Source organism: Notothenia coriiceps, unplaced genomic scaffold (genome assembly GCF_000735185.1).
Source record: "Notothenia coriiceps isolate Sejong01 unplaced genomic scaffold, NC01 NC01_scaffold00018971, whole genome shotgun sequence".
Taxonomy (NCBI): domain Eukaryota; kingdom Metazoa; phylum Chordata; class Actinopteri; order Perciformes; family Nototheniidae; genus Notothenia; species Notothenia coriiceps.
The window spans coordinates 1-72,089 of NW_011351672.1; the positions used below are offsets into that span (position 1 = coordinate 1).

A 72,089-nucleotide genomic window follows, 5' to 3' on the forward strand; every position below is an offset into this window, starting at 1 on the left:
TCTGATTGGTCGGGACGTTGAGAGGCTCGTTGCTGCGATCTGCTGCGAGGAGCGGACAGGCTTCCGGGTCGGCGATACAGCGAGAACAAGCTAAACTCATCCTGAGCACACACAAACACTCACAGCCAAAGTAAAAACAATAAGTGTGGCTTGATATTGAGTAAGAAAAAGGTTTATAACGCTGTGAGAATGGGTCTGCGGAGAGAGCATTTCTCCGCGATCCCAACTTAGTAGCCCGAAAAACGTTTACCCATTTAAACAGTCATTTAAACAGTCTGTCTTAAACCTCATAAATACACAAACAACAATGAATACTTTCAGGTTGTGTACCCGAATCTCCTGCTGGTCCAAACAAAGTAGGAACAGCATCGTTCTTCAGTGCCCTACGCTGTACATATCCGGCATGAATCGCTGAAATGTTTGTGAAGCTTTGTTTCGTGAAATGCTGGCAGAGGGTGTGCCTCTGGGTATTCACACGTCACAGTACCCAGGAAGTAAACAATGGAAAATGAGAAATATCCAACGAGGCGTTTTGGGGCAGCATAGACTGTGTTTACTTGCTACAGGGTGTACTTTGTGGGTTTTCGACTCTGCAGACCGTTTACATGCATAAAAACCTTCATAACACACAAGGGGACGGGTAATAACCGGAAAAGCATGACATGGGCCCTTTAATGTTACTGCTGCGCCTGCCTTTCTTGTCAATGTTGACTTGTACCGCAGAAAGGTAAGGCAGGCTGCTTCTCTCTGTAAACCACAATGAAAATAGCACGTTGTTTTTTTGGCTGGTCGGACAAAGATATCATCATTTGTACAAGCTACCTTGTAACTTAACTTGTCAGTGGGAATTGATACAACAAACATAGAGTAACATTAATAAACTAAAAAGGTGGTGAAGATTGTATCTCCACAGCATTACAGTGGCGTCTTGATAGTCATATGCCTTCAAAGATGCTTGTTTACTATGTTTAAGCTATAATGTTTTCTAAAGTGAATAGTTTTTTTTAATTCATTTTCTGTGTTTAAGGTTCCCTTTGAAAACAGCAGATTAATTAATATATTCTATTGGCATTTCTTGTGGTAAGATACTTACGTTATCTAAGTTACGTGATATTGTGTCATTGATTCTTAAATTACATACATTTTGCAGAAAGTTACCTCATTAAACTTAAAAGTTCCCAAAAGTGATGAAACTTAGATTTTCTGCAGTTTCTTCAAGAAGGTGATGTGTCTACATCAAATTGTAAATGTAATTTACTCAAAAAGAACAATCTAAAAGTCTAAATTACATGGTCAATATGGTAGCTTATTGTCATTTATATTTTATTTCTGTAACAGATAAATGTAGTCTACAGGCTCAACTTCTAACTGAAGATGGGCTCATATTGACTGATACATCAGATACTGAGGTGGGCGCAGACATATTTGATCTGATAAAATCAGGGGTCTGAAACTTCAGGGCTGAATACTACAAAGTTTTTGGAATGTAAGAAATGATTGACCCAGTCCTTAACCGGACCCCCAGCATCACCAGCTTCCTCCATTTCATCAGAAGAGCAGTGGGGCACATGCACAAGTTACCGGTTTGCTGTGACTGCACCTGCTGAATATGGTAGCAGCCTAGTTTCACTAACAGTAGCCTGCCACCCCATTGACTGGCCTCGGCCCACTTTCGTTTTGGTTTCTTTTTCAATACAATCTTTTAGAATGACATTTTAAGTAGATATTTTAAACCCATTCTGTCATTCTAACCAACAATTTGTATCTTGCAGCAACATTTCCTGAATGTTCCTCTTTTTGATTAAATGTAATAAAATGGTATTTATATTTTGAAATGTATCTGTCCTTCACCTAACAAACCTGTGTCCTTGTGCATGTGAAATTAAGTTTTTGGAAAGGGTAAAGCCTTGCCTTTTTGTGTCCATTACCTGTGTGCAAGCTCCCATGTGGTGTTGTTCCTTTATCCCCTTTTAACATCTCATTTAATATAAATAATATTTAAACGCACCAACAAGCCTCATAGGTTTTCTGACAAGTAGACATGCAAAGCTGAATCTTCTTTAAAGATAAACCATGCAACTTTCCTTTAACAGCTGTTAAAGGAATTTAACAGCTGAATTTAACATACTGTTAAAGTGCTATTATAAAGTGAGTATTTGGTATTGCTTATGAAATAGTGGAGGTTAATGAATAAACTAATTTGTGATATGTTTAAAAATGCTGTATATAGTGCATCAGTGATTCATATGATTTCCTGACAACAAATGGACCAGGCTTTAGTCTTTGCTTTCATCCCACATTCAGGTGAACTGGAGACTCTCAATTGCCCGGAGGTATGAATAAGCATCTGAAAGCCTGTAATGAATTCCCTGCCTTTAACACAGTGCATGCTGGGATAGTCTGCCGCCCCCCAACGGCCCTGAGAAAAAATTAGTGGGTGGAGAATATAAATGAGTGTAAAAGGGATTCTTTTATTTCCAGTATGCTATTATCAGTATTTTCCTCGTGATTGTCTTTGTGTTTTTCTGTAAGTCCTGTGTAAATGCTTATTTTCAAACACGCAACAGCGCAAGCTACAGTTTGTCAAATGCATAAGCCTCCTGTCAATGGCAGACAAGTCTCCATTGATGTCTTGTATTAGACCCCAGTCTCCTTTATGTGCTTTCTTCCGTTTTTAGGTAATGATTAGTATTGACAAGGACAGCCTTTGTGCAGCTGATGTCACTGTGCTGCTGAGCCTGCCCTTGTTTTGCATATGTGTAAGCCAATTAGCCAAATTAGAAAGCATAATCAATACTGCCACTTTGTGCAGCCCTGCTACTGTCTTCTTGTTAGAAAAAAATAACTGCTGTCTGTCTCAGCAATGTTGTTAAAAACCACCCTATGGGCTCTTGTTGTGTCTCTCCTTTGTATGAGGCAAATTTGTTCAGGCATTTCTATAAATGTGTTAAAAGTGTATTTTATATCAGCGAAACATCCCATTTTGGCTCCATAGTGACAGTTTATATGTGCCAGAGAACCACTGCTTCCATTTGGGTTGGATAAAGTGTCTTTTTAAAGCACCAGTCGATGTTTAATTGTATTTTCATGGATCAGCAGCTCCAGGTTGTCATTGATTTGTTGGAATCTCTGCTGCGTGCCCAACAATCAAAGGTGTATTATTGTTTTTTCCCCTGAACGGTAATTGCACACAAGACACTCGACTCACTCAACCATGCCCTTATAGTACTGGAAACTGTCAATACAATTTCTTGACCTGCAGTAAATGTGAGCAGAAATGCAACAAGTCACTTTTTGTTATTGTTTGCAGAGGAGCAGGCACACATCCTGACTACTATGACTGTAAGGCAAAACTCTCCGCCACGGTAAGTCCTTTGTTTGGTCTTAATGGCATGGAAAGATGGTCATTATTGGTTTAATCAAGTGAAACAATGACAATAAGGTGAGATCATGTCTGTCTCCAACCATTTCCTTAATGGATTTGGAATAAAAGGCACTGACACACACATGAAAGTGCTTATGATATGCAATTATGTTCTGGTATATTGATAGTAACTATGATTTTCTTTACTGTATTACTATTTAGATTTCCATCCATTTTCTACTCTATGCCTTTGCTTACAATTTAGAGATAAATATTCATCCACTTCTTTGACAGGTATATATTTACAATGTAGATAAAAATATAATAAATGTAAAATTGTGTCAGTTGATTATTCAGTTATGCAGTTGAACAAAAACAATTGGGCAGCTATTTTGATGATCATTTGATTGGCTTTTTAGGAGATCAATACAATTGTACCTTTGCTATCATTTGCAGATGCTATAAATTATATACAAGGCCATTGTTGGATTGCAGGCACCTCTTATTGTCTGACCAGGCCAACAGGTAATTGATTAAATGAGAAATGAATCATGAAATCGATTAACAAACCCCTACATGTGATACATTTTTGATTAAGTTTGATCCACTTATATATAAAATGCTGATAGCTGCACCAGAAATATTACAAGTGTGTACATTTATAATAGCATATGATCCATTAAGAAATAATTCCATCAGAATAAATTTTCTGCATGAGGAGTATACTTTTTTATAATTTTCTGATTGTGAATACAGGATTTTCCTTGGCTCTGTGTTAAAGCTGTTAGACACTTTTTTAAGAAGAAGCATTGTTCAGGAGTGTATTGTTTCTACAATTGTGCCCACGGTGCAAAAAGTGAGTAACAGTTTTCAGTGGAGTATCCTCAGTGCGCATGGCACAAGGCTGCACTCAAGTGGAAATGTAAGCCCTCTGTTATTTGAGGAATACGGAGACACCCCTTCCTTGGAACCATCTGCACACCCTCAATCGTCTCATTTAATCTACTCTCCTTCTCCAGTAGCGGTGGCATGCTGTAGTCTCCGATTTGTGGCCAATAGTGATCTCACCGTGCGCTGATAGGATGCAATGTGTAACTATAACGGCCACATGAAAGCTGCAGCTCCACACTTCTCCAGCCTGAGGATAGATGACTTTATCTGAGCGCGGGGACGGGCTTTTCCTGTGGCACATTCATCTGTAACTTGAAGAAATCCGAGCTTCACCGTGGTCTCTTTTGTGGTGGAACATTTTGGTGCAAGGGACAGAGAGGATACTACTGCTGCTTGCATTTGTACAAACAAGCGATCGGCGCGTCCTTTTGGATTCAAGCTGCAGTCCACTTCACAACCAATTGCATTGCCTGAAGAGGAAGATAGAAATTTACCTATTACGAAACAATGCGCCGGCGTCTTTTCTGATGAACTCTTTCGTGGAACAACAGACTTTCATCCACAAGTGGAGCGTTTTTCTGCCTTCTAGTTACAGATACAAACATTTTACAACTACAATGGGACAACGTGGTGGGCTAAGTAGAGGACATGTTGCCTATGGAAGTGCAGCGAGAGTGCAGGGCAGTGACTTCCAGAGGACACCTGAAGACGAGTGAATGCCGTCTCCGATGTGGAGCTTGTCGCTGTCCGACGCGCGCTTGGTGCTGAAATTTGGATGATGTCTGGCCAGCGATTGCAAGGCTGCCGCTCCCTGCACCTCAACGAGGACAACGGCCGCTTCGTGCTGCTCGCCGTCCTCATCGTACTGTACCTGCTGTGCGGCGCTGCGGTCTTCTCGGCCATCGAGAGGCCCTCGGAGCTGCGGGCTCACGGCCGCTGGCACGGGACGCTCCTCAACTTCAGTGAGACCTTCAACGTCAGCCTGCAGGAGCTCAACTCCTTCCTGCGGGAGTACGAGGCTGCCATCGCCACCGGGATCCGGGCTGACGCTCTGAGGCCACGATGGGATTTTACAGGAGCATTTTATTTTGTTGGAACTGTGGTGTCGACTATAGGTGGGTGATCATTGCATTCACTGGTTTCCCTGACCTTTGGGTCCGTTTGGTTGCAGCCATGGTTTCCTCTAAATACTTTTTGAAAAACAACATGTAGCCAAGCCAACATGAAGCCATACAAGCATGCTCATAAAATTAAGTTACTATTAAGTAAGTCTGAGTAGCTGATCTAAAAATGTGGGAACTAATGCCCAGATGAAACCACATTCAAGACTAACAAGTTTGAGATTTGACATCATTGTTATTGTGGCTTCTGTTTGTTAAATAATCCTATAATTACTGTCATATCAAAATCAGTGGAGCTGCCATCATTGGCTGCTTTCTTTCCACTGGCTTACATACAGAATAACAGATTAACATTTTAGTTTTTTTCCAGTCATGTGTTACATTTTGGCTGTGAGGGACTTTGGCAACGGGGGCGACATCTTACTCGCCTGCCAGGAACAGCACACTCATCCCTGGCTATAGGACAGCACCCATGGGTGCAGTCTCTTTTTTTTGTTGCCACATTTCCATTCAAACCAACAGGAATGTCAATGAGAAGCCCCTTCTGCTCCCCCTCATTTAACATTTGCTCATGCGATAGGTCAGAAAAGAGCAAGTGTCCCTTGCAGGGCACCCCGAGGGCCAACTGCTGCACTGCATGCCTGATGGCCCCAACACCCAATAATTCCTCTGCTCCCCCCTCACTGAGAGCTGTAGGAGCCATAGTGGGTGAGTGAGTGTGAAGGGGTGAACAAGCAAATGAAGACACTCCAGGTATCATTTAAGCTGACAGCTGCTGTCTATCTCTGACCTTGCCCTTAACACACAAACACACACACACGCAGGCTACACAATGATAACTTTGCTGTCTCCTATTAATTGAGAACTGTGGCAAGTAGAGCGATAAGGAAAACTAATGCTCTGCATGGACGCACAGGGAGAATTTGATCCACAGGAGCAGGAAACCTGTCAGAACTGTATTTATTGTAGACCTGTCATGGCTAACCACCTCCTGCGCCCAGATACACAAATGCAGAGCTCTTTCAGGCAGCCCCTGGACTCAGCTCACCCATAGAAGGGAACCACGGCAGCTGTTTTTTGCGCACGTGTCTGTGGCAGGTTGAAATCCTTTGTGCTCCAGTTATCATGCAGCATGCAGCACACTCTTCCCACAGACAAGCAAGATCACATAAACTGACTCAGCTGCTTGGAGGGAAAGGGAAAACAGGGTGATGTCTCTCTACAGCATTTTTTTTTTTCAAATGATTGCATGGATTTCTCTCTAGATTTCCATCTTGCTTTGATCTACAACCCTCCAGCTCATGTTTTTCTCTTTCTGCAAGCTTCAGGGCTGCTGATATGAAAGGGATTTTGGGCCCTCCCCGCTCCCTAACTCTTAATCCGACTGGTATCCCCCTGCACACTCTAGACACTCCTCCCGAACTCCTCTGACTCTGTGATGGCAGAGGCTTTTAATCAGCTATGGCACATTGCTCCCCTTGTGCCTTCACAATTTGTCTTTGAAGAATGTGGAGCCCTGGCCGGTAAAGCTTGTTTACCAAGAGTTTGACCACCTTAGGTTGAATTGGTACCGCACTTAGTGTGTTGTTTAATAATTTCAGGAGGTGATGCAGCTTTGGTCTAAACACTTCCACATAACTTCACATTCATCCTCTGCTTCTTTGCAACAAGTCAGTGGGTTCCATCTCCAAGTCCGGTATCCAGTCCCTAGACATTCATGGATAAACATTGACGGGTTAGAAATGTTTTTGAGAGCATGTTGGACATAGCATCTAGGTCAAAATGCAGCCTCACAGCATAGACTCTCTTGCTGTTGAAATGTTGGATACAAGAGTTTGTTTTTGCCGGCCTCCAACTCTTGGTGCTGTTTTCCTGCCCTACATTTTCAGACACAACTTTACTGTTTGCATTCTGACTAAAGAGGGCAAGAGAGTCTGGTCTTTAAACCACATTTCTATTTATAGGAAAGCTATTTATGACCCTAAGGCTGATTGATAACTGCCAATTAGGAGAGCCATCTGTAGCCGTTTGGGGGCCTGGAGGTCTGCTGGTAAGATGCTATGATGACATGTTGGAGAATACTTTGCCAAATTGTAAGTGCTTGCACAGGAATTACTTGTCTGAAAATCAAGTGTACTTAGTGATGTCTGTCTGATCTGAGACTTTTAACTTTGTTGGGGTTTAGTGCGGAAACAAGTTAGGTCATGGTTTTGTTCTGCAGATATAATATTCAGGGCTATTTATTCCCAGGGATAGTTTCTGCCGTGCCTCTCTGTGCCCGTGGCAGCCACTGCAGCTTCTTGCTCCATCACACTCATATCCACCCACTCAGAGAAGTCACAAAGGCAGAGAAAGCAGAGAGGACAGTTTAACAAACTCCACAATACAGACCCTCATGCAGCTTGTCCTCTAAATCACGCCTGATTAAACCTCAATGCCGTCCCCAAATTGCAAAACGAGGATAAATGTCAGGGTTAAGAGAAGATAGGATCCGGCCAAAGTATGGCTGTAATGAGCCGTGCTGCAGCACGGTGACAGGGCAGGATACACTGGGGTAGGCAAAGTCTCTTCCCTCTTAAACTACCAATCCAGGGTGATATTTTAATCAAAGTGGCCTCATTTAGCTAATGGTTTATATAGATATTGTAGTGTGTAGTTTATATTGACACTAAGAGAGGTGGTAATAGACCATTGTGTCGGATTGAGAGGGATTTATTGCCAGACATGCAATGTAATAATGGAATATAATTTTCTTTAGCGTATAATCACCTGAAATTAGGTAGTGTGTTTTTGTTACCTGAATGAACCCTTGTTATGTAACTAGGGAGCACAACAGGATCACGTTACTATAAAATGCGCACCAGTCAAACCTCATGCGGTGAAAAAACAATGTAAAAACATGATGGAAATATGACTTTTCTGTGATTTCACAGTGTGAGGAAGGTTACATCAGACCTGTGTGGAGCTATGAGGAGAAGTTTTCATTTGAGTTGCCATGTTATTTTTCTTCAGGGGAAACCTAAGATTTAGTGGACCTTGAAATCACATGATTCATCAGTTATTCCTTAAATCTGTTTTCACTTCCCTTTTTCACTTCCCTTTTTCACACTTTGCTTCTAATCATATACCAAGTGTTAAAACGCTGTTGAGATATGTTAATACAAAAATAATCAGGGAATTTGCTTTTATTTAAATAAAAGAAGAATAGTCAATGGAGACGCAGGCCACTGTAGGTTCTCTGTCACGCCATAAAAGATAAGTGTGGGGGGGTATTCAGTGTTCATCAACTAAACCACTTAATGCCACTAAACTCTACACACTGCTCTTTTAGTGCAATTCTTTGATGTGTTTCAAGGTTGTAGTTTTTAGTGCGACATCAAATCGAATTGGAAATTACCCTAAAAATTAAGCATAAAGCTGCATTAATCAATATTTCTATAGGGATCAAATGACTGTGGGGAATGAATCGTTCATGGTCCAGCTAGCACACTGTTTTGGTCAAATGGACCACAACCTTACTTTTGTTCACTTTCACTTTTCTCATCTGTGTCATTTCATGAAACAAAAGCAACTTGTTTTCTAACAGCAGACACACAAAGTTCACATCTAGCATTTAGCAGAAAAAGAGCCACATATTTCCCACAGAAGTTGACCAAAACAGAGCTAAAAGTGAATATTGAGCTTATTCTTCATAAATGCTATTCTTCCATGTCTGCTAGATGGTTACTATTGGCTCATGCATTAACTGTGTAAACCTTATGTTTGAATAGTATGTGAATGTTTAGAGCCTGTCCTGATGCCTCCAATTTGCCTCTGAAACCTTATAAAGAATGACAAATATTATCCTCATAAACTTTACTGTAGAGTTGCATTGTGGCAATGTGCACCCTTCAGGTAGCTGACTCTCCTTTCAGTATGAAATGGACTCAGCAGCTTGTGGGTGGGTGTATATCAATCTCTATACAACAAACTCATCTAGCTAAAATAATAGACCGTTTATAACCTCCGAACATAGTACAAGAACATAACTTCCCTTGTGACAAACTTCGACCAGTAATGCTGAGAGAGCACTTTTGAGTTTGAAATATTGTGCACTGTCAGTTAAGATTTTGCAGTACAAGCCAAGTCATGGTGCCAAAATGCATAACTTTGCAGTATTTGGTCAGGATGTCAAGTTTTTGACCAAATTTAATTTACTTTTCTAGCTGCTATATCAGGTCAAATAGGTGTCACCCCACTGTGAACCACAAGTCAATATAGTGTCTTACTAAAGATGGTACATGATCAGCAGTGATACACCAGAACCCTGTTAATGAAGAATGGCTCTGACCTCCAATACAAAAGGCCAAAGAGGACAGGCACTGCATTATTTGTTGCTTTTGTGTTCACCGTTGCAAAATATAACTATCTTGTAGTCTCAACGCAAAAAGCACCAGTTTGCTGCACATAACATATTCTGACAGTGCCAATCGTTACATATGTACACAGCACCATTCGGAGTGAAATTTAGGCCGTGCATTTAACCCATGTTATTCTTAGGATGGCAGCCATTTTGGGGCAGTATTGGGGGCCGGTGCCTTGGACAACGGCCCCTTAGGCAGTGCCCGGGAGGGGAAGTGACTTGAGCCAGTGAGTAACTTTGGCAACAGAAAAGGGCTACGTGTTGAAAATGTCATGAATATGAAGAAAGATTTTGAAAAATTGTTATTAACTATGTCCTTCCCCTACGTGTGAGTAAACTATTACGCTTAATGGTTTGGTGTGTTTTATCTTCCAATTTAAAAAGTGCTGATCTGGCTGTAGAGTCTTATTGAGGAACACTTGTGAGGCCATTACACGCTTGTCTGACCAGGTCCCGTGTATCTGGGAAGAAACTGCAAACCAAATCGGTTCTCCGTTCTGTAATTCACGAGTCTCTGAGGTTCCAAGACAATGTCACCTCGGACTGGCTGAGCACGCATTTGGCATTTAAGCAGTTTGAAATGTCACCAAAAGACTGTATGGATTGCTGAAAGCAGGCAGAGTTCTTGCTCTGATGTCGTGGACGTATTTAGATAAACTGCTCGGTGCCGCCTCGCTTGGACAAAACCATCTGTGTTGTTGTTACTGTCAGTGGATGTTGTGAGTGTGCTTACAGGAGGAGGGTGGGAAAGGTTTACAATCTGTGAACGAGGACTCATCGATGCACAGCCATGCTTGTTCTTGCCGTCTGTCTCTCACTCCGGCAGTGTATCAGACAGCGCTGACTCCTGTCCAACATCCATCTCATATTTGACTGTTCATTACCACAATGCACTCACCTGTTTGGATTCACCCAGTCAATCATTATGATGGTTTCTCCTGGGCAACATTGAAATTAAGCTATAAAATAGAGAATGCTCACATTACACAAGCAGTGCATTACACAATGACATGAAGGTCACTTCAGTTCGTTTTACAGAAGCATTTGAAGCTGGTCAGTATGACTCTGTATTCGTTGCCTCGTCCCTGCTGCCGGCCTTTTCCCTCTCTTCTCTTTAGATCCCCTGCTCCGCTCTGTGAAATCACAGACTCAGAGGAAATGTCACTGTTAAAAATGGAAAACCGAGGGCCTACAGTCACATGAAAGGCACCGGGGGTCTCTGTAGATTCTGTGCAGTCCAGACGCTCAGAACAGAAATGGTGTCCCCAATGAGAATCCAGTTCCACTACTGCTGCTCAGACGCTCCAGGAGACTAATAGCGTCTTCTGTTCGGCTTTAATTGACTCACTGTGCATTTATTTATTCCTGCTTTAAAGCTGCCCTTATCAATACTTTAAGAGTAACATTGTAAAAAAGGATTGTGTGAAAATGGAAAAGGTGTCACTCGTGATGCCAAACCCAGAATATTCTGCATTTCAGCGTCTTTGATCTCGTTAAGGTCCATGGCAAAAGCTTAACTACTTAGGCTAACTGGCTCTCCCTCAACTTGTTTTAGTAGCAGCAGAGAGCTGTTTTCAAAGTCATTCACCATAGTCTTAAGGCTCTACCATTTTTTAACCATGAATATCTGCAAAAAAATTCACTTTCAAGTGGACCAAAGTGGTTGAATAACAGACGAAACAAACGACCAACATTCCCAATCCTAGAAACATCCTCTACATCAAACATGCAGGACATGACTTGAAAGAGATGTTTATAAGGGCCAAGCAAACGACTTGAAAAAAAGAGAGAACTGTTACATTAATAAATAATAAAGAGGAGGTGAAAAATAAACATAGGAAGAAATCAAATAATTGTATTCTCCAAATGCAACATTTTAAAAGATCTTCCTCTTTATTTGTTTATTATGGCTTGTCTTGGTAACAACATGATTAAATAGCATAAATTACAAAAAAAACATCCGTCAAAGATAATGTATATCAAACAAAACATTTTGGATCACACAAATGCTCTAAAAACATTTTAATGTTATCCCACCATTAGTCTGCCCCTCTCCCTGTTCCTCTCTGTTTGTGTGTAGCATTGGCTCCAATAAAACCTCTTACTTAACGGCTGCCGTGCAGGATGCTGTACACACCTCTGCACTCTGTCACAGCGGGTCATAAATCTGCCCGACTTGCTAAGGCGAGCGTTCGCCTGTGTACAGTAACTCACTGACTCAAGTCATTATGGCCAAGTGATTCCAAGATCATTTTAGAGGACACAGCAGATCTGCTTGGCTTCCTCTTGAAACTGATTAGCATTTCACTGATTCTGCTCTTTGCACCGGCCAAGACAAAATGAAAATAAACTCTTTGCACTCCGCAGTCCTCTGACCTGCTTCCTATCAAGACTTATTCCAACAGCCATTTCAAATGATATTCTACTTTGATAAACATCAGTTTCTCTGACAACCCAATTTGCACTGGTGCTGACGTCAATGCTGACTTGCTGCTATGAGGGGTTTAAACTTTCCCCATAAGCAGAAAAAGTCCCTCTCTTGAAACTTTTGGATTGGTTGGGAACCTTTGACGCAGCAACATCCCAGAAAACAATACTCACCACGTTGCAGAAAACCTGCATAGCAGATTCCCCTTCCTGCACCATGCAGAGCATCTATCTGCATCTCGGGGATATGTATATAAACACTTAACCATGTTAATAAGCTAACAGCAAGTTGGCGAACAGCGGGATTTGGCAGCCGTCCATATGTCTCTGTGTGAGGGAGGGGCTGCCTGTTTGAGAGCGAGAGACAGAGGAAGATATGCTGCACTATTGCATCTTTGATCTGCCTGAATGCAAATAACATGCTGAACTAATATCATTGCAAAAATAGTTCAATTTCGGATTTAAAATCAACATCCTCATACCTGATCTGAAAATCATGAACCTCGACTTTTCTAGAATGAGAGAAAAAATGACTTGCTCTGAGCCTGACCTTGAATCAATAAGATGCTTGATCATGATGATTAGATTATGAGATCAGAAAAATGACAGTGCACTACGTAATCCATCAAGCTTGAGAAATGATTGGCGGCCTACTAGTGGGAGTGTTTGCATATTACACATCTGCCTTTGTGAGAAATGACAGGCAATTCAAACACTCAAGCTTGTTGAAAACTGGAAACTACATGCAGTGCTGGCCACTCGTGTTGAATTGTTCGTACCACAATCTGTTTGGATTAGTGGAAACAGCACTCTGTATTCCTTCCTTTATTTCAGCACCACCATTATCAGTGAATCCACGCTGGCCGCATGTAGACCAACTGGACTTCAGCCAGAACAAGAATATAAATCATCCAACAGACCTACTCCTCCAACACTTAACCTATTATTTGCCACTTGGACACATTAACTTGCCATACATTTTGATTTTGAAATAGTGATTACCCTTCGGAAAGCTCCCGGATCACAGCTGAAAGTGTTGAATTGCATATTTTGTCAATATGCCAGCGTTCACAAATGATTCAGCTACGTCCAGGCTGGCAGCCTCTGGCAGAGTCTCAGACACTTAGTGGACACATTGAGTAAAACATGATTTAATTGTGAGCAACAGAGTATTGCCTCTTCATTTCTCGAAGGCAGCTTGCTGTGGTTTGTCTATGTATGACTGGATCATTATTGCAGCTGTCACTGGGTTAGCAGTCCCTGACAGGAATCAGGTTTCAGCCTTAGATTTCAGGGACTTGTGCTCTCACATTATCAGTAATGAAAAACCATTAAATTGAATATCTGCTGAGCCTCAAGCCTTCATTTCATGCTGGCTTCTGATTTGACTGTTTCCATGCGATGGCAAAAATCCGAAGACATAAAGTACGTTTAATATGGCGTTACTATGATACTGTATGAGCACCAAATCTGTATTGTCTATTATGGTGGGGGCCTGTCACGCTAATCTGAGGGCGATAGTGTTTCAAAAGATCAACCTGGACAGGTGTGTTTACCTTTGGGAATAATACAAGAGGGCTCTATGTAGCTAAGCTTTTACTCAAACATTGACTCTGCAAGATAATAGGAAACACAAGGACATTCAGTCTTTAGATCATTCAGGGAGAAGCTATTCATCTGATGAGAGAATGACTCCTCAGTCACATGAAAGGACAAAATCTTTGTTACCGTTTGCAGATAGACAAGGAAGCCTCATTAATCTTTATTCTAATTTTGCTTATTGAAGCTCTACAGTACCTCCCCTGCATACAAGTGGACAGTTCAAGTCTTTTAGGTTCTTTCAATATTCAGAGAAGATGAAAAACAGATCGAAAACTGAAGAAAAATGTAATAAGTGTTGGCGCTGTTCCAAAGACATTGCAGCATTTTTTTTGACAATAAATCGATGCAGACAGCGGCGGACTCATCAATCCTCCTGGCTTTCTTTGCCAGAGAATTAAGTACTGAGATACAATCGAAAACACACACTCAATTCAGTCACGGTGGAGCCAAACCAATCACATAATCAGAAAAATATGGTATTTTAGGCGGTGCTCTACTGAACAGGTTTATGTTGCTCTGCAGACCTTGTTATTTCTAACCATTTCCCTTTGATTGTTGTTGTAAATGTCTATTTCTAAATATTTCTCAGACATGTGTTAGACAAAACACTCATTATCAATGCTTTGACAGAACAGATACCATTAACGTGTCGCCTATATTGTGTGTGGGGGAGCTTGGTGTGAAATTCAAAGCCACGTTGTTCTGCTTCAGGGCCCCCAACAGATATATTGCTGCGTGCGTAGGCTTTGGTGTTTCATTCATTTGTTTTAAGGTAAGACGCCACGGGGAGAAACATTTGTTTTCATGCAACGGTGCACTTCCAGTGTTTCAGTCTATTGGAAAGAAAACACCAAAATTTACATTTAGGATGTATTTTTTTCAAAATGTTTAGTATTTGCATGTGTAGTCCTCATCTGATTTTACCAAAAGCTATCATAATGCATTTTGCTTATTTAAATATTACATTTAAGAAAACTTTCCAGTTTTATTCTTATATCTATTTTAAAAGATTTTACAGAGGGTCTGTTCGTATATTATTTATAACCTGATTTATAGAACATTTAACAGGGAAAAATGTGGGGGGAAATGTGGGGAAAATTGCTTTATATGCTTTACATAGCTTTATGTTTTGATAGTATTTTTAGATTTATGATGAGTTGAGTTGTATATAAAAAATATTTACAGTAGGTTTGCCGTAAAACCGTTTGACAATCAATTTGAGCAAAATTAAAAGATTATCTTGGACCTGTCTCTATCCAATGTTCAGATTCAGATAATTTATGAAAATGAACACTGATCTATTAAGATATTGCCTCTTTTGTATATTTCAACATAAAATACGAAGAGATACTGTCTTAATATGAGTTATTAATACTGGGATTTTAATTACGATATGCATTAGTTAACATTTCAACCCCATTCACCTGTAGTGTCTGCCCTTTACTTGTGCATGCAGTGTGCAGACACAACAACATCGCTGCATCTCAATGATGTATGTGACCTATTCTATCATCTGTTTTTTGTAAAACTGGCAGCATATTGTGAATGTTCCTATTATTATACAGTCTGCCAGTAATCCTGGCAGCTCCTCAGCAGATGGTGTGGTGATGATGTGTCAGGTCTGGCCATGTCGCTGCTTCCTCAGCCCTCTGTCATCTCCACAGACCCCCGCCACGTAACCCCATGACAAAAGATTTCCTGTTCGTCATAGCAACACAGTCATCATAGGGACATGGTGCTTTCTGCTGCTGCTTCTATCAGGCCAATTTAAGAGTATTCCCACTATGGGACACGGTTTGTTTGACTGGGAGCTCATTAACTTGGGACACAGGGAGGCAATGGAAGGCTGAGATTTGATTTTTGGTTTGCAGAACAGTCACATAATGAATCTTTGGGTCCGTTTTCAGGTCCTCTGGGAGTGGGGTGGGGGGATGTTATCCTCAATGACCCAGAGTGACCTTCAGATTCAATTGTGCTCAGAGAGACAGGTGAATGGACAGCAGATGTCCTTCACTCAAAGACGGGAACATGACTGAGTGCTTTTATGCCTTTTTTGCCCTTTATTCCCATATCCATTAGGAGCTCTTGCCCATTCTAGCTTGCTCCCTTGTATATATCTTCTTTAGTAGTTTTGTAGATTAGTTCCGACGGTCCTTAATTATCGGCTACACTCACTCACACTAAAAGCAACCTTGACAAACACGAGATGGAAATGTGGTCGGATTTAGTTGGCCTTTGGAGGCTATTTATAAGGAAGGTTAATCAATATGTCTGTTTCAAGATACTTCGTTAAAAGTTGTCCATTTGTCATTGCTTCCAGCTTCAAGGCTTTAAAAACAGCAACAACTTTACTGCATATAGATCAATTCCTTTATCTAAATATACTTAGCAATTAATGAACAAATATTATATCTTATATGGCAGTTGGACAATTCACAAATGTTTCCTTTTAGGAAAGATGTGCAAAAACAGCCATTTTAATGGATAAGTCAAGTATTTTATATCACAGTTTCCCATCTAAAAACTCAAAATAATCGACCATTTGTTAATGTTGTCACTGTAGCCACAAAGTAAACTGTATACAAAACTACAGTGTCCTGTTTTAGAAAAATGTTGTTATCAATACAGTTAAACTTTATATATTGGGTCGATTTATTTGAGCCACTTGGGGGTAGCATAAACAAAATGTAATCTGTTTTAGTTTACAGTGGGGCAAAAAAGTATTTAGTCAGCCACCAATTGTGCAAGTTCTCCCACTTAAAAAGATGAGAGAGGCCTGTAATTTTCATCCTAGGTATACCTCAACTATGAGAGACAAAATGAGGAAAAAAAATCCAGAAAATCACATTCTCTGATTTTTAAAGAATTTATTTGCAAATTATGGTGGAAAATAAGTATTTGCTCAATAACAAAAGTTATACTTTGTTATATACCCTTTGTTGGCAATGACAGAGGTCAAACGTTTTCTGTAAGTCTTCACTGGTTCGCTGGGCCACACAGACTTTCAACTCCCTCCAAAGATTGTCTATGGGGTTGAGATCTGGAGACTGGCTAGGCCACTCCAGGACCTTGAAAGGCTTCTTACGAAGCCACTCCTTCGTTGCCCGGGCGGTGTGTTTGGGATCATTGTCATGCTGAAAGACCCAGCCACGTTTCATCTTCAATGCCCTTGCTGATGGAAGGAGGTTGTCACTCAAAATCTCACGATACATGGCCCCATTCATTCTTTCCTTTACACGGATCAGTCGTCCTGGTCCCTTTGCAGAAAAACAGCCCCAAAGCATGATGTTTCCACCCCCATGTTTCACAGTAGGTATGGTGTTCTTTGGATGCAACTCAGCATTCTTTCTCCTCCAAACACGTCTAGTTGAGTTTTTACCAAAAAGTTATATTTTGGTTTCATCTGACCATATGACATTCTCCCAATCCTCTTCTTGATCATCTAAATGCTCTCTAGCAAACTTCAGACGGGCCTGGACATGTACTGGCTTAAGCAGGGGGACACGTCTGGCACTGCAGGATTTGAGTCCCTGGCGGCGTAGTGTGTTACTGATGGTAGCCTTTGTTACTTTGGTCCCAGCTCTCTGCAGGTCATTGACTAGGTCCCCCCGTGTGGTTCTGGGATTTTTGCTCACCGTTCTTGTGATCATTTTGACCCCACGGGGTGAGATCTTGCGTGGAGCCCCAGATCGAGGGAGATTATCAGTGGTCTTGTATGTCTTCCATTTTCTAATAATTGCTCCCACAGTTGATTTCTTCACACCAAGCTGCTTACCTATTGCAGATTCAGTCTTCCCAGCCTGGTGCAGGTCTACAATTTTGTTTCTGGTGTCCTTTGACAGCTCTTTGTTCTTGGCCATAGTGGAGTTTGGAGTGTGACTGTTTGAGGTTGTGGACAGGTGTCTTTTATACTGATAACGAGTTCAAACAGGTGCCATTAATACAGTTAACAAGTGGAGGACAGAGGAGGCTCTTAAAGAAGAAGTTACAGGTCTGTGAGAGCCAGAAATCTTGTTTGTTTGTAGGTGACCAAATACTTATTTTCCACCATAATTTGCAAATAAATTCTTTAAAAATCAGAGAATGTGATTTTCTGGATTTTTTTTTCTCATTTTGTCCCTCATAGTTGAGGTATACCTAGGATGAAAATTACAGGACTCTCTCATCTTTTTAAGTGGGAGAACTTGCACAGTTAGTGGCTGACTAAATACTTTTTTGCCCCACTGTATATGGCAAAAGTACTTTCTAACAGTGACTTATTTAAACATCCAACAGACACAGAGCAACATTATAATATCATTGAATTCCTCTCTCCGGCACTCTGGCAATGTGAGTACAATATTAACTTTTTTTTACCTCTTTTTTTTGGGTCTGCTCTTTCTTTCCTAGGATCTTTTGACAAAAAGCAGAATATTACCAGCCTTATATATTTCCACTTTGAAAGTGATATATCTGTCACAATAAATCCAGTGTGATGTGTATATGCTTATTGGGAAAAAATGTGTGAGCCCTATTGTTTTCGTACACGTACTGCGATAAAATAGCACGATTTAATATCTTACTGGAGGAAATGTCCGCTGCCAGCAGAGGAGAGTTCGAACAGTTTATGGTTTTAGATTTAAACGCTGCTGCAAACTCATTTTGCTGCAGACTCTGACTCAGAGTGGCTCTTTGGTGTAAATTCTGATGCTCAGGCGAGTCTACTGAGTGTACCAAATGAAATGCAGAGTCCATCAAAGCTTCTATAAGCAACACTCTCAGTAATTTGTGCTATTTGTTTGGGTCCTGACTTAACTTTACTACTTAATGGACCATTGTAAATTGGCATTGAGCTGCTCTGTCTAAACTGTGTAATTACTGCTGACTACGTAGCATTAAAACTTGATAGAAGCTGACCTTAACCCTAAAATCGCAGTTCAGTAATCTATTTCCATCTGCCCCCCTTTTCGTTTTCCCACATTTTCATAACCATTAGAGAATCTTCTTCCTCTACAACTGTCAAGTTGTAATAATGGATACTAATGACTCCATTTCCATCACGTTCCTTCTGGTTGAAGCTTTAGTGTGTGATTATGTGTGCGGTATCATTAGCCATTAGAGCATAACATCATTTTCTACGTTGAGTTGAGCATACTGTATTTAATGTCAAAGAACAAATATTCTCTCAGGGCTTCTATTTTATTGGATTAGCGCCCATACGGCTTTCTGCCTTATAAAGTTCTGTTGAATTAAATTACTCATCGTAGTTCGGACACAGTGGAAATGTTCAACGAGGTCAGAAACAGGGTCATTGGTCCGGAATGGAGACTTTGTAGAGTTGTAGTCCTTGTGAGTAAATTCACACAGTGTTTGGTTTTAAGCTTGCCTTTTTTTAGCTTTCTATTATTGTTCTGTTTTTCCGTAATGCATCTTGACACAGTCTAGAGTAATGGCTCTGAAATGCTACACTGAATCGATGTCTGGTGCCTTTTCCTCTCTAAGGTAATTTGCTTGGTAATGAGAGACGGTGCAGAAGACTGTCTCTGTGTGCGCTGAGACGATGTAATCTGGTTTTCCCTATCATTCAGTTGGTTTAAAATACTTTGCCTGCTAATTAATTAAACATGAAAGGGTAGAATAATATTTCACTGAGGGCTTCATTAAGGCACCTTATCCTCCTCTCACCCAACTTTCCCACACTGTCTGTTACTGAACTTTGTCACTATCTTTGACAAAACCAGACAATTCAATGTCTGGTGTAATGTATAAACCTACTCAAGTCTATCTCTCTGTGTGTAAGGTCATAAGGTGTGTGTACAGCTGTGGACATGAGGGGTGTTATATTCCCTCTTGTCTTTCTAAAACAATCTTTTTCAATCACTGTTGATCTAAATGACCCGCCGTGTCAACAACAAGCCCAAAGGAGAGTGGTTTTCACGGTGAGAGATAAGGTCAAAAAAGCAATTTTAGATATCATAAAGGAAGTATTGTCTTGATATTGATGTCATTTATTACCTGACAAGGATGGTTATAGACGGGTTGGTGAAAAAGGGAGGAAAAGTGCTGCCCTAATGCTCAGAGAAGACTAAAACGGAGGATGGCCATGATGGAAAAATCAATTAACCTTGGCCTGGAAGTGAACTGGTTGATCTTTCTGCACGATTTTATTTGTTGACAAATATACCATCTGCTGTTCTGTCGATAAGAGCAATGACACTGTGTGTGTGTGTGTGTGTGTGTGTGTGTGTGTGTGTGTGTGTGTGTGTGTGTGTGTGTGTGTGTGTGTGTGTGTGTGTGTGTGTGTGTGTGTGTGTGTGTGTGTGTGTGTGTGTGTGTGTGTGTGTGTGTGTGTGTGTGTGTGTGTGTGTGTGTGTGTGCATGGGTGTGTTCGCAGTGGCCCTGAGAAGTATGACTGGTGTTTGGTGTTTGTGTGTGTGAGAGAGAGAGAGAGAGACAGATAACACATAGGTGCAGATCATTTGCACAAGCATTATCAAAGCATCAGTAGTTTCCAGAGACACAGGTATAAATGGGTCCTGTTTTCTACATATGAGAGGATGATGATGATGATGATGATGATGATGATGATGATGATGATGATGATGATGAACACTTTGTCGACTGAAAATCTGCAATAATTATGCAATAAACCAATAATTCCCAAACCGAACTGGACCACACAAATTGTCCCCTGTGGAAATCAAAATTATCAAAAGTTACTGAAAGGGGATAACAGAGAATAATGATATTAATGTTCCGTAAAGTTCAGTTTGACTTTTGAATATACTTTTGACTGTGACTTAAACATGGCTTTAGCGATTGCAGTATTGTTTTCTTCATAACCTGTTATGAGGGTTTGAAAGTAGTCATTATTTGAATGTGTCACAAGCAGTTAATGTTAGGAACCACTCCAATAAACCACAATTGAATTTATTTCCATGAAATATTGAGCTAAATTATCTTTTCTTATTTATGTTTGCAATTCCTCCTCACTGAAAGTGGAGTGCCTTTTTGCAGGAATTCATAAAATGATCTGAAGAAACAATAATGTGCTCAAATGCCAAGACATTCATCATCTAATAATATCAGTTTACATCAGAGCCACACTTGCTGCAAAGTCAAGGCTGCACCTGTGACGCTCCTCGAGTTACTGAAGTGCTCCTTCAACATGCAGCAGAATCTATAAACATCCTCTCCGCTCATAACCCCGTCCTCAGCTGGAACACTCAGTGTAATTGACTGAGAAATCAAAAGATAGCAGGAAGCCAAACCACAGAGTCGAGATAAATAAATATTCAGAAAGCTTACCTAAGCTTATTCCTGGCATCCTCCTTACCTCAATATAACCCCCATGTCCTTATTTTTACAGTGCCACTAGAAGCGAAACAGCATAGTAAATAAACACAGCTTGTACAAACGATGACAAGGCTTTACAGTGCAAATAAAAAAGAAACGATGGTGTGATCTTACGTTATGTCATTACTACTACTGCTCCTGTGTAAAAGATAAGAGTTGTTTTATTTTTGGTTAACTGCTAATAAGTGTAATGTGGGTTTCCGATATCTGCCCATTTTGTTGTTTTTCCTTATCCTTCTGAACTTCTCAAGCAATGCAAAACATTATTTTTCTAATTATCCTAAACCCAGCTTTGTTCATATCTCTGTGAATTAATTCACATAGACTTATATTCAAGAGAAAGTTTACATTCTGTTAAAAGCAAAAGTCATTATCCAGTATTTTCTGCACACCAATTGTATGGACCTTTTGTACACAGTATGGCCTCATTTTCAAACCATTTCGATTTGGGATTGTTTTTCTTTTAAGCAGCGCCTCCCTTTGTCTCGGAATCAGAAAAATCATTTATTTTGAGGACTCTAAAGAAACCGTGTAGCTGAACATTGTTTTTGGTCTCGGTCTGATATGTCTATCTGTCTCTGCAGGCTTTGGGATGACGACGCCTGTGACGGTTGCAGGGAAGGTGTTCCTGATCTTTTACGGGCTTCTGGGCTGCGCGGCCACCATCCTCTTCTTCAACCTCTTCCTGGAGCGAATCATCACACTGCTGGCCGTGGTGATGAAGGCTGTGAGGGAGCGTCGAATCAGGAACAGCGGTTTACTTCCGCCAGGCATCCGCCATGACTTCTCAGCCTACTCCCTCCCCGGCTGGAAGCCGTCCGTGTACCATGTGATGCTGATTCTCGGCCTGTCAGCCATCACTATCTCCTGCTGTGCGTCAGCCATGTACACCCCTGTCGAGGGGTGGGCTTACTTAGACTCGCTTTACTTCTGCTTTGTTACCTTCAGCACCATTGGATTTGGGGATTTTGTTAGCAGCCAGAGCGCCGCTTACAAATACCAAAGCCTCTACAGGGTGGCCAACTTCTTCTTCATGCTAATGGGCGTGTGTTGCATCTACTCGCTCTTCAATGTTATCTCTATTGTCATTAAGCAGGTGCTCAACTGGATTCTGGAGAAAATGAGCTGCTTGTTTTGCCAGCGCTGCAATAAGGCCACCGTGCTCCTGGGCAGACGGAACGCAATCCGCCCGGGCTCCAAGAGTCGCCAGGGTCGGACTGGCCAGTTGTCCGACTCTGATGGACCTTGTGATAGTGATACAGAGGGACGCAGACTCTCAGGGGAGATGATCTCAATGAAAGACTTGGCAGCCTCCAACAAGGTGTCGCTGGCCATCATGCAGAAGCAGCTGTCTGAGTCGGCAAATGGATATCCCAGGACAGTGTGTGGAAGTTCACGCCTTAATGGTTTCTCTGGGGGGGTTGGCGCTCTCGGTATCATGAACAACAGGCTGGCAGAGACAAGTAACTCCAGGTAGAGGACACAATAAGTGTTGGAGCTCTTGATTCTCAAACTGTCTAACAATCCCTGAGGCTGATCGCCATAGAAAAAATACATTTGAGATGGATTGCCAATGTTACTTGTCATGCATGATATATATGATTTTTTTGGACACTTTTGGTTGGAATTACAAGCCTGTGGTGAAGATGCAGGTAATGACGGTGGTGTTTTCAGTGATGATTTGATGATGAAGGCATGAAGAGAGAACCACAGAGCCAATGATCTGGGGACCTCCCATTGACCATTATGTTAACCTCAAACCGAACCCAGAACAAATCACTGACATGTCAGTGTTAAATGCTGAGGTCTGCTATATGTGCTCAATATATCAGACCTTGACAACTGAAATGTTGTGCAGTAAAGGAGCCAAGGGAAGCATACAGTGCAATCTTCATTATTTTGGGCTTTTGCCATTTTCTTTGAATGTACATATTGAATGCTGATATAAACATGACACGTGTATCCACTGAATGACATAGCACATACTGATCTATGCATTTTACTGCTCATGCATTTTTTGCACCATTTCTAGACCTTCCATTGATTGTGCAAACTCCATTTCTTTCTCGACACAAGTCAAGTTTTACCCTCAGGTGATTGATTCCATTTCTGGGGGCGAGCGTGGAATGTGGAGTTTAGCTAGGCACGACTGTGATGTAGTTGATTTGTCAATGCTGTTGGGAAGGGGAATTTACAGTGCCACTAACGGCCTATAAAGAGTAATTTCCTAAAGATGGAGAAAAGAGGACAGTTGAAAAATGAAAATCCATTCCTTTTCAGAGAGGAGCTGTCCTTATCAGAACAGAAAAATGCTTCTGCGGCCAAAGACTTTGACTTGAAGGGTAAAAGAAAGCACCATGCAACTCGTTCTTTCTCTTCTTTTTTAAGCTTAAAGCTGTCTGCTAGGAAAATAAGTGATAAAGGCTGGCAATGTATTAATTACCCTTTGAATGCAGAATGTATCTATTCTGTTTTTGTAAAAACAGAATAAATGAGAAGTAAGTTTGTGTTTGTTTGAAGTAAAATATAAGAGAGGGGGAAAGAGAGGGAACAAGTGGATGGCTTTATCCTGTGGGCAAATTATGTTAAACGATGCAGATTAAAGGAGGCCAGGTCAAGCTGTTCAGAAGCTGGAGAGGAAAACAAAAACATAAGAATACTCTGGCTTGCATTGATTTTAAAATAGAGATTTCCTGTTTTCAGATAAAGATTCTCTCTGTGAACTTGATCCAAAAGTCCGCAAAGGTTGATTTTCCTCACTTTCGATGTAAAGGTGTAGACGACGTGTAATGATGGAGGATGTTGGACGAGGATGCAGTACTCTGTCAGTCTTTGCGATCAATGTCCTAGTTGCTGGCAACTATCTCTTCCAAGTCATCTGTGATTTAAAGTTAAAGCTGCGTAATGTTTGTTTGATGTCAGTAAACAGCAAGGCAGAGGAGACGTTGATAGTTAACCTGTCCGGGAGGCGGTGATGAAGTAACAAAAACTAGAGAGGGGGGCCATTGACAGCAATAGAAAAGAAGGAGTTCAAAATTCATATTAAATCGAAATACACACCCTCTCAGCCAAAGGCTTCTCTTTCCTTTGCATCCATTTTCAACATATAATATCCTCCAAGGCCACTCACCTCTTTTTTGTGTCATCTCTGTATTCACTTCACACTCACTGCACCAAAACCTTTTGCCTCCTATTTCCCGCACATCTCAGCTCTCCCGTCACACTCATCAACCTTGCACCGTGAATACTACAATGAGACATGCCATAGTATATCATATAATGTCTTAAAAAGTCCTTTTACGATAATGCGTGAAATGGATCTGGGTCTATCCTTGATTGATTTTCATCCTGGTTTTGCATAGATCTGAATAATTTATTTTACCCCCCAGTGACACTTAGAACAATAGAGAAAATGACTCAGGTAGATATATTCAGGCTTGTCTTAGTGTTTCCCGCATGCCATTATGGTAAAGCCATACAAGATAGCTGTATATAAAACAGAGTCTTTAAAGTATATTTTTTTACATATAGCTTTCAGATATCTACATGTGAATGATTGAATAAGTCACCGTCTCATGTCTTTAACACAGTCGGTCAGCAGATTGATACACCATAGAGAACTTAACTACCCACTAAAAACATGGATACAAGGGTTAAAATGTGAACACAGGTTGTCCAGATACTAAAGAGTAGATTGATATGTTGGGAAAATGGCATATTGGTATTCACTTTCCTGCGTGAAGTTAGATGAGAAGATTGATATCACTCTCACACCTGTAAGGGGAAATATATAGCTGGTTAGCTAGTGAGTAGTTCTTAATGTGATGTCTCTTTGTTGATATAACAGCTACATTTGAGAGCTTTGGAGATGCTATAGTAGTTGAAATGTTGTTACCTTTAGACACATCTAGGCTGGTTCCCCCTTCCCAGTTTTTAAACAAAGCAAAACTAGCGCTGCTATGCTTACTTGACTTTATGGACTTCCTGGAGTCTTTAGAAAATCCTTTTAGAGATGTAATATTAATTAGAGAGCTTTCCAGCCAGGCTAGCCGTTTCCCCCATTTTCTGGAATGTATCCAATGCTAAGCTAATAAGCTATATCTTCAAGGCTCTACCAGTCCACATGTCTAGCTGACTTATTACTGCATTAAATCTTCTTTGTTTCATTTCAATAAAAATAAAAAAAACAGGTAGCCTAGGTTGAAATAAAAAATATGTTTTATGACTAGCTTTTCCCCCTTTTCCTGTCAGCCAACAACCTTCAGTGCTGTATTATAAAGACAAAGTAGAAATGACAAAAACTTGAGGCTTCCAGATGTATACAAGCTGTAGCTCCATGTTAACCACCTAGATGTGAGAATGGTAACTCTTAGCAAGAATGTATTTCCCAAAATGTCAATTTATCACTATTATATTTAAAAGCTCCCGACATATAGCGAATGAGCAGCGAGTGAGCTCACTGTGTGTTGGTGATGTGATGTGAAGCGGGGTTCATGTGTTGCCCGACTGTTAGACTCTCTTGCAGGCAAATAGAAAGTGCCAATCCCTGGGACATTTGAGAAGAAGTATGGCATGCTGTAGCAAATGACATACTGTAGAACGAATTCAATGCTGTTCCCCTTTTGTAATATGTTACGGGGGACGTGTTGCTGGCACTTCTCTATATTGATTCCTGAATGATGTACTGTATGTTAACCTTCATTTCCCCTCTGAGCCTTGAGGTTATAATGGAAGATGTTTCAGGTTTGCTCAAATATTTGTTAAACCCCCTGTAGTTGTTAGGGTCTAGCAAGCTGCATTGTATCCTTTAACCTACCCTTGACAAGGAGCATGTGTGTATGTATGCATTTGTGTTCCCACCTGCTGTGTAAAGGACTGGAAATTAGAATTAAATTAATGTGATATGTTATCTTAAATGCTTCCCTAGAGTCCCCCAGAAGGTATTCAACTTATAATATGATCAATAAAATGTTTATTTACTTAAGCCTAAAACACATAAATCTTTAAAGAAACTGAATATAATATATAGAGTAATGTTTGCTCACCTAAAATGCATGTGTGGCTTGAAATAAATTGCCTTACTTTAGTGCTTACTACAAAAAGACTCCATATTGAAAAGATTATAGTGTGCAGAACTTGTGTTGTACTATACAATCCTTTTCCATTTAGCAAAATTGATCTCCATTGATTGCAATGGTTTAAACCTCTGCCCTCTGTATCCTCTGAGGAGGCAGGTGGTCTTAGGTTTTGCCATTTGTTATCAGGACAAATGCCTCTAAAATGTGAAATCAATGACTATTCTGTTAAAGTATAATTAATTCCTGCCCCGTTCTTGTCAAAAACCAAATTAGGTTTAAACAATGCAAAATGTCCAAGCCCACACTATTAGTAGTTAATATGGGTGAACATAGCAGACTTGGATTACAGCGCTGCATGATTTGCAGAAGAAGTTATGTAAACGGTAATTTAATCTCTATTCTCACTAGCAGTGTTTATTCCAGTCAACACACATCGTACATTATACACGCAAGAACATCTACCCTGTAGTCAACAACACTTTGACTGTAAAATAGGCCGATTAAAATGTCATGCTCCATAGCCATTACAAGGCCCATAATAAAACAGTTTATTTGAAATAAGCAGAGACTGGTGATGTTTTTAGTGTTGATTTTGAAGGCTGTTGATGGTGCTAATGGCATTATCATTTATTCAGCAAAGCTTCTTTGTGATCACAGTATGGTACATAACACTGTGCTCGCTCCAGTGTCCTCTGAAGAAGAGTGCATGAATGCTTTTGTATTTAGAGACTGTTAAAGCTGCTAGTTTCAGCAACAAAATGTATTTAAATTAATTTGGCTGGAGCACAAGCGGTAAACAGCTGAGTGGTTTGGAAACAGAATGATGTATTACTACTCTGCTTGGCTGCTCTTGATCTTGAACAAGAGTCAAATCGTTGGCCATGATCTGGAGCTTGATTTCCAAATTAGCAGGATGTGTGCTCGATGTTTTTTTTAATGAAGACTGATGGTATGGAGCCACAAACTACATTCAGATCTTAATAGGAAAGATTCTTCAAGGTGTCTGTGGTCCACAGTAATGCTGACCTTCGGGTTTATCAAAAATAATTATACACCTTGTTGTGTGTCTTATGTTGCTTGCATCGTAGTGTAACATCCAGTTAATGTATGCAAATTCATTCTGTTTGCAAGTTGCACATTTATACCAATGATTGTACTTTTATATTTATGTAAATAAAAGTAAAACCTATATGAAACACAAGGGGTTACATTCAACTCTGCTATTTATTGATATGATTTCCTAATTAAATTGTTTGAGGATTATATAAATGCCAAGGTATATTCTGGTACATATATGTCCTTTTTACTCTTTTTCATTTGGGAGGATTTACCAAAGAAGATGTAACATGTTAATTAGTGAGCTTTAGAGCTGCTGCTGCTGGCAGATGGATTTTATTTCATTCAGACAGAGCAAGTCTAGCTCTACCCTAATATACAAATGAATTGGCTGCTGGCTGTAAATTCACATTGAAAACACAAACCTTGAGAGTAGAATATATCTTGTTAGTTCTTTATAAAATACGAATGTAAGTGTATTCCCCTTATTTTGTCATATTTATTTATTAAGGAATCAAACAGGTTTCACAACCTAAAATGTGTTTTTATCTAATAACTGTTAACAGATCACTTGAATTCATTTCAATAAATCCAAAAGTAACCTCCTGTCAGGCCTCAATAAAAGGAGACATATTAGAGACTAGGATGGTGGTATCAAATTTGGTATTATCATGGTAGCAATGTGAAAAGTCACAACTTTGCAATGCTGCAGTTCAGCTGCAAAACAAACTAAAAGGCCAACCCTCACTTCTGTCTCAACAGCAAATGTCATCTTTGATTTTGCACTGACCTGCTGTGTCTCTGCGTCATAATTCCAAGCAAAGAGCAACAAAGGTTAGGGTTCATTTTGCCTTTCATTAAAAGCTCTTTCTGATGGCGTTCACAACTGCTCAATTAACTGTTGGTTAAAGGTGATCCATAGAATGTATGGTAAATTAGCTCATCTTCACTGGCCCATGTTCATTTCAGTTATTACATGCAGCTTGCTGAAAGGACCTTGAAACAGCGTGGCTTTTCAGTAATGGGTCGATCAGGATGCTAGTCATAAGCAGGACCTGTAATTGCATTCATTATTCAAATTAGTCTGATCACAGCTAATTATGCTGAAAAACAACATACATTATCTCACTGCACTGGGGTTAAAAGGAGTCTGTGCGGAGGAAATGTGCCACAAGGTCTGTGCTCATCAGTCATTTTCTATTTAGCAAGAAGCCGGGTTCATAGCGTTATTAGGGACATTAAACACTGCAATATTGTTGGAAAAATTAACACTATCCTAGAATTACTGTCCTCCCCTTATGTTGGACTATTTGATCACCAGAGCTTTTGTTTTCTAAATAAAAATAGAACATCCTGTGTTTCCCACAAGAGAAATAAAACAAATACATATTTACTGCAATGTAACCTTATTCAGCGTGGACAAATAAAAGAGATCCCTGCCAGGCATATAAATAATCCTCCCTGTCACACAGGTACAGTGTGAATATCATGGTTATCCCTTAGGGAGACAGGACTGCAGTTAAACCTCCAGCAGGAAGAAGTTTCCTCCGGGTGAGATACACATCCTTCACTGCGGCAGAAACCGTGTTTGTCAAGAAGTGTCTGTGTGCCTCACCTCTCTGCTAACTCACACTGTTAGTTTTAAGACAACAAAACATGAACAAAACAACTGTAATCAGATACATGTATTTCTGGGAACTGAGAAATAGATTTAGAATTGGACTCTACTTCCATATCCCTAATTTATCTTCATTTTAAGATTGTCACAAGTGATTTGGTTTACCAGCTGTTGACAATATACTCTACTTGAAAGCCTTGTCAAATGAATTACTTTGTCCAATCAGTCTTGAAAGACTAGTACCGTGACAGGCAGGTCTTTAGACCCATTAAAATTATAGTCTTTAAGTCTAGATAAATTGAGAATAATAAACTTACATCACCCTTTCATCAGAAATAACGTAGCTAATATTTTTCAAGTTTTTTTATTTGGTTGGTGCTCAGCTGGAGTCATTAAAATGTTTTCTCAGAATTTACATCTACATTAAAATCGTAGGAGATGAAAAGAAATATCAAGCTGTGGCTGCATTAGATGTTCTCTGAATTAATTTCTCTCTCCATTTAAAAAAAATGATAGCTGAGCCACGGCCTGATAAAAAATAGATAATGTTTTAAAATGGCTCATTATATTGATTGACCCTTTGAAATAACTGATGGATGAACGAAGGACTCATAACTCTTAAGTGTAAAGCTGTCATCATTATATATTTAGCCTTTCAATAACCACTTTAATTGCTTTGGTTACTTTCAATATCCCAAGGCTCTTTACTCAAATATCCATCCTGGAACAGTAATACATTTAGTCACATTAAGGATAACTTTCAATCCAGCAAACATGCCTTTCATGTCGAGTGGCCACTGTTTCATCAATCTATTCAGAATGCACATGGGGAAGTCTGTGAAATAGCCTGCAGAGCTGTAATAGTATCTGAAGAGACCATGAGCGTAGCTGAATTAAAGGCAGAGTGTGTGAATCAGAAGTCATTGTGAAACGAGACATTTATATGTAGAGGGGCTGGGCTGCCTGAGTGATGAGGCAATTACCTTATAATATCTGCTCTTTCAATTACCATGAGAGGAGTGATCGAGAGAGAGGGGTTAATAGATAAAGGGAAACTCAGCATTTCAGCTAATGGAGTTTAATATGATCTTTTCCTCAGATTAGAACGGTGTTTACTATTGCAGAAATTCTTCATTGTCAGCTTGCTTTAACGCAATAAACCGCACAGTTCACAGCAGATAAAGTTAATAATCAAGCGGGAAGAGAAAGGAAAACATTGTAGCTTTCAAATCCTCTGTGAATCCTATTGAGAGGAGATAAAAAGCAAATATAAAAAAAATGTTTTTCATTATCATTAGTGGAAAAAGTTAGGTCCAGATTCTACACCTCTATGTGCACCAGAATAGTGTTTTTAATGCATTCCCTGTTCACATATAAATAAATTAAACAAGCTTAATACATATAAATATTGGATTAGTCCTTTAAATCGTTGTGAAATGAGCCCTATTTCCCCTATTACCCTACACTGGTCAAACTGGAATCAGGGAGAGTTAATATCACACACTGATTAAAATAATTAAAACTTTTTAAGAAAAACTTTAAAGCTTAAACTTCATGTGGTTCATATGCTTACATCAAAAAGCAGTTGACTTTTGAGTTTCCAGTAAAACCAATACTTCACCTTTGAGTGTCAGCATTACAATGGTATTTAGCCTATGCAAATTCCTACAGGCATGGAGATTTTTATTCTCAAATTATACTGTTTCGGCATATGTCAGTGCACTGTACAGCAGGTGCAGATTGTTTTAGAAAATGCAGGGGAAATATGTAGTGTAAAAGATATCTTCCTGCCAGAAGGGAAGGCTTAGAGACAGTTGGGTGGTTACAATTGAATTGTTTAGAATATATCAAATGTGTAATGTGAAAGTGGCCCATCATAGTGGCAATCCACACAGATGATTTACACCCTGCAGCATTTTAGCTCCTTTTCAGCTCATTGTTTGGGTTTTTCAGCAAAACTCAAATTTGAACCTGCCAAGTTAAAAGCTGTAATGGAAAAGCTGCAAATCAATACAATCCTTGCACCTATCAGGAGACGGACACAATTAACAATCATTTAGTAAAATAGAAGAGGATTTATCAGCTACAGAGAGTGACATTTTACTCACAGAACAACAAAACAGGGCTAAAAGGGAGTAATTCAAACTCCAAATTAATAATAATCTTGTTCATATATGTCATAAATTGTGTGTAAACCACATGGACGGCATGATGTGTCAGTGTTGTAAACACAGCTTGTTCCAGCTGCCCCAAATGACCAAATAAAAAGTTATTGGCGGTTGTAGTAAAGTATACCCTTCAGCCCTGAAGTTCTTCAGGTTCCAGATATTACCTATTAGCAATTTCCCAATGCAACACTCTAATGTTGTAATAACAATAACGACAATTAATAAACATGTTTTTAGTTAGATCAGATGATCGGTGTATAAAATGAATGTGGTCATGACTGACAGCAATCATCTGTTTGCACAGACAGCTACTCGAACAAGGTATTGCAAATTAATTAGTAGCACATTACCTATACTAAGTGTGTGTATAAAACGTTTTTTTAAAGACAAAGGAGGATAAATGGCAACGTTTCTCTTTATTTACTGAGGTGTTTTTACTCATTGGACAGGCAAAGAAAACCCATCGCTATGATGGACAGTAAACCATTTGGTTTGGGTGTATTTGGGTGAACAAAATAAAGTGGATTCAAGAAATAAGGGTGGTGAAATGAGTTTTGAATTGCAAATAAGTGCAACTTTGGTGCATCCCAAGGAGTGCAGACATTATAGAGATGATGTAGGTAATTGGTTTGTTTATGGTCAAATTTTGCATATTTTATTTGTGTGGGTGCTCCAAATAACCTTGTTTGCAAAAACTCAGTGACTAAATGCATCTGAATATAGGCAGAATTGCTCATACTGCACCATTGGGAGGACAATATTGTACATTGCAATATCTTTCTCAATCTCTCTTCTCTCTTGTTCTCCCATTTTCATCTACACAAATACTCTCATTTTCCCTCTGTCTAGAGAAATAGATACCGCAATTCTGCAGTTGCCGTTAAATCTGCTGACTGCTCTATCACTCCACAACCAGGGACTTCCCCCCACTCCAGCTACCCCAGAGGCGGCTCCAGTAAATGTGACTGAACCTTACATTTTTATAGCATTTCAATAAGGCTCAGTGGCAAAACAGAGCAGTGAAAGGATGGGAAAATAACGGATTGCAAGAGGAATCTTTGGTTGTGATGGGGGGAAAAAGTAAAAAAGGAAACCCTGTGATCATAGAGTCTTTCTGATGGTGGTGTAAAGTAACAATCAAAGAGATGAGATGAGAGGGGGAAAGGAAGGGAGAGAAGAAGGGCTGAGCTGTTATTTCATGTCGTTTCTTTACAGTCCCAGCAGTGCTTAGGGAATCACTCTGTACATGAGCCTGTGTGCACTCCTCATTATGCTAAGAGGAGTCCCATGCTGGCGTTTTCGAATAGCACTACATGTTTCAGGAGATGTTGGAGGGGAGGAAAGACCAGGAGGGAAAGAAGCTTAGGAAAAATAACAGGTATGGTGATGGTGGTACAGCCCATCAAAGGGAATAAGAACCAAAAATATGAGAGTCTTTCATAAGCTTTATTGCGTGTTGCTCTGTTCCCCATAGAGATACATGTTTCTAAATGTTTCCAAAGCTTTCCTGCCCTGATGGCTTTGGCACATTATAAACAAGCGGCTAACAGGATAGCGCTCAAACCCTGTCAGCATCTGTATTGTTTTGACAGTTATCCTCATCCTTACCTGCACCAGGAAGTGTGCTCCCATTGAGCTCTGCCACTGACACCCTGGTAGTGAGTCTAATGGGAATATACAGTATGTATTTCAAATTCCCAGTGGTAGTATTGGTAATAATAGGTTTCATAAAATCAACACATCTTGAAAGAATAGTTCAACATTTGAGGAAATACACTTTTTTTTACACTTCTTCTCTAACTCTTGGCAAGAAAGCTACTGTTATTTCTTGCACTTTGAAAATAGCCAAGGAATGATGAACTATTTCAGCAGAAAAAAAATCTTTCAAAGCGGCAGTAAACAACGTTGCAATTTGTTGACCCCTGTAGGCATCAGCAGATAATGTATGTTTTATAAAGAACAGTGAAAAAAGTTGATGTATTTCAGCATCCAGACATCACACTACTTATACATATACAGTATATACCTCTCTTTGTCCACTGATAGGCATGGAAATGATCAGTTCTTTCAGGCAGGTTTATCTCCAATCGCACAGTCCTGCTCGCATGCTGTTGTTTTGGAGAAAATGTGTCGCTGTGGACAAAAAAAAAAACCTCCCCAAGCGAGCATGGTTTATAATCTGAATTCTCAATGAGGTGGGATGGGAGGACCTTCTCTATCGCAGCCCCTAATCATAATTACGTTATGAGGTGGGTGCATTACACATTAATCTTGTCTGGAGCCGCTCTGAGAATAGGTGATGATCATATCAGTAAGGACCGAGCAAGATGTAACAGTTTATGTTGCCTTTCAATTGATTTCATAATGCACTTAACAACAGCTCTTTCACTCAGCAGTAATGTTTCTGTGCTTCGAATATGAATCTTCTAGTATGGTGTATAGTTTTTTGGCTTGACATTATTAAACACAGTTCCACGCTGGCTTTGGACACCATGTCAACCATGCCTGCTCTACACTGTTGCATCAGCCTTATTAGTGTGCCTGTTGAGCAGCACACCACTGTAGGCTGCATGTTCTACATAAAGGAGGATTCACATGGAAAGCCAGAAAAGAAAATTGCTGTACAAGGAGGCAAGGATGAAGAAAGAAAGAAATGCTCCACAAAGAAGAAAGAGTATTTTCTGAAAATGGGCTTGGTGTTTTCCTCTGCTTTTTTACACTGCTTATCATGCAGTGATAACAGCCTATAAAAAAGAGGTGTAAGAAAAATAATTAAAGATGGCTGAATGCTCAGTGCAAGTTGACTAACTGTCCAAATATGGCTTACTGGGTAATTGAAAATTAATAGAGCTGTTAATGTCAAGAGAGACATTACCTTTTATTTTACTACTGTGACATGTTAAAACATCTGCTGTGAAGAAATACTGTTAACAAGTGTTTTCCACCTCAGATACACCTAAAATCCTTATTTCAAATCATTTGGGAGTTGCTTAAATTGAGGTGGGTTTTTTGTTTTTGTGGTTTCTATGTTTTTGCTTCGTACAGCGGGATGCTGGTTTGTGGCCATGGGTGTCAGAAGCTGATGAAAGTAAACAAGGAAAAGAATGTGACTATCCATGTTTCCCACAGTGTCAAATATATTAAAGTACAAATGACATTTATTCTCCTAAAAAGATACTCCGTTAAAAGGGATTTTTATATATGTAATATGATACACAGTACTTGTCACTATCTATATTTGTCCCCAATAGATATTAATGATGTCGTGATAACTTAGTTCATTGTTTAGTCTAGGCAAATCTATTCCCTATTCTGAATTAAAACAGCTCTTCAAAACAACTGCTGTGTAAGGTTTCATAATGCTGTTGTTTTAATTAGATGCTTTCGATCACCCACACACCATATGCCAAAAAGTTTGTGGGTGGATGTTCGGTTGTTTTGAGTATAAGACCACTTTTTCTAATGTTTAAAGGAGTATTTTTTTACTCCATAGTTTTAAATTAACATACATATATACAGTTAGTCATATTCATTTGTATGCAGCACAGGGGAGCCTTACTTGGAACACTGTAATATTTCAGCTGAAGATTTTTTGTTGAAACAAGGGCACTGTATTGTCATATGTAATGCTGAGTCATTGCATACTTCTTCACTTTGTTCCTAGGGATCAAATGATGTACCAGTTGGTCATGCTTAACTAAATGCCTACGTCAATAAGTATTCAATATTCCTATTGTTAATTATTGACACTAAGATAACAATAAAGACAGCATGTGATGTAGCTCAGATTGTGTCAAATACTAGACTGAGATATGTTGCAAAGAAATTGTTATTTAATGCCATGTAAGTGTTGTATTGTAAGAATTGTATTTAAAAAAAGAGGATTTAGCTAAAGAGGTCATGAGTATTCTGCTGCACTCTGCTGGTGGTGAATGTGTAGTACAGATTACAGAACTTGATGTCTGATGCTTTGTACATGACAGTCAACTTATATCTGCTCACTTACAGAAGGTAATATTTTTCTGCATAATAAAAGTAATATCCTTTTCCTTTATATTCACAAGTTCAGGAATGACAGAGCTAAGTCCTGTCAATTGTATGTTACTCTCTGTAAATAGATATACAGTATATAATCTATAGGCTTTATACATATATAAATAGGTTTCTAGAAAACGAAACAAATAACATAACAAAGTAGTGTGGAATAAACTTTTCAATGTCCATAAAGTAGCGTTTCAAACATTTGTACATTTTTTATTCCTCCTTCAAAACATGTGGCCAGAAACGTGGTCAGAACATACTAAGAAACCCTGCAGCCATATGGACTAATCACTGTACACTATACATTCCCTTGTGGTTTTTTTTATATTTCTGTGCATTTGTTTTACACTGCAATGAGATCTGCTGACAGCACATGTCAATTTTATTTTATGTGTTTGAGCCTATGGTTTGAGCACATTAAGTCTATTCAATATGTTCTAATTAAATTCAAGAATAACTACCTTGTTGTTTACTACCTCATCTTTCAAGTTATTTTTTTTTTTTAATATGACACTGAAAGAAGCTTTTTCATCGGGGTTGCTCTTCTATCTTTAAGGTTTCATTTGTACTTAGTTGAAAACATACATGAATTACAAGACAAAACTGATAGAGAAGAATATTGACCCAGAAATTAAATTTTCTCAGCCTTAAAGTGTATTCTATGTCATACAGATGAATGTACTCTAGAGCAGTGGTTCTCAACTGGTGGGTCAACATTTTTTTGAAAAAAACAATTGGAATTTCTTCTTTTTTTTTGGGGAAAAAGTCAAACTTTTATTTTGAAGGCCCGATTTTCTAACGCTGTGCATGCAGCAGGCTTTGGACTGAAAGTACCGGAGACCATAAACGGTTTTGAAAACTTCTGTCACGTAGTGATTGATCATCCAGTCAATAAAACATCTTTGCTGATGTTTTTTCGAGTCTTCTGGCCAATCAGAATCAAGATTGTTGCCGGAATTCCCCACGGAGAATAACTTTGCGGTAGAACTATTCTTTATACATCCATGGGTACAACTTCAGATAAAAATGAACACATAATGAAATATGACCCCCGGTTTGATGATTGACAGGTCACAGAACAATGGGAGCTATTTACCCTTACCCACAATTTAAAGTAAGTCACACAGACTATCTCCTCTTTCCTCTTCTCTCTGTGAGGAGCAGCAAGTTCAGCTGTCAGAACAAAGTGAAACACAAACAATGGCATAAAATATTATTAATATGTCGGGTTGTAATACATTTATTTATTTTCTTCTCAGAGTGTACCAGAATGCGTAGTTTATGTTAGTATTTCTAAAAATCTCCTGGGGGAGAATCCCCCCAGACCCCCCTTCTGGGGATGGGTTTTCAGCATGTGTGCCTTTTTATACAGTTCAGCATTGCTTCCATCAACTCATAAGCCTTTTTTAAAAGCATACTTTAGTTCTGTGAAGGGATATAAGGGATATGTGCACTGTACTTCACTTTAATTAATATTGTATGCTGAAAAGCGTATATTACAGCACGATTTTTTGTTGAATAGATTCGAGTGCTTAAAAATGTTGGGTCGCGATTTATTGACCAAGTAAAAAGTGGGTCCCGAGGCCTGACCAGTTGAGAACCACTGCTCTAGATTCACACAAATTTGATGGACGAAAACAATCTTTTCTTTAACAATGAACTGAAAATCTCGACTAGGACAGTACCTTTGATACACATCATGGGTCAAAAGTGAGTTTTAATTGTAAATATCTTTGCAACAAATTAAAATAAAATTCCAGGTATTCCTCAATGAACTTGTTTATGATCAACACAAAGTCTTAATTTCATTTTTCATTTCTTAATTTTTGAATAAAAAACATTTCTGTATCACTACCCTTCTAAGGGACAGCCTGGGTAAAAAATGACCCGTATTGACTTACAATGTTATTTCATTCATGGCTGAGTGTTTCTTAGCTATGTTTTTTTAAATCAATTTATTTAATCATTTAATATTCCAAGTATTCATTAAATATATTGTTTTTGATCACCACACATCATTATTTTCATTCTCCCTTTCTTAATTTAGGAACTAAAACAGTTTTTGTATTTCTACATCAAGTTTGCATACATGGGTCAAAAATGACCCATGTATGTAAGTGTGATAAAAATGAAAAAAAATACATACTATAATAATCATTTCTTTATAAATAATAATTGTAGCAGTGATTGGACCAAACATGTATTCACTAAGTTATTTTAGAGGAAGCTTTTATTTGTAAACGATTGCCGTGTAAACTTTGAGCAGAATTACTACTAGATCTAGGCTGGGGCTGGGCTGGGGCTCTAAAACACCCATATAAAAAAGATCGGTTTACATTTTAATAATTAAATAAGTATGTGAACATAATCAACAACCTACCATAGCCAATAACAATTAAATGTAACTTATTTTTATGATCATTTTTTTATCATATCTTATTTGACCTATTAACATTTATTTATTCATGCACATTTTTTTATCTCTCCAGTTTTAAACGATATTTTTGGTTTACTGTCCAAGTATACATTGAAATTATTTCAAACCTGTTTATCCAAATAAAACCAAAAATATCGTTTAAAACTGGAGAGATAAAAAAATGTGCATGAATANAAATACACAAAGACATATGGAGATAGCTGTAAGTGGCAAATCAAGCCGCTGGTGTGTCAAATATGTACAGGGAATGTAAGGGAGATGATAGCGGCGTCCAAATGAAGAGGTACTAGTTTGAGATGTTTTCTGGGAGCGAATCTCACGATCAGGACTCAGTTGCCACGGCAGCCAATGTTGTAAGGGAAGCAATTGTGCACATGTCTGTGCATGAAGAGAGAGCTAATGTGGGGAGATCAATACAGGCGGAAAACGCTGAGGCCAGCAGTCTGCCGCTGCTCAACACAAACCTGTCTGACAAAGAGCAGTGGGAAGGGCCACAGCCAACCTGGATGTCATGGCACTACTGACCATGAGCCATTAGGAGATACTTTACCCCCGTTTCCATCAATCAAGAAGCCCATTTTTTTTACAACGTATGACTTTATTGTAAATAACAAAACTACACAGCTAGTGTACTGTTGTGAGTTCATGCACCAACGTAATCACACCACACCCTCTTAACAAGAAAAAAAAAAACAGTTGACACAAACCAGTTACACCTCTATGGTAGATACACAAAGGTGTGTCGCAACGCCCCATGGCAAGGGCTGTTATTTGAAACTGATATTTAGGTGACTACCCAGTCTGGCTGGAGCTCTGAAAATGTGAATGAGACAAAGGGGGGGGGGTGAGTTAGAGCTGGAGAGTTAGGGAGAGCTACAGAGGTAGAGCTACAGAGAGAGACACAGGGAGAGAGAAGCTGTTCAAGAGTGGTAGTCTTTTTTTAAAGGGAGGGTCAAATTATGCAATAACAAATAAAGCATCCGTTAATGTGAAGGCTAATCAGGCTACTGCTAAAGCACATCTAAATGATACATTCCCAAATCAAACTACTCAATGGATTAAAAAGGATCTACTCGGTGCCTGAAGGTGAAGGCTAATGAAAAAGCTTGCACAAAGCATTACACTTGGCCCCACAATCAGCCCATACAAAGGAGCAGTTGTTTTTGCTCCAGTCATGTTTGAGAAGTGCTCAGTATTCACCTCACAGTTTCAAAACAGAGGACCGGGAGGGAAGGAAACACCTCCTGCCTGTTGAGGAAGTTCATTTTTTAGAAAACAAATTCAGACTTCACACAGAGACAGTCAGGGCCGCTCTACACCAAAACAGTGGACTCGAGCAGCGAGAGGTAGCTGAAGCAGCAGGGTTTACTTTGGCAGTCTATGAACTCCAGCAGCATGTTGCTTATAGACTGCTGACAAACACCAAAGTCCAACTTAATGTATTGACTGACGCAATCACTTAAAGGTTGGGGGGAAAACAAAGCAAACAAAACAATTGATGGTTATGGTGGTGTTAATCGGAGACACAGTGATTTCAGACTCAAACTCACAGGACTGCACTTTGACTGTCAACAGAGGTGAGGCCTTCAAAAGTACACGCCAGCCCCCAGCCAACACTGAAACCTTATCTCTTGGGTCATGTGACTAAGTCCAGTGAACAAACACTTACCACCAGTTAACAGGAGCTAGCCTCATACCTTTGAAAGCTAAAGAAGCGCTAATGGCCAGTCCATGCTTTAAATCCTTCTAATACATAATTTAAGGGTTTATTTTTTTAAAGTTTGTATACATCTCTGTTGAAGTGTAGTCCTCCCAGGAATGTGCTTTGTGTGAGATTACTTTCCATGTAATTTCCAGTATTTGTTTCAAATTCAATTTTGTGTACAAGAAACCCAGAAAGCAGTATACGGCCAAAAGTACAAACATATTTGTGAATCATAGCAAACTAATGGAATCCTTCAAATGTCAAATACAGTGTGGACACAGGGCTCTCACAAATACCCATATAGGACAGTATTAGTATTGCTGGAAGCACCTTGCTCCTAAAGAAAGGCAATATTTACAGAAGCTTTGGGCGTGGGTGAATCAACTAAAGCGCAAAAGATGAACATGTAGTAAGAAATATAACATGAAGATAAGGAACAACATTTCTTCAGGCAGCACTGAAGGTTTGTTCAGCTCACATTACAGCTGTAACAACTCTTAGTGCGAGAAAGTTTCAATATGCACTGCTTCACCACAAAACACAGAGCCTGTAGCAAACCAGTAGCAAATCTTCATACGAAACAACTACAGTGTGCATTTATTAAATGTATTTGCCATAAATGATGTAAAATGTTTAAAAGTAAAATGTTCAAATTACTTATTTAAAAAAACTCACCATGGTGATCTGATGACAATGTTAAGATTGAGCTTTTTAAGTTGAGAATCCAGTGTGAAACTCTCAAACAAAAAAAAACGGTATGAAGCTTCACATTTATTTTTTTATGTCACTTTGGCCAAACACCTAACCAGCTTTTTACCAGGGCTTCATGATACTGTATTCTCTTGGTTGGCATTGGTTACAACATTTTGGTAAAGTAAGAAATACATTGCTCATTCAGCTCCTCACATCCTGGAAGATCCTAATAAATAGCACACAAGCTGTTTGGCCTATGATGTTGTGATATTCCCATCAATTAAATAAATCCCATTAATTCAGCCAGGGGTGATGAGACAAAGAGCCATTGTGACACATGACACAGCCTTGCTTGCTTCTTCCTTTCTCTCAATCAAGTCAACGTCCACATTAGTGTTGCGTTCAATGACTCTGGCCCTAATGGGTTGTGTCTTGATTCCACCCCGTCACAAATGAGACGGGGGGGTTGGAGGGGGGTGTAGTTCACTATAGAGTCTGTTCATAACCACTGCGACCAATCAAGAGATGTAAAACAATAACTGGAGTAGACGGAGGGGCGCCACAACAGGAATACACACTCTGCCCATTCGCAACTTCTGCAAATACACACACGCCGAGGCAGGCGTATGGAGGAAAAACTGAGGGAGAAACTCAAAATACTCACACTTTGTAATTTTAGACAAGCAGAACCAGATTGCAACTGGTACTGCTTTTGTTGCTGTCATGACATTACCGACAATACGTTGACCCCAGTTTGTGAAATAGTAAGCCATTAAACAGGAAGCATAAGGGATACAAATAGATGTAATTCAGATGTGCCCAGATCTCTTACTGATGTGAAACATCAGAACTAATTGTACATGTGTGTTTACATTTGCATTTGAAATTCAGAGTTACCAACCATGTTTGATGAGCCGAATGTCAGACCTGAGACCACACACTTCTGGGGCTGTCCCTCCTTCAAAAACACACAGGGGGTGTGAGCAGGTGATGAAACACACATGTGAACTTTAATTATTCAAGCCAACCGCCACTAAACTGCATGAAGCTGTAAACTCCACAAGCCAGACGGGCCAACATCAGCAGTCAAGAGCTGGAGCTCTCCCATTTGTGACTGAACTCAGAAAGGTAAATGGCTGTTCAATTTAACAACTGGCCCTAGGAATGGGAGGTTGAGGGAGAACACATTCTTCATAAAAAAAAAGCCTATGCAGACTTGTTGTGGCTGATATATACAAAAACATACAATGCTTACAATAAAACAGCTAGGTTGTTTTTGTTTAATTCCTTCACAAGATATGCAGTTAATCTTTTTTAAATCATGTTTTCATTTTGAATGTGTTAAAACATAATATTCACACAACAACATAATTATAGGAATAGAGTTACTTAAAGTGAACAATGACCATCCTTTTTCTGCCAATCATCAAATTATTCAACCTCTACCATTACAACGATTTAAAACAGTCGGTAAAATCAAAGTCACAAATGACTGTAATTACAGGGTGTTCACAGAACAGTAGGTTATAAAGCGGTGAGCTTTTCTGCTGAGCCAATCCATGAGAAACCTGCTTTAGACTGTGTTAAGCAATCTGCTAAGTTTCAGCCACATAGGTCCGCTTTGGTAATGAATTTCAAACCACTGGTATATCTACAGAGAACATGGTGGATTTTAGAGGACACAACCTTTCATTTACTCCTGGGTCAGAGTACACAATTCTGTGATAAGACTGATTACATGGCAACACCACCATTTTGAAGTGCAGATTATTGCTTAGATGAGTGTAACTGATGCAAGCAACAATGCAATATAATTCAAATTCCTTATAAGGTGTTTTATATATCATATTTAGTATGTTGTCATCGCTAAGCAAGACAACAAAGCGCCATTGGACCTGAAATGTACTCTGTACATTAACAATTCACTTCACATAAATGTTATGACCAGGTGGTTTCTTTTGTCATACTGGTTCATTGTTATCAAACATCCTCCGAGGAACATCTTCCTGTTCTGGCATTTGTACAGTACAATGGAGCGAATGATCAGATAAGTGACACCAATGTGTTTACCAAATTGTTAAATAAAGCATGGCATTCATGAAGAGGTTTGAGATCAATTTGATTACAGTATGTCTTCTATTGTATTGGTTTATTCAACATTTGTAACATTGAAGTACCTTATGTTATTGTAAGGTTATTTTTGGAAAAAATGTACATTACGTTAAGAAAGAAAAGTCTAATTCAGGTTTAAGTTATCATATGTAGCATATGATTTCCAAGTCTTTCAGCCATAGAAAACTGTGAGCATACCCACTACAAATGAACAGAATATTCAAATATTCTGGCTCCCATTTTACCTTAAAGAAAAGGGACTACAAACTTTGGAGTAATACTACATTACAGTATCTTTGGTAACTACAACGTCTTAAAGGAATATTCTAGCCATTTAAATGACCTTATGAAGGTACAATATTAAAGCTATTTCAACTCTACTGACAATACGTTAGATCCCTGTAGTAATTAAAGCCATTTCAATTCAGCAATAGCCACATCCCTGGGTTACGACAAGTCTTATTAATAGAAATGAATGTCAGTAAAGTTAGCAGACCCTCATCTATTCTGGGAGGCAACAGTCCTGACCCTCTAGAGGTGTCTGTACGTACAAACGTGTACAGGAGTTGATACATGCTGAAACTACAAACAACAGCAAAGACGACAACAGATGGTTTGACCTACAACATGACCATGGAGGAGATTCTGCCAGTAAAATAATGGCAGATTGACAACATCTGTTTCTTTTTTGCACGTTTGTCCCTTAAGCTCCTGTTGCCTTTGTCTTCTATTTATCACTAGGGCTTTAACAACTGTCAAGTACGAAGAAAGCTACGTCAGTCTACATTAATGTCACAATCTAACAAAGGGAAATATATTTTCCGAACACCTTTACCAAATACACACAGAAATCTCAGAGCACAAAATTAATTTTAAATGAGGTCCAGTAAATACAACACTGACAGGCAGCAGGAAGAGGGGCCACAAGGGCAGACAACACAGGACACGTTGAATAACATAAAGTATTTGAAGACCTTTTCAACAACAACATATATCCCTCTGGATTAAACAGAGATATTTTTCCTACACTCTGACATTGTTTGTAGAGCACTCTGTATCTGGGACAATCTTGTGATAATCCATTACATCATGTGCTTAGCTAGCCAGTGTAGCCTCGCAACCTCTGGTGCAGTCATAATATACCATGAAATATTCAATTATCAAAATATATTAAGAGAGGATATGAGTCTAAGATAAAAACAATACAAACATGGTATAGCGCTTTTAACTTTCAAACCCACAACTTGAGAAAATAGGTGAAAACCAAAGATTTTAAATGACAAAGAGTCAAAGCGAGTGAAAAGTGAAGTGCTGTTAGGAAACTAATATGCTTTGTAGCTAATGCTAGGTAGACTGTGGCATTACTCACCACGGACCCAAGACTACACTAACAAGCAGCAGCCAGTAACACAATGAGGAATACAAAGTTACAGGGAATGACGTGGACTATTGCACAACACTATAAAACACACGGGACTCGTTACAAAGTGACTTATCTCCGGTTAGTTACATGTTGTTCAGCTTTAAAAATAGTCGGTATACTAGCTGTAACTGTTAACAACGTTAGCTCAACCAGAACAACCGGTCCGTGAGGCAAAGTAGCGTTAGCAGTAGCTCGGTGGGTGAGTGAAGGTAAATCTACGGCTAGTGTTAGCATAACATTTTAACTATCTAGAATATTGTTCTAGCTTCATATACCAAACGATACACATGCTTTGTCGCTATAAATGAGCCCGGATAGCAGAGAGAAGTAACGTTAACATTAGCTAGCTGGCCACATGCTGTCGCTTGTTCTGCCATGCTGGCTGCTCTAAGCAAAGTCACTTGACCACATTTACTTTTTCGCTTGTTCGAAACACAACCCGTATCCACCCAAACACAACACACCTACAGACAAATTAAAAGAAAAGCAGCAAATACTTACAATCATGCACGGCGTGCCTCGTTGCGGTATGTTTAAAGACACGTCTGTACGCAGTTTATTCAGATGTCTGTCTCACACAATGTCAGAGATCAGATCAGCAGCTGCTTCCTCCATACACGCAGCGCGCAGATCACACAGCGCACGGCAACGCTACCAAACCCCTCGCCGTCGTCATGGCAACAAGGCCCACTTCAGCCAATCAAAACCCCTCCCCTCCTATCTCCCCTGGCAACTGCCGCAGCGCAGTAGCTCCGCGAACGCGCACGCCATCCTATTTTGCATCGTGCAATGTGCTTTCACTTTTATCACCAGCTGCTTGTAACGTAACGTAGAGGATTTAATGTGTGTTATAGTGTTTTAAACACGTTTAATGAATGATAAGGCACACAGTGAAGGAGTGATGGGATTTATTATGAATTAAGTGTGTGAGTGATCAAGCCGGAGGGGTCCCACACACACAAACACTCCCGCGTTATTTAGGCTACACAAACACCTCGGGGCGGAGAGAAAGGATGTGTCACCACACCCAGCCTCGTGACGATAGTGGACCCTCAACAGGGCCCCTCCCAGAGTAAACGACGATACAAGGAGCTAGCGTGACCTGTATATACCATACACAACAGACACATGCTGGGTGATGCCTGAGAATACAGACAAAGAGAAGAATTGAGAAGGAAAAGCAGAGCCTACTTTTTCCCAGTCGCTAACTAACTAACTAATTGTCTGTGCTTGTGTAACAAAATGCACATATAGCTTTGTCATTCACATGTTTGTAAGAATGGGCTTTTAGCTAAAAGTGTCCTATGGGAAAACCAGTAGACCGTTTTTTTGTCTTTTCCATGCTATCTGTTGAGTGCAGCTTTACTGGCCAACTGACTTCACACCAAACTGTAACTTTCACATTATGGTGATACCGTCCTCATCTCAGCCACTCCATTTCATACGTGTACATGAGTAGCTCTCTGTGGACTGATCTAATAGCCTCTCTGTTTGCTTTTACTGTGTTTAAACCCCAACAAGGCCATTGCAGTAATGCTGTAAATATTTCTACACTGGTGTTGATGCACACCCTTGTTTCTCCCCTTCTTCAAGCTGGACAAACAGGCTTTTTCAGCAGTGCAATGGCGGCTATTTGTCAGGCTAAATACCTGAGTGTTAGTGTGTAAAGTATTTTCTTGATGCTTGGTGCTTATCATTAACAGGCTGCGCTATTCATCTTGTGTCCGTTTGTTCATAATTCTTTACAAATAGAAAAACATAGAATAGTATCAAATGTGGCCATTTTCATTTGTCCAACAAAAAAAGAATGTAAGATTATCAAACAGAAGTGGCCCAGCCCTTGGAAACCACTATATTCATTTATTCATTCATGTTCCTAGCCTTTGCTCAGGTTGCTGTGGCATCATTTCCTTGAACACAGTGCTATTCTTAGGGCCAGCAAGCTGCATAGACTCTGCCCCATTTTCCCTTCCAGTATCACTAGTAGGGATGATGATGTTGCAAAGCTAGCAAATGAGAGAGGTGGGGGGGGGGGGTTGATCGAGAAGCATTAATCACGCAGGGAAACAGTTGATTGAGGATGCCTTGAAAAGACAGAGCCATTAGTCTGTGTGCCTGCAATGGTGATAATCTGATTGTAAAAGCTGTTAGGCTAAAACAACATGCCCCACTGACCACCATCAGAGAGGTCCGTAATGGTACTGGAGCATTTCCTGTACAATATAGCATGTTGTCTGCCCAGGGATGAGGAACTTTGGTGATGATCATTTGGTGACAGAATAACACAAAGTCTTTGTGAACTCAACAATGGGGGAGAACAATTACAGTAAACAGTTCACTTTGTATCAAAGGGAGTGAGGTGGAGAACAGTAGGATTATAGACTATGAGAGGAGTTCATGTAAGGCAGTAAAAGTGGTACTGATGAGGGGATGAACAATGAGGAAGCCAGGCTGTGATGGAGAGTATAGTGGCCGAGCATGAATGAGGGTGCAGTGTGTCTTAGCAGCCAGCCTATGGTGGCAGGCATCGCGGTCAGGAGGCCTGCTGCTTTAATGGTCCATAAATCTGTGTGGACTGGCTGGTCTGATGCCGCCCCAGTGAGACCCTCTCATGCGGAAAATGAATCAGACCATTTTTACGGAGCGCAAGTGTGGAAGCTCTCACCCTCCCCTCGCTGCCAGCCAGCCGATAAGAGCTGCCGCACACGCACGGCACTCCATTTCAGCAGGTCTGGAGCTCATAAAACTCTCTATTAGTGACAACCCCTGTTTGTGTGCTGCTCTTCATTCATCTGTCCATGCCTTTGTTGTTCTCTTTCTCTCCTCTTTCTTTTTTCTCATTACACCTTGCTTTGGTTTCTGAAGTGGAAACACAGATGTGGACACTTTGGTACACAGCTAGTAAAGAGGTGAAAACTGTAAAGATAAATTGCATTCCAGGAGAAACTCTCATTGTTAAAACAATGAACAGAATGGCCCGGTTATAGGTATACTTTATATTTAATACACTTTTTTTTTCTCTACGTCTTTTTTTCTCCTGATTGATGTCTTATACATATTTAAACAAGGCATGCTCTTGTGTATTTTCTCTGGATTCCACCTTATCTAACTTGGAAAGGAGGAGACATTGTAGAGTAGGCTACTATAAAGTCGCTGTCGAGGATTTACATGTTGGAACAATCACCTGAAGGTGTTATGGGACTGAGACCAACAGACAACCGGCACCCTGAGCTAATTAGTTTGAACCTCCTTTGAAATGCGAAGTGGAAGACTCATCAAGAGAATTGTGCAGTAGATTAAAAAGCACCAACACACATCCATGCACAGAAACACAGACACATGAGTGCACATAATGCACCAAGGCTTGATGGCAATTCATTTTTCCTAGATAAGTGGTCAGTGGGGGTTACTGGTTAAACAGGTTGTATTTGCATTCTCTCCAGGACAAGGAGGCAACCCCAAATGGGTTTGAAACCACGCCGAGTAAGGACTTGCACAAGAAGTCAGAGTGACTTAATTGCTCTGGAAGGAGCAAACAACTGTTGTTTGAGGAAAGAGCAAGAAGCAAGCATGGCAAACCTTTTATTCATATGTTAAATTGGCTAAATGCATATCTTTGTAGTCTAACATGTGTACATCTTACTTATACACACCCTCTAACTGCCAGCAGAGCAACCAGGCGTGGTCAACTTGTTTCAAATGCAACACTTTCTTTGTTCTCCAGGTTTGTTTTCCCTGGAGGTTCTCCCAGCTTTTGCCTGCAGTTATCCTCAACTGAAGAGTGTGTTTGCCCACAGAAGCCTTTGTTTGACAATCCATTCTGCTAACCGAGTCTTATGAATTGTGTCAGCAGTGTTGATTGTCTGTTATCTGTCAGCTGATAAGTGCCTCCTTTAATGCACAGGCAATAAAATTATCAGCATGTAGGGCAATGGAATTATCCTTTCAGCAGTCAAACAAATATCCTGTATTTCTCTATTGATTCAGTGTATTTGTTCAGGTTAAATTGGGCAAACGCTTGTATAAACAGGCCCAAGTGTCAATTTGTACCAGTGGAGGATTAAGCGTGCCAACAAGAACAAAGGACAGTAGGTTACATGTTATTAGAGCTAAATGAAAAAAAAGATTAATGAGACAGCGCTGTTGAGTAAAGAGATATTTTAACAGTTTTGAAATCCTATATTGACATTTTAGGCCTCAGAGTTTAAAAAAAAAAGAAAGAAGAGGGAAACCATTATGAATCTCTAATGAAGACACGACTCCCATTCACTAACACAGACATAACCATTGAGACCCCCACCAGGCAAGATGTTACACTGTGCCCCCTAATTCATTTGCATAATTAGTGCAATACTTATCTGAGAGGGAAGCTCTTGCTGAAAGCCTCTACCACACCCACAAAACTTGATAAACATACACAATGCATTTGCTGGAGAGTTGCCTAAAATGTAGCTGCAGAAATGTTCGGCATACCTTGCCATACAAGAATGATGGTCCCCTGTCTCATAGGCGGTGAGATTAAGCCAAAAAAGAAAAGGACTCAAATTGTAAGATTTATGGAGGGTTGGTTGGTCACATTTTCAGTAAAATCTGTAGTTTGAAAAAAGTTACCCATTACACTGCTTTACTGATTACACATTTAAGCAGACAAGCAGTCATTCGTTAGTCATTATATTGTATACAATGACAGCCTTTTCCCAAACTTGACTGCAAAAAGAGACGGAAAGACTTTTCTGTAAACCATCTCTTTGTATCCGCTTGTTTAGTTGTCACCAAGCACACAGCTCTGAACTTTGGTCTTTGTTTATGTCATTGACTTTGGTGCCGTTCTATTCTTTCTTTATTGACCAATATCCATGCTATCTCTTTCCACTTTTAAGCACACTAAAACGGCATGACTCCCTTATAAAGGACTTCAAATGGCCTTGCTTTACAAAACACCACATGCAGAGGCAATTGAATTAACCCATTGATCCCTGGCTGCTCTATTGCCAGGCTACATTTTGTTATTCAACCTTAATGACTGCTCCTTGCAAGCAAATTAACACTTGTAGTCAATTAACTGTGAATTTGGAGGAGGATACAGGATAGACAACCCACTCCGACATGTACCTAGAGTTTAGATCAGAGTTGTGACGTCTATCATTTGAATGATGAGTGTAAACAACACAACACCAAGACCTTTGTTCTTTGACACTCCCTTATCTTTTCACAGCATCTGGTTGTCCCCGCCTCGCCTTGGTCACAAGCGTACTTTATCCTGAGAGACAATAGTGGTCTTGTGCCCAGCAGTGTTGTCTGGCACTACCAGCTCCATAGTATGATAGTATGAAAGATCTCTAATGCTGTTCAAGCAGTTTGAATAAGTTTGTGTTGTTTCTCCTAAACATTACAATGATCGGGTTGCCTGCTGCTTTGCAATATTAAAGACAGATAAATAGATTTTTATCTACAGTTTGTAAATGTATAATCTAACAAGTTCAACTGTGAACATCGGTGAAACCACAATTTCTGAGTTAGCCTGCAGTACATATACCCAAAGGTAGGTTGTAGATTAGCTGAATTTATTTAATAAAAGTGTTGTCTGATTTAAAAAAAAGAAAATAAATCCTATATAAAATCAGCTGTAATACCTGAAAAAGGTCCATGGAAAATCATATTGTGGGTAAAAGTAAGAAATAGTAAGTCAAAAGTTAGGGACAACAAATGTTAATTGGTTAAAGTAGCGGATAAATCACCGGCTAAAAGTGTCACATTCTTAAATACATAAAAGTAAAATACAAATTACAGTTGAAGAAGTAGAAAGTAGAAGTAGAAAGGAAGGGATAAAGAGGCTACAGTTAAAATAGAAATGCAATCAAACTGACATAAATGTTGAAAGTTCATTTGTATGAAAAAAATTCCATTATGAGATATTATCCCGTGTAAAAATCATATCTAATGAACACATTTGGAACATGACAGGTGTGCCAATTTGACCTTGAAGTCATGTTATGGGACTGGAGAAACAAAAGGTTGGTGAAACACTGCTTAGTGTTATGATACCAGTTCAAACCTCCCTATGTTGTCTCTGCACTATGCATATAGTGAGTGTGACCTGAAGCCTGAGGGGCAGCTGTACCCTGCCCGGGTCTACGGGGAGCCTGGCTGCACGGCTGTGAGTGGGCACACGGCTGTAGTGTGGAGAAAGTGGTGCAGTGCCTCTCTGTGCCTGGCTGAGCACTGGGTAATGAAGCGTGGCAGAGGAGAGAGGAAAAGGAGTGTGTCTGCAGGGTAGGCATGGGCCTTCGTGTTCCTATGCAACCAGGGCGGAGGGCTAGGTGATGCAGGACCGCCTCTATTCTGCTTACTTGTCATGCTGCTGCCACGCTTTCTTCTGCTCGTTCTGGTTAGTTGTCCTTTTTCTCCCTCCTTTCCCATCCCTCTTCCTTGCCAGCACATGCATGTTATACTGTCAAACATCCCGCCCCAATTCCCCAAGGACAATATGCAAAATGTCCCAAACCTCAGCAGCCCACATTAATTATCATGGCAAATGATATGAATTTAGCAGATTGTTGTGTGTAATTTAGATGACCATTCAATAATTACGACCTATTTATATAAATTGTTTGTTTATTTAGATTAGACTAATTTTGTCATTTGATGTCACCTCCTTCCTGTCAGTCAGACAGTTGGCTGCTCTTGCCCTTTGAACCAAAGGTCGAGTGGGAGCAGATGTGCTTTTGTTTCAGAGGTGGTGTCTTGATACAAACATATATATAAGTAGTACTTTCCAAGTTCCTCACCTTACCTCATGCTCCCCTAATTCAGTGCACTTTTTACAATTTCCCATGGATGGATACACATAACAAACATCGTTAAAAACAAGGGCAATGACATGAATTGGGATGCAGATTAGGATAAACAAGAAGGATTAAAAATAATTGAGCTGTGCCTGATTGATTAAAAGAAAACTATTTTCATGATGTTAGGATTGTTTGTGTATGTGTGTTTTGTGGATGGTTACAGTATATCATATAAGAACTTCTGGATTGACCAAATCATTGTCATTAACTGGTCATTAACTGGTTAGCAACTAGAAAGCAGCAATAGAAAAGCGAGCGCGTCCTGTGATTAACATCAGTGATTGATTTTCACTTTAGCAAATATATATCACTACTACAAAGACAAACTCTTAACATATTATCATCTCTTGTGCAGCCACACATTTCCTGTGGGCAACAAGTGTAGATCTATTCTTAGCTGATGGCCTGGGCTCCAGCTCTTCCTGCTCCCGCTCCTCATAGGTTGGACAGGATAAGGTGTGATTCAGTCCTGCCAGGTCTGACTGTGTCAGTGTAGCCTGTGTCCAGTGGTAGAGATGGTGGGGCCCATCGACCATCTGCCCCCAACCAGCAGATTCAAAACTCGGTCCCCAGAGCAGGGAACGAGGGGGCGGGAGCGGGATGAGGTCGGATGGGGAAATCAGCTTTGTGTTGCCATAAAGCTGTCTTTCCTCTCTCCTAGCAACGGCCTCCCATTTCCTTGGTTTTTGGGCACCGTGGTCCTGTTGGTCGGTGTGTACGGCCCCCTCACTCACTCTCTCTCTCTCTGTCCTATTTATGGTAATGAGCCATCTGCCCTCCTGTAACAGCCGCCCAAATAGAGGAGGCTGGGAGGGGGGTGTCTCTGACAGACAGGAGTCTGAGACAAAGACGCTTATCCTGTTGTGTCTGCTGCTGCACCAGTGGATGCCTTCAGATGTGGATAGGACTCAATGATGGCAGAGAATGAACACAATACTGAAATGTGTTTTTCATTTAAGAATATAATGTCAAGGGGAGGATGCTTTACAAAGACTTAAGCGCATAAACTGTTGTGTTTGTATACATCTGAGAGAGAGATAGATAAAGTGGCAGAGACAGCGAGTGCTACCACCTGCAGGTCAGTACATTAAGTTGTTGAACACAAAGAGCATTTGTGTTCATCAGTGCTCTGATTGACCCCTCCCCAATCACACATATACACAATATTGACTCCTGGGCTGAATATTACACAACCCCGCTATTATTCAGAGCGTCTATATGGATGTGCATCTGTGACTTTGTGACACAGGAGAGTGGTGGGCACAGCAGCCAATACAGAGGCACCCAGCATTCAATAGACCTCTGTTGCCACTGGATACTGGATTGGTTACCAAGCCAACACATGTGCCTCACTGTCATATCTCTAACAGATTAGTGTTGAAAACAATGGACATCTTAAGAGTTAAGCTCCACATGATCTAGGTTTAGGTAAAGTAATTTTTACTGTATCTTTTTCAAAGCGGACTGGTGATTCACTATGAAAATGGAAGTAGGAAGACATAAAGGTTACGTAAGACAGGGCAAACATTTTTTTCCTTCTAGCCATGGCAACACTGAGTCCAACCATTTTATCATCAGAGGACAACACCTAGTGCCTCATGAACACAAGGACACTTAGTTTGTCATTCACTGTTACCACTGAAAAAAAGTCCATTCAGAATAAAAAAAAGTGATAATTTCATAAATAGCCACATAACTGCCTATTTAACATTGGAAGAAACACAACCAACACTACAAGAACTCTTTCAGGTTGTAGCATAACACCTACTAATGTTGGCTAGTGGGACTAAGGGCTCTGTACAATTCAAAGGCTGACACAAGTATCTCAGTAGACTCCTGTCATGAGGTCATTCAGCATTAACCTCTTGGGGCAGACAGACATACAGACACAAATCACAGATGGGTCAATGACCTCAGAGCAATAAAATCACAGATGGCCCTGCTGACAGGAATGGTATTGGAGGCATAAAACATACCATTATGCATAATCAGAAAATATAAATACTATTGACGTGTATGAAACCTAAAAAAAAGGTTGTGAGCATGCTGCCACCTAAAGGCAGTTACAGGGTAGTTTTTGAAACTTAGTTTAACTAATTTACTGTGGGTAGTTCATTAGTCAGTTATACAGTATTATTTTAAAACAGCCAGAAAATAGCTAATAATTGACAATATGTTCACAAGAGGCACATATTGATTTCCATATGAACATATGAATATTGACTACGTTTCAGTTTATCAGAGCGAAGATCCTTTCTCACATTCAATTAGATATTAGTATGACAAACAATTGACTTGCCATGGCAGCATCCTAGGGCAAGAGGGTGGTTTAAAGACTGACAGGAGTAACTGCTCAGGATGTATTTAATGAAAGCTCAGATTTTAGCATGAAACCCTGAAAAATATTCAGACAATAGAGACAAAAAGTGACATGCGACTGATGTAAAGTATAATGTGATGCTCATTTTGAACAGTCTATGTCTTGAACAAAACATGCAGTCAATTAACCAAAGTAGAGATAAGGAGACATCTAGTGGACAACTTTGCAACTTGTTTGTATGTAGTGACCAATGAGAGACCATCAATAAACCCACGTTACAGAAAATACTTCGCATCTTATTTTGGAGAATTGCTTCTGTTAAACTGAAAAACTTGAATGACAGAAGTACAGCTACAAGGATTAATCAACTACTTGATTAAGTGATCAACTTGGGTTTTGTACTGACATAACAAGCCATTTAAAGACATCATTTTGGACTTTGAGAAACTGGGTTTTCTAAGTGTTAAGTCATACCTCAACTCTGGCAGGTTGGCTATAATAGTTTCCTCCCTATCAAAATATTAGAAACATGATACAAGACTATGCAATTATGTACTAGACACTGTAAGGTTTGAAAGTTTGAATAAACCCTTGTAGAAGACATTATACATTGCCGTCCTGGTTCCCTGTAGCAGAATCTTCAAAGATTAAAGTATCTTTTGACAAAAAATTGATAAATGATGCAAACATCCATTCTGTAATTGCTTGTAGCAGGTCAGAGTGATACCAAAGCAAGCAGAACTGCTGACATGTCAAGCTGTTCTGCCTGGGGGATCACTTTGAGCATTTTAGCAGGTGCCAAATCTCTTCAACAGACCCTTTTGAAAGTGAAGGAATGTTTGTTCAATACTAGGTGCATGTCCTCAGAACAGTAACTTAGGTAGTGGTTGCCCAGTCCGTTTATGGGACTTGGCTTGGGAACTGGAAGGTTCAAGTCCTGTAACGACAAAGTACCACGAGGTGCCTCTGAGCAAGGCACAGTCCCCTGCCTGGGCGCTGTACAAAGTGGCTGCCCACTGCTCCTTACACTAGGATGGGTCAAATGCAGAGACCTTTTAATTTTTTTGTATTAAAACATTTCCCATAATGATAATGGGATCAATAAAGTTTTATCTTATCTTAACTTGTTTACAAAAATAATTGCATATCGGCCACTTGTATCCAAAATGTATCATGAGTCTAAATGCAAGATTATTCAAGGGAGAGTTTTGCTTTGTAATAAAATCCGCTCCTCATTACTTCAAACAAAGTCTGCAAAATCACTACACACTATTGGTGCCTGGATAATTTATCATTTTATTGACTTCCTCTTCTTTAAGCTAAAGCCATTGAAATTAGCCTCATAAACGTTTTCAACTCACTGCCAGGGACATCTTCCCAGCGGGTTCTCATATATCCTTTATTTTAAATGTATTTAAACAGATCATGCATTGTAAACCAACTCACCTTCGGGACCCCCTTGAAAACGAGAAGCTGCATCTCAAAGGCTTCATCCTAATAAATACATTTATAACATTAGGTCAACATTAAAAAATTGGCCAACAGTATCATAGCATGACAAAATGTGTTATTGGGAATGTTGGTGTTACACACAGCATGCATTTCTGGTGCTCTGGGTGAAGGAAAGTTCAAACTCCTTGATTAGTGTGTGTTTTTTTTTTTTTACAATTAGTTAGCCGAGACTGCCAATGTGCTTTTGGGCATGACTCCTTACCTCCACCCATAAGGATTATTATACAGATTGTATTTACCTACAATGTATTTGAGGTTGACGGCTAATATGGGACAAACAGCACATTTTCCCATGGTGGGTGCTTGAATGGCTGAGCTTCAAAATTAAATGTAGGCTAATCACTGTTGAATTGACCGCCTTGAAAGGGGAAAGCGATGTGACCGGGCGAGAGGTCTTCCCATGTGATGTTACTGAGGCCCGACGGACCGTGCCTGTATGTTATGGCTCCTCCTGCTACAGTAGAACGGGGCCAGACGTAACACCAGTGCAGAGGAACGGGAATAACACAGCGATACCTTTTTCAGGTGCCACGGCTAAAGATGGCACATCGTGCAATGCTCAAGAAAATTACATAGACGATGTGCTTAGAGTCGCCTCTTCTGCTGTGAAGGCTTTGACATTTCAAGATTATCAACACCCCAAATGAACTCCGTCAGAGCAAGTAACGTTAGCAGAAGACCAAGGCGAGTCTCGAGGCCGCGCCCGGTACAGCCGGAGAGGAACCACCAGGAAAGAGGTAACCCTAGCTACGCTAAGCTAGCGTTAGCTTTACGGAGTGCTTGTCAAAAGGCTGGCTTCAGGGTGGAATTGTGTATTTAACTTGTAGGGGCTTGTGTATTGTTTATGTCCGCGTATAACTGTTAACATGTGCATAAGAAAAACGTCGGCTTTTGTAATTAACGTCAGGGAGCTAGCAGTAGTTTCAGCGGGTCCCAGTGCAGTCAGGAAACACCGATGCTTTTGTGTTTTTTCCTAGCAATCAGGCCGCGCTTTGTTTTGCTTAATTTTTGCCCCGACTCGGTCTTTCTTTTATCCGTCTGACCTCATATCACTGCATACTTGTGTCATTATTAGGTAAATAATGTTAGACCAGTAGAGATAATGACAGGCAATAGACAATGGTGATGTTTATTCATGAGCGACAACCGCAAGGAAGGATATACAAAGTGGTATCGCAAGTTGTCGTAGCATGCTAACTGCCCGTGCTAACATAGCTGTTATTATTAGCATGTTTGGCTTGCTATCTGCGTCCTGGCGTTTTTTGTAAAAGCCCCCAGCCTAATAGCCTTTTGAAGCGTCAAAATGTAAATGCGTTTATATCATGCTTGTTATTAATGTCACATTTAATAGATTGTTTTTTCTACCGTACCATTGTATGTCCATAGACGTAATGTAGGCAAATATTGACAGCTATATTTTAAAGTAAACATTAGCTAGGAATGCTCGTAACGTTAATCATAGCTGCATGGCTGAAGCCACTGCTGCTCCAGAACCAGTTAACCTGGGAGACACTGATCAGTAACATTAACTGTTGCTTTCCAAATGCAATTCAACGATTTTTAGATGGACCAGTGACATGTTATTTTGGATCCCACATCATCAATTCAGTGGCAAACAGCAGCAAATGCTCTTCTCTTCTCACATTTGTTTTGTAAAAACACAGGCAATATCTTGATCATTTAACCTGTCAAGCTCATCTTTGTGAAGTATGGGTTGTTTTAGGCTTTCCCTTGTCTTAAATCATGTTCACAGCTTAGCTGAAATGTCATTTTAAAGTTACAGTAAAAAAACAAAACGATTATAGTGTGGGTGATAAATAATATTGACAATGGTATCTTTCCCCATTTAACAAACTGTATATTTGCTTTGATATGGATTGCTATGGATTTATGCCTCTTGTCCTAAATGTGTTGATTTGGTCAAACAAGGCAGTAAACCCTATACAACATGTGAGTTTACCAAAAGTTGCCTTTTGCCCAGTTTGTTACATTGATGGTGTTTGTAGTGGTTACTGGCCTAGTAGCTGGGGAGAGTCATCCTTGCAACCAGAGCAACAACAAGACAGTTTGCATCTCCCATCTGTGGTAGCTATCAACTTATTGTGCCATGGTGAATAGCCTTATAAATAGATGTCGCATTTAGACCATTTGGTTGTGCTGTTGATTGAATCCTCTTGATAGGATCTGTAATCAATTTGAAGCAAGCAGAGCAGGTAATGTAGAACACTGTTATCCTGTGACCTGCTGACAAATGCTGTTTAGGCAATTGCCTCTGGTAATGTGTTGTCACAATGTTTTGTTTATTATTGACACATTTGGGTTGCAAGCTCTGAATCTAATAGATTATGGTAAACTATAAGTTGATGGTTTGTACTCATGTTGATTGTTCAAGCAAAGATCTGACGCTGGTAAACAAGCAAATACACACTGTGTATTTAGTCATAATGCTTATTGGTGATAGCTCAGGAATATCCACTGCCTGATTCACTCTTTTAATAAGCATATTTCAACTCTACATAATGAATATGTGGTTCATCAGACATTAAACACATGGTTCTCTTTGACCTGTACCCTTTTAATATCTTACAATATTTTTTAATTGATTCAAACGTAGTTTTTCAAATAATCTTTCCCACCATTTGCAGATGAGGACGTTCCTGCAGATATGGTCGCAGAAGAATCCGGTCCAGGAGCTCAGAACAGTCCCTACCAACTTAGAAGAAAGTCTCTACCCAAGAGAACAGTGTGTCCGACAAAGACAAACATGGAGGTAAATATGCCAGGAATTCTGAAAAGATTGTATAAATGATTACGATTTAATCTTTAAAAAAACACAACAATTCATGTTCAAATGTCTCCAATTTGTTTTACAGGGTGCTTCCACTTCAACCACAGAAAACTTTGGACACCGACCAAAGCGCCCAAGAGTTTCAGGAAAGTGTCAAGATTTACCAGGTAAATAAAAAACACTTATGTTATCCTTGTACTGAGATGTGTACACACAGGGATACAGTTTGACACAGATCGGTATCATGGAACCTTTTTCTGAGTTCACCCTTCTCCTAGACTAACCTCAGAAAAGTAGATTTCGAATGGTTTCAACCTCTCAAAAGTTCAGATCATCTATTTAAAAGCCTCGTTGGTCAAGACATGAAGAAGTAGCTCCACAAGTTTCACAGAGTATAAATTATAGTCTGTTATTTGTGGCATTTGGAGTTTTTCTCATACAGTGCGGCTCTAGCCAAAGAATCCGTTATAGACATGATGGCATTTGGTTCTGGCTTTCCTCTCATCATACTAGGCCTTGTGGTGTCAAAGTTAACGGGCACATTGCCTTGTGGTGTTCTCACTGTTACCCACATGATCTGTTTTAATATCAGATTTACTGCCTAATTGCAAATATGACATTTATTTACACAATATGGCCTTTTGTTTCTTCTTCTTTTTTCTATAAATTAAGATAATATATAATATATTTTTGTTTTGTTAATGTGTGATGAACAAAGTGTTCCGCTCCATAAATATGTTTTGAAAATCCCCATAAAGGCTAAACTTGAACTGCATGGAAAAGCAGTAACCAATGTGTAAATAAACAGTTTTGTCAAACTATGTAGCATTCAGCTCTTGCAATTGGAATGGGATTGGACCTGCTGGTCTTGTATTAGTTCTGGGATCTGAATTTAGACCTCGATTAAGGCCTCACAAGAAAAGGCATCCGTCCAGTCGGTACAGCCTGCTCACATTTGTGGGAAAATAACATATTAATTCAAGTCCTCACTGTCAAATAAAGTGAACATTTTAAAAAGCTTAACTGATGAAATGTACATCATCTTGGATTACTGCATTAAATGCTTTAATTCACTTTTAGGTAGCCAAGCTGTAATAGCAATGCTACTCAGATTAGGGTAAACAAAAGTACTTTTCTTATTTCAACTGTAACTGACAGCAGAGTGTCATTATTTATTCTAACTCCACGGCCGCCTTCCTCCCAGCAGCTCCAGCAGAGCAGTATCTGCAGGAGAAGCTCCCAGACGAGGTGGTGCTAAAGATCTTCTCCTACCTGTTGGAGCAGGACTTGTGCCGTGCAGCGTGTGTGTGCAAGCGCTTCAGTGAGCTGGCCAATGACCCCATCCTCTGGTGAGTCTGCTTGGGGGTCCCCTGTGTTATTTGCTGCTTTTGCTCAGGCTGTTTATTAAACACAAGACACAGCTTTAACGCTTGAAACTATTTATTTCAATTTGACCGTGGCTGTGATTAGCCTCTGACTGTGTTGTGCATTTTATTTTATGAGACTTTTTAATACAAACGTTACCAGAGCAGAAGATTATCTTACCGATTAGTTAACCTTGGTGCAAATGTCAGCTTGACTTGTAAGGGTGTGAACCTTTGACTTGTTTTGGCTTTTAAGTCAATCATCAAGTTTGTACTTGACGTAAAAACAGACCTTTTACTGAGGCTGCTTTAAAAGAGCTTCTGTATTGTGTACTGAGAAATTCTGACACAAATAATAAAAAGGTGTTAATTGTGGTTTTATTATCTCACTTCAGGAAGAAGCTTTACATGGAAGTGTTTGAATACACGCGCCCCATGATGCACCCCGAGGCGGGGAAGTTCTACCAGATAAACCCAGAAGAGTACGAGCAGCCTAACCCGTGGAAGGAAAGTTTTCAGCAGCTGGTACGGACCCTCCTCCTCTTTCATCAAAGTCCCTGCTTCATGGCTTGTCTGTTGTATTTTTAGCAAATATATTTTGCCCCTGTTAAAAAACTATTGATTTTATATTTCATTATCAAACAAATAACACATTGTCACTGCACTTCTCTCTATGGTCACTAGGGTCTTCATGTTAGATATATGTCGTAACGTTAACTGTGCTATAAAATAACTTTACTTCTCAAACATTCCTAAGTATTTTGAAGCCAACAGATGTTAAAGTGTATTGGAAAGTGATGTATTTGTGGATGATTAAGCATACATTTCTTCTGACACACAGCATATTTGGACACGGAATGTGCTTTAAATGCTAAAATGAAGGAAAGAGAGCAAGATCCGCTTTGTTTTCTTGTAATCTTTAAATCTATATTTTCGTTGTGACCTTAAATCCTCCTGTGTACAGTCAGCTAATGTCATGTGAAAGGGCAACACCACAGGCTATAATGGTGACATTCAGTATGCAGGGCATCGAGGAGGACTATGTTTTAAAAATGTATTCCTTTGTGATACGTTGACCTTTCCTTATTGTTATCTGTGGACCAAAATGTCTCTCCAGTTTCTCCAGTGAAAGTTCCCCCATCTTGTTCTTTAGTTTGTGAGTAATCATGTAAATACTTTGTTTACAGTATAAAGGAGCACACGTGAAGCCGGGCTTTGCAGAACACTTTTACAGTAATCCTGCCAGATACAAAGGAAGAGACAACATGTTTGTAAGTCAACTTTTTCTGCCTTTTTATTTTTCACATTAATGTTCCAATCATTTACCTGACTTGTGATGTTTTCTTCAGTACTACGACACCATCGAGGACGCTCTGGGTGGGGGTCAGGAGCCTCACTTTGACGGCCTGATATTCGTGCACTCTGGTATTTACACAGATGAGTGGATCTACATCGAGTCGCCCATCACGATGATCGGAGCTGGTATGTGTGTGTGAAGTCAAGGTTTCAGTTTCATTGTGCTTTTGTTTAGTCTCTAATTGAATCTTTCTGATTATTTGTGCAGCTCCTGGAAAAGTAGCAGAGAAAGTCATCATTGAGAATACCAGAGACTCTACGTTCGTATTCATGGAAGGCTCCGAAGATGCTTACGTTGGATACATGACCATTAGGGTGAGACTTTTCTCTTTTTTGGTGGTTTGTACTGGCCGAGTGGTTGGTGTCACTCACTCAGTACGTGTGAAAGCAATTGTAAGTCATTGTTAGTTTAACGACTTTGGTCACAGTGAAGTGTTTTTGTTTCTGCCGCAGTTCAATCCTGATGATAAATCCGCCCAGCACCACAACGCACACCACTGCCTCGAGATTACCGTCAACTGCAGCCCCATCATCGACCACTGCATCATACGCAGCACGTGCACAGGTCAGTCCGCTGCTCAGGGGTTCCCCACCTTCACAGGAGTCACAAGTAGGGTTTGGCAATATACATGTACTTAGATCAACGTATCGTGGCTAGTTTTACGTGGCATGTGGTAATGGACTTTATGCCAATGTCTCAGTATTATTTGAAGCTGCGGCCACGAGACTCGCGGTCGAACCGCTTCTCTCTAGAATCTCTTTCTCTCTTACAGATACACTCTCCTTGGCGTAATATATATATATATATATGTGTGTGTGTGTGTGTGGGGGGGGGATGCGGGCCCATGTGTGTTAATATCTGAAGGGAAAAAGTGAAGCTCCAAAGCTACTTGAGGTTGGAAACTGTGTAATGGATTATGCCAGCCTCCACTTTAAAAGAAGACAGGCAAAATAGCCCAATGCTGATCATACACATCAAATAAATTGGGGTGTATCCAACAACTATGTTATTCTAGAAAAAATATAAAAATAGCCAGACATGTATTCTACTTTGTGATTTAGCCTATGCATGTCCAGATATTATTTATAGGCCATATCTTTGAAAACATGGTCACATGATAAACTAGAGGTGTTGTGAGATGTGGGATGGGATGGATGAAAGGGTCAGGGTTTTGAAAGAAATCAATTAGTTCATTGTAAGTGATCTCACAAGACGAGAAGGTTGGGAGTCACCGTTCTATGTTGGCAGACCCTATCTTCTGACCTCTGGATACTTCTGATCTGAGGGTTTCCCAGGATTGAGCAGAGGTTGTTTCTGGTCTGTATTTTGAAACGGTGCGCTAATCCATCTCCGTCCTGCTTGTTTCAGTGGGGTCAGCGGTCTGTGTCAGCGGCCAGGGGGCCTGTCCCACAATAAAGCACTGCAACATTAGTGACTGTGAAAATGTTGGTCTTTACATCACTGACCATGCACAGGTAATACACCCACCCACCCACATTTCACCCAAAGTATAACTCAGCATAACTAAACAACAGTAGCAGAGCCCATCTTCTTAATTCTCATATATACCTGGCTCGATTTATTAACAGTTAGTCCCAGAACTCGCCTAGACTGTGACAATCAAACTCTTTGTTTGGAATTAACTGTGTCAAATATTTCCAGGGAATATACGAAGACAATGAGATCTCAAACAACGCTCTGGCTGGGATCTGGGTGAAGAACCATGGCAACCCGATCATCAGACGGAATCACATCCACCATGGCAGAGACGTTGGCGTGTTCACATTCGATCACGGCATGGTAGAGTTCAACTTACTGGTGTTTTCTTTGTATAACGCTGTCATGTGTCTCTGTGGGCTTAAGTACTCTCATTAAAGTATGCTTATAGAATGTATAGCCTAAGTGTAAAGGGTTGGTTTATATATTACTTTTATTTGTTCTGTTACTTGCTCCTGAAATGTATTTTGATAACACAGACTAATGTTGTATTTCTCTCTCCGTTTCCAGGGTTACTTTGAGAGCTGTAACATCCATAGGAACCGTATAGCCGGCTTCGAGGTGAAGGCGTATGCCAATCCAACAGTGGTGCGGTGTGAGATCCATCATGGGCAGACGGGGGGCATCTACGTGCACGAAAAGGGCCGCGGGCAGTTCATCGAAAACAAGATCTATGCAAATAACTTTGCTGGGGTGTGGATCACCTCGAACAGCGACCCCACAATAAGGTCAGTGTGGCCGTCAGAGGTCAAATATCTACATTCAAAGTAGGGGTGCACCGAATGGGTAATTCTTGGCCGAAACCGATACCGAAAATAGGAAACAGTTGGCCGAAAACCGAATGCCGAAAATGATTAATAGAAATATATATACATATATAGATATATATATATATATATATATATATATATATCATATATATGTATACATTTTTTTTTCTCAATGTTGTTCGGCTACCTGATAATGGGAAAAAGACATGATTATGGCAAAACTTAACTTAACTTAACTTAACTTAACTTAGACTTAACTTAACTTAAATAATAATCACTATTATGGGTCCATAAAACATTTATTCAGCACTTTTGAATGCATACTGTACCATTAATTCCAAGTCAATTGCATTTTCTCTGTAGGATATAACTACAACAAAGTGCATTCAGAACAAAGCCAAGGTGCTTTAAAACTGCATAAACATCTAGGCCAGTAGGCCTACAACAAAATAGTGTAAATAAAGACTGTAACAGCCAGGCCTTCAACAACAACAAATGCACCTATAAGTTTGGTAACCTAACGTGTTGTTGTGATGACGTAATCAAAACGCGGCGACAAGCACGGCGCGCGACCATGCTCGCGGCTGGCTCACAGCCAACATGTCTGCCGCTTGGAGATATTTCAAAATATCAGAGAAAGAGGCGCGGATTGCGATTTGTAAAACGTGTTCAGCTGACATTTCTCGAGGGGGTGTAACTGCAAAGACTTTCACCACTTCGGGATTACTCCACCACTTGAAATCAAATCACCCGGACAAATATGTGGAGTATGATCAACGTAACCCTGTTCTCTGACATTCGGTGATATTTTTTCCGAAAGCCGAAAGGGCCTTTTTAACCATTTTCGGCCGATAATTTTCGGTGGCCGAATATTCGGTGCATCTCTAATTCAAAGTGTCACCTGAATCAATAAAATTGTCCATCTACAGTTGCATCGTGTCCTCAAATTCACTTTTATTGTTCAAATACAGGGGCAACGCCATTTTTAATGGTAACCAAGGTGGTGTTTATATTTTCGGTGATGGTCGGGGTCTTATCGAAGGAAACGACATCTACGGTAACGCCCTGGCAGGAATCCAGATCAGGACGAACAGCTGCCCTATCGTCCGACACAACAAGATCCACGATGGCCAGCATGGAGGCATATATGTGGTAAATATAAGACTCATGAAGTTACACCAGTTAGATAAATACTGTATATTCTTTAAACTTTTGACTTCTTTAGAGTTCCTACCTTTATTTATTTTTGTTTCCCTCAGCATGAAAAAGGACAAGGCGTCATCGAGGAGAACGAGGTGTACAGCAACACGCTGGCAGGAGTGTGGGTGACAACGGGAAGTACGCCAGTGCTGCGGAGGAACCGGATACACAGCGGGAAGCAGGTACCATTACAGGCTACAAGTTTAATGAAGACAAATAAAGTGACCGACTCTCTATACACCTTCATGAGACTTACTGTTGCAATGGCAAACTGAATTGTCAGACTGGCTTGCTTTGAATCTTTTGTGATCATTACATTCATTTTTATGCCAGATATAATGGGATTATTTATATTTTCTCCGTCTTTTCCACAGGTTGGGGTCTATTTCTACGACAATGGCCATGGCGTGCTGGAAGACAATGATATCTACAATCACATGTACTCCGGGGTTCAAATAAGGTTTGTGGAAAATTACAATACTATTTTCAACTCAATGCATTTAGCATTAGTGAAGCAGTTGATCAACTGTCCCTGTTTTTTTTTTGTTGTCAGGACTGGCAGCAATCCCAAGATCAGGCGGAACAAGATCTGGGGGGGGCAGAATGGAGGCATTCTGGTTTACAACTCTGGTAAGAAGCAGAACAGTCTGTCTGATAGATTGTCTTTAAATTGAATCAATGTACTTATCGACTCCTGACAGTCTGTTGTTCCCCGTTCCCATAATAATGACACATTGTGTTTTCCAGGCTTGGGCTTTATCGAGGACAATGAGATCTTTGACAATGCTATGGCCGGAGTGTGGATCAAGACCGACAGCAACCCCACTCTGCGGAGGAATAAGATCCACGATGGGAGAGACGGGGGCATCTGTATATTCAACGGAGGAAGAGGTAAGATATCCATTTATTGTATGAAACGACAGGGATGCTGATTACAATGGGGGTCGTAAAGTTGTTTATTTTTGTTACATTTCTTGTTTCTCACTAAAACTAATTGTGTGACAAACAAACAGAGACTCGCTTTAGAAAGACGGCTCTCTAAGAGGTCGACACTTTGTACAGAAAGCTCGGATCGTATGATAAATTGACACAATCTTTTACAAATAACTTTTTTTTTTGCATATTCTTCCATCTAGTATCGCTAATACATTTATCAAATGTCATCTTCATGTTGTGTGTCTGACGATGTGTTTTCTGTCTTCAGGTTTGTTAGAGGAAAATGACATCTTCAGAAATGCCCAAGCAGGAGTCCTGATCAGCACCAACAGCCACCCCGTACTGCGGAAAAACCGGATATTTGACGGCTTCGCAGCAGGTGGGGTAACACATGCACACAGGCTTCAATCTGTCTTAATAAAACAACCGTAAACCAACAGTTTGGAATAAGTACAGTATGCCTCGCTAATGGTTACAAGGAGCTCAGTAATATTAACTTAATTTTCTTTTCACTACTAGGTATTGAGATTACCAATCACGCCACAGCGACCCTGGAGGGGAACCAGATCTTCAACAATCGCTTTGGGGGATTGTTTCTTGCGTCTGGTGTCAATGTTACAATGAAAGGTACTCTCATGATCACCTCGAGCAGCAGTTTGTCTGAAAGTTAATGTACCAAAATGTACCTGGAGTTTACCACGTTCTCTTTGTGCTCTTATCTCCACAGATAATAAAATAATGAACAATCAAGATGCCATTGAAAAGGCTGTGAGCAGAGGTCAGTGCCTGTACAAGATTTCAAGTTACACCAGCTACCCAATGCACGATTTTTACAGGTAATTTCTGTTTACACTCGCAACCGAGCCGACCCGCGGTAAACTGCCCGTCTGTTTTACGATTGTTAACAAACACTTTGTGTTCCTACAGGTGTCACACCTGTAACACAACAGACCGCAACGCCATCTGTGTGAACTGCATCAAGAAGTGTCACCAAGGACACGACGTGGAGTTCATCAGACACGATAGGTCAGTCTTATCCACCCATAAACAAATAATGTGGTTCAAAAATAAAGTGACCACATTAACCCTTGTTTTTCTTTACATTTGTGTAACTACATACACAAGTGTATTAAAAGAAGGAACATTATTAGCAGTATTTAATGTTTTTTCTCTGTACCTTAATGGAGCTTTACTAACCATTATTCCTCCTCCCACAGATTTTTCTGCGACTGTGGTGCCGGGACGTTGTCAAATCCTTGCACACTAGCCGGAGAGCCGACTCATGACACGGACACACTGTATGACTCCGCCCCTCCTATAGAGTCCAACACGCTGCAGCACAACTGAGCTCGAGCCCCTGTTACACTTCAGCAGTAATGGACACAAGACACTTTAAAGTTGTGCAGTGGGGGAGGATGTCCAAACTAAAATACAGAGCATATACGGTGACTTAAAAAAAAGACTTTGAAATGAATATGCTAAAAGGAGACATTAAGAAGAAGAAAAAAAGTCTGATTATGGATGCCACACTTTTTCTTTAAATATGACACAAAAAAAAGATGAGGAAGAAGAGCAGCTGACTCAGGGTTTGTGGGTGTGTTGGTTTGGCCAAGGGAAGCTGGTGAGAGATGGACAAAAAGCCTCACCTGCTTTCAAGAAGTGGAGGAAGGAAATACTGCAGTCATGTACAGATGCTCAGTCAGAAATGACACAACTTTTCTCATGCGGAGGCAAAGAGCCCTGAATTCAAAAATGCTTCCATCACTGGGCATTCGACGTGCTCGTATCGATATGTACGAGAAAAATGACCTAGCACTTCAGCTTTTTTTTTTTCTTTTTCACAAAACTGTTGAGATTTGATTTTAATGCTTTTTGTGTAGTTTTGTATTTTCATGCAAAAATCTTACTGTACTTGAATGTCTTTATTTTATTAAATGTGTTCATTTTTTTGGTTATTATACCCTAGAATTGCTGTAATTATACATGTCGCAGTATCTACCTTCTTTCTGTGAAAGAGATCAGAGGAAAGAGGAAAACACTAAGCATTTCTCCAGCGATGTTGACTCATTTGCAATACCGAACAATAGATGTTGAAATGTGCTTTCACCAGACTTGGGTTCTTTTTGTTTGTGGTAGCATTGGACATTTTTGTAAAGGGAGTTAATATACTTCAGTCTGTTTTACATAATCTATGCATATTTTATGTGTGTCCGGTTTGTGTTTTCCTGTCGCACAATACCCCTTTTACAGAATTGACAGGAAGGAAATATGGGGCCAAATAAAAGACTTCACTAAAGGCTGCAGTTGTTGAACAGTTGAGGGAGTGCCGTTTGTTTAGCCAGGACTTATGAAATCATTCAAATACTTTCTCTTTCCCAAATCAAACAATGCAGGATGGGATCAGGGCATTATATTGCATCTGTGGTACATTGCTTAACTCTTATTGATTTCACTACATAGATACTTTTTAGCCTGGAACAGGCACACATTGATTATTGGCCTGTTTAAAACAAAATGCCTTTTTTAAATGACGCTCTGATAAGGTCATGGAAGAAAAAAAATGCAAGTCTTGTGAAAGCAAAGTTTACTTCGGTGTGTTTCTTCCTTGTTTGCCAATGTTGCTGGAGAATGTTATAAGCTTTTACTCCACTGAAGCTGAGACAAGTATCTATATGCAGCGCTTTATGGTTCCCCCCCCCCACCCCCCTTTCATGTGTACTGGTGATTGTGGGTTCTCATACAGACTGAAATGTATGCATGTATCATAACATCTAGACTTAATATATTGTGAAGTATTCAATAACCGTTATGTAGGCGCTAGCGTGAATTAAAAGGGTTTAATTTCCTAGATGAAACATTGTCATTTTTAAAAAATAAACTTTATTAAATCATAACAGTAGTGTTTTTTCAGGTGACAAACAGAACAAAACTTTTCTCCTTTTTTTTTACACTACAGGTTGTTGAGCATCTGAACAAGTGAAGTAAAGTGTGTGTTGCCCACAGAAACATCTTCAGCAAACTGGCAGAGCTTCCTGCAAGACAAGACAGAGGGCAGAGTTAAAACTCATCTTTTGCATTTCTTATACCAATTCAGAGTCTTGCTTTGCAGCAGCTACAGAATGTCTTAACCTCAACACTAGTACATACTTGAAGAGGCGGAGGCTGATGGTGCTCTTCTCAAACTCCTGGGCCTTCCTGTGTCCTGATTGGATGACCTCCTCTGGCAGGCTGGCCAGACGAGCTGCGTTGAAGCCGTAACTCTTGGGACAAGCACCGGTGATGAACTTGTAGAGGAATGTGATGGTCTCTTGACTCGGGTCCTCACATTCATTCTCCACCATGCACGCCTTAGAAGGGACGGGACATCATTGTTGAAAATAGAACAGAATAAAAATATGGCTTGATTTTATTTGTCTTGTTCAACAACAGTGTATGGTCCATCAGACCACATTCACATGAGATTTCTTTTCTAATGATTTCTCAGTTTGAACACAAGTTATTACTGAGGGAACTCGTTTTGTATGAAAGAATGCACACAATACCTCAAAGGCTCTACAAAGCTAAGATGAACATAATGAAAAGTGACTGTATAGAACTCAATAGCAATATGGGACCTAACATAAGTAAGCAGGTTACTTGCACAGTAATGTATTTGGCCCCATATTTAAGATAAAATAAACAGGATGCAATAGTCAAAAAACTATTCTGAAGATATTTGCCTAAATAACATTAAATGATTTTGCTTTTTAGCCTTAAAACGTTCTAAAACGCGCTGCTTCTGCTTTCTTGTTCACTGCAGTTTTGAGTGTGTTTTGCATTTCTGTACTAACCATGTGGCCCAGGCGCACAGCAGGGTTGTTGGCGTAGTCCTCCACCAGGGAGTGGTAATGTGTGGAGAAGAGCGTGCGACAGCAGATCTTCTCAGCAAGCTCCTTCACAACAGCACTGGCAATGGCTGTGCCATCATATGTGGCTGTGCCCCTTCCTGCAAACACAGATGAATGATTACAACCATAAAGCAGTGAAAGAACAAAGCAGTGCTGAGGAGATGAGTCTGATTTTCACTGTTACTATAAAAAACCATATAAGCAATTTAGACTTGCCTAATTCATCAAGGAGCACAAGAGAGTGTTTGGTGGCATGGTGCAGGATGCTGGCTGTCTCACTGAGCTCCACAAAGAAGGTACTCTCTCCTAAAGAACACATTAAAAAATACATTATTACATCATTAGGAGAACGATAAGATATTTCCCCATTTGCATTTCAGACGTTTTTGACATTACCAGCCATGATACGATCTGAGGCTCCCAGCCGAGTGAAGACTCTGTCGACAGGCGTGTAGCGCAGGCTCTCAGCGGGGACGTAGCAACCCAGCTGAGCGAGGATGATCACAAGTCCACACTGCGGGGGAAAAAAGCAACCCGGTATCTCAATAAAAAGGCAAATAGAGACTTCAAACAGATTCAAACAGATCTGCACTGTCCATGTGTAACAACTCCTATTTAAACACAAAATAAATATTCAGTTAAGATAGATAAATAAATAAACCCACCTGTCTCATGAGGGTAGACTTCCCCCCCATGTTTGGCCCGGTGACGAGGACACAGGAGGCCTGCCCGTTCTCCTCACCAGCCTCACTGCTGCCAGGGCAGCCGATGAAGACGTCATTAGGGATGAAGTCGTCGCCAAAGAAGGTCTTGGTGACACAGGGGTGGCGGGATCCGGTGAGGTCGAGGAAGGGTGCCACCTGGTCATCACCCTCGGGGAGCACCACCTGTGGGCGGGTCATGGAGCCGTCTCCGCCCTGACTGTAGCGGGAGAAGGCCAGCAGCACATCTGAAAACATGATAAGTCATACAAGTAAGGAACTGGAGCAGATGTCCTTTAAAACTCGAAAGATGATTAGCTTCCCGTTTTCTTGATGATTTTGCAGCTCTTAAAACTAAATAAATTAAACCAAAGTGGTTGTTTGATGGCCCAGTGGCAGGAAAACACATTATAAGCACATTATTTTGGAGATGAGAACTAAACTATGTAATTATCTCTCCCTACGTCAGGAGAGTGCACAATCTCCATTAGAGAGGAAAACAAACTTATTAGTGCCAACTTAGCCAAGTGGAATGATGGAACGGTTATAGAATGACAGCAGGAAGCACTTAGATTGCTGCAGCATCATATTAAATGCACCTTATGGAGGTGTTTTTGTAAGATTTGCAGGAAATGAATTTAGAGCAGACACCTGCAATGCACACTCGTTTTCAAAAGGCCACGGGAGCCGTTTCTTTCTCAAAAACTTAAAAGGGAATTTCACTCATATGAACAATTATTTGTGTGTTTCTCACTGCAGTAACACAAAAGGAATACAATGATAAACTTGACTGATGCATGCTGTAAAAATAATCAATCTAATAAGTAATAATAATGTAATCACCGAGCACTGCCATGCACTCCACACCAGTCTTCCAGTCTCTGTAGTTCTTGTCGAAGTTGTAGAAGAGCCTCCTCATGCAGTCTTTCAGGGCAGCGTCTCTCTTCTCCTCATATCCTTGCAGCTCTGAGAACAGCCGCTCAGATTCCCTCGTCACATAACGCTTCCAGCCTTTCTTCGTAGACTTCACATCGTACTCCTTGGGAATATTCCTCTCCGAGATGCTGTCGGGCACCTCCATCTGGAACCGGTTTCGCCCAGTCCCCCAGTAGCACATGTTCTTACAGCCAACCCTCTTCTTCTGTTGGTCCAGGTAATCCTGCAGCTCTCGCTCACAGTCCTTGATGGAGGACAGAGCCTCGTCGAACTCTGGGTCAAAGCCGGCTTTGGGTGTGATGACGCCGGTGGTGCGGGCTTTGTTATGGTCAAAGGCTTTGTCCCAGCGTTTGAGTTCAGCAGAGAGATCGGGAAAGAGGCCGTCCTTTTCACCTTTCAGACTGACAACTTGATGGAGCAACTTGGATTGACAGTTGCCTGCGACTGGAGTGAGGACAGTGATGATCTCTTGCATCGTTTTGAAACCTTCCAGTGCTGAGAGGAAGTCTGTGATCTTGCGCTTGCTGTATGTGACCTCCTCATAGAGAACTGCTCTGCTGTCAGGGTGATCCTGGCCCTTCAGAGGAGTGCCGATGCTGTGGATTTTACTCAGAAGACGCTCCAAATCTGGGAGTTTCTTCAGCAGGTCTGAAACCTCAGTGGCTTGGGCCTGAGCTGCTATCAGCTCCTCCACAGCGTCCAGTCTGTCCTTGATGGATGACGGGTTACACAGAGGAGCACAGAGCCACTGCTTCAACAGCCTCTTGCCAAATGGGGTAGAGCAGGTGTCCAAGCGCTCCAGCAGCGTCCCTTCAGTTCCTCCTAAGCCGTTCTGAAAGATTTCCAAGTTTGCTAGAGTAACTCCGTCAAGGACCATCCGCTGACGAGTCCGGGAAAAGAAATTGTCACGTCCTGCAGCTTCCTCCAGCTCAACGTCAACAGGGACATATTCTTCAAAGTTGGCCAAAGAGAGCAGCTCGTGGTCAACCAGGCATTTCTTCAGATAGAAAATACATCCTCCCAGTGCTGACAGTCCCAGCTCATGGCCCTCTTTAGGAGTAAGGCCCAGTGAATCCGTGTTGGAGGTCATCTTTTTCAGAAGAGAAGGAAGAGCGTTTTTCCCTTTCCCCTGATCCTTGCCCGTGGTCTCTCTAAAGTAATCTTCTTCAGAGAGGTTTTTCAGAGTCTTTTGAGCATCCCAGAACTGTGTGCCAGCATTAAGCCCTTCCTGCAGAGCAGAGGACAGAGAGGCTTTAAATATTTTGCGTGTTTCAACAGATGGGTTCCCCTTTTCAAAGAGCACTTCAGCAGGGGCAAAGTGTGCTATCAGGGTGCGCAGACGTGAGCAGTGACGGTCGTCTGGGAACTGACCGACATGGAAATAACCCACAGAGGTATCTACAAAGCAGACTCCGTAAGTACGGCAGCGCCCCGAGCTTTCCTCTTCAGCCTTTTCCTTTAAACTCAGCAGGAACTTGCTCTGACTCTCGGACGGAGCCCCGTCCAACACGCTGTAGGTTTGGGTGCCACGTGTGATAATGCGGCACACTTCTCTATTCACCACGCGGTCAAACTTGGTGGGTCTAGCCATTTTCTTACAGCGCACTTCCATCATGTCTGGGGTCTCTGTCTGCTCCACACGAGCCACCTTGTAGCCTTTCTGAACCAGCACATCTGAGAAACGCGCAAAGCCGATCTCTGGGAAGCCTGAGTGTGCCCAGGTCCCCTTCATGAACGTTAGCGCCATCTCGTTGACTCCGATCACAGCATCCATGTGGTAGAGCTCATAAAACTTCCCCACCTTAAAGAAAAGGACTGTATCAAACATTTCAGATTTGAGCTGCCACCACCGACGCATACCAGGAGTGGTTCTGTTGAGAAAGTCTTCTGGCACATACAAGGAGGATGAATCATAGTCGTTCTCCGACTGTCGCCGCCTTCGGCTGTCTTTCCTCCTGCCACCCTGCAACCACTCCAGCTTCTCGTGGTCCCAAATGGTGGCGCTAACACCGGTGCCTGATCCGTTTGCTTGGCTATCAATGTTGTCGGGGGCAGAGAAGGCTGTCAGACGAGACTTAGTGTCGTCTGCGACAGCTGCTGGATAGCGTTTTGGTGCGTTAGACGGAGTAATTGGTATCTTAGATTTTGTTGGACCAGACTTTTCTTCAGGACGTTTGCGCTTTGCAGGCTTGATGGGGCTTTCTGCTTCGGAATCATTTGTGATCTCGCCGCCTCCGTCGTCTTCACTAGCCACCGTTGCTTCTTCCCCCTCGTCCTCGCTGCTGGACGCAGCCTGTTCTGGCTTGAATTCCTCGTCTGATCCACCACTATCTGAAGCTACAACTATGCGGCGGCGCTTGGCTTTATTTTCACTTCCTGTTGAAGCCCGGGATGACCGTAGACTGACTTTGGCCGACTTCCCTTTCTCATTGTTCGGTTCGTCCTGATCAGTGAGCTCTTCATCAGTCAACGTAGACTTGTCTAGCTGAAAATATAATAA

At 40.5% G+C, this 72,089-nt stretch overlaps 3 protein-coding genes across 5 annotated transcripts in view; 2 read left to right on the forward strand and 1 right to left on the reverse strand.

Annotated features, from left to right (window-relative positions):
• The first annotated feature begins 4,437 nt into the window (after positions 1-4,437).
• On the forward strand, positions 4,438-26,051 carry kcnk12 (potassium channel, subfamily K, member 12). Its single transcript, XM_010777971.1, has 2 exons — positions 4,438-5,370; positions 21,727-26,051. Exons 1-2 carry the CDS (start codon positions 5,031-5,033, stop codon positions 22,617-22,619), a joined length of 1,233 nt encoding a protein of 410 aa, XP_010776273.1. The 5' UTR covers positions 4,438-5,030; the 3' UTR covers positions 22,620-26,051.
• A 28,509-nt stretch (positions 26,052-54,560) lies between these two features.
• LOC104951339 (F-box only protein 11) lies at positions 54,561-66,013 on the forward strand. Of its 3 annotated transcripts, none has more exons than XR_799016.1 (22): positions 54,561-54,890; positions 56,799-56,923; positions 57,027-57,108; positions 58,146-58,290; positions 58,701-58,830; positions 59,493-59,576; positions 59,655-59,787; positions 59,870-59,976; positions 60,115-60,226; positions 61,031-61,137; positions 61,325-61,462; positions 61,670-61,887; positions 62,901-63,081; positions 63,189-63,311; positions 63,504-63,589; positions 63,683-63,759; positions 63,877-64,020; positions 64,334-64,444; positions 64,585-64,692; positions 64,793-64,843; positions 64,993-65,091; positions 65,283-65,449. XR_799016.1 is itself a non-coding variant. In XM_010777972.1 (22 exons), the coding sequence occupies exons 1-22, from the start codon at positions 54,797-54,799 to the stop codon at positions 65,410-65,412; spliced, it is 2,643 nt and encodes an 880-aa protein (XP_010776274.1). In that variant the 5' UTR covers positions 54,567-54,796; the 3' UTR covers positions 65,413-66,013. The 3 variants fall into 3 exon arrangements, 2 of the variants coding, with proteins under 2 accessions (XP_010776274.1, XP_010776275.1); XM_010777972.1 differs by having other exon boundaries at positions 54,567-54,890; positions 64,793-64,901; positions 65,283-66,013; XM_010777973.1 differs by having other exon boundaries at positions 54,568-54,890; positions 58,149-58,290; positions 64,793-64,901; positions 65,283-66,013.
• A 385-nt stretch (positions 66,014-66,398) lies between these two features.
• Positions 66,399-72,089, reverse strand: part of msh6 (mutS homolog 6 (E. coli)) — a 7,937-nt gene continuing 2,246 nt past the window's right edge. The window contains exons 4-10 of the mRNA XM_010777974.1: positions 69,497-72,074; positions 68,618-68,901; positions 68,349-68,466; positions 68,169-68,258; positions 67,896-68,050; positions 67,213-67,412; positions 66,399-67,097 (exon numbers count right to left, since the gene is read on the reverse strand). Of these exons, the coding sequence (XP_010776276.1) occupies positions 67,016-67,097; positions 67,213-67,412; positions 67,896-68,050; positions 68,169-68,258; positions 68,349-68,466; positions 68,618-68,901; positions 69,497-72,074 (3,507 nt within the window). The 3' untranslated portion in view covers positions 66,399-67,015. The remainder of the gene's footprint in view (positions 67,098-67,212; positions 67,413-67,895; positions 68,051-68,168; positions 68,259-68,348; positions 68,467-68,617; positions 68,902-69,496; positions 72,075-72,089) is intronic.

What these genes read in the sequence shown, in the direction of transcription:
- kcnk12 (XM_010777971.1), top strand. Translation starts at nt 5,031, where the DNA reads ATGATGTCTGGCCAGCGATTGCAAGGCTGCCGCTCCCTGCACCTCAAC. An exon ending in AACTGTGGTGTCGACTATAG is followed by an intron (nt 5,371 to 21,726) that starts GTGGGTGATCAT and finishes CTGTCTCTGCAG; the next exon opens with GCTTTGGGATGACGACGCCT.
- LOC104951339 (XM_010777972.1), top strand. Translation starts at nt 54,797, where the DNA reads ATGAACTCCGTCAGAGCAAGTAACGTTAGCAGAAGACCAAGGCGAGTC. An exon ending in TCACATTCGATCACGGCATG is followed by an intron (nt 61,463 to 61,669) that starts GTAGAGTTCAAC and finishes CTCCGTTTCCAG; the next exon opens with GGTTACTTTGAGAGCTGTAA. An exon ending in GGATACACAGCGGGAAGCAG is followed by an intron (nt 63,312 to 63,503) that starts GTACCATTACAG and finishes TCTTTTCCACAG; the next exon opens with GTTGGGGTCTATTTCTACGA.